At 36.1% G+C, this 72,089-nt stretch overlaps 1 pseudogene; it reads right to left on the bottom strand.

Moving 5' to 3' along the window:
- Positions 1-13,747: 13,747 nt before the first annotated feature.
- Positions 13,748-26,847, bottom strand: LOC143536548 (F-box protein At5g07610-like; annotated as a pseudogene).
- Between the last annotated feature and the right edge of the window lie 45,242 nt (positions 26,848-72,089).

Raw genomic sequence — 72,089 nt, forward strand, 5'->3', positions numbered from 1 at the left:
CGAGCTTTGAAAATAGAGCTCGAAACGAACTGAGCTCGAACTCTATGTAAGTTAAACGAGCCGAGCTCGAGTCTAGTCGAACTCGGGCTCGGCTCGTTTGCACCTCTACTAGATATCACAATTATTTTGACTGAAAGACATATATCTTTATCATTAGACTAAACTGGTGATTATTTTTAAATAATAACTCGCTATTTATTGCATTAATTATTTTTACGATATTTTAACCTTTTCTCAAAGAGTCAAAGGTAAAACAAAATTTTGAAAAAAATCACAATTTGCGTCTGAAATTTGTGTTTATTATTATTATTATTATTATCATCATAATCTACTATAATAATAATTATTTTATCAGAAGTAAATGAGAAGTTTGGTGTCACAGAGTTTTCTATTTGCGTATTTGTATATATAAGAAACGTTTAGTCTCAAAGTATTAACTAAGTTGGTGGCCCGGTGGTTTGTGTTGTGTAGTTTAAACGCTGCTTTGCTCTAGCACCAGGGTTCGATTCTCTGGTATTTCAAACTTTTGGTTCCTTTTTTTTTTGGTGGACCCTGGCTTGAGTGGGGTGTTTTTTCTTTTGACGCGAGGATTGAAAGGTGAATCTGTGATGCATCTTCTACAACCGCCGGTAGACGTACTATTTATTATTCTCCAGCAGAAGCCACGTTGCCTGTCATCGATTTCGTTTTCGTCGTATTCTTCCTCAACATCATACGTGGTTCTCTCCCAAATTCAGTTCTACTTCCACACCACAACAAAAACAGGTGTTGTAATCTTCTTCTAATTTTGATTTCGAATTAGGGGTATTCCTTCCTGTTGTTACTATCTGTTTTTTTTTTCTTCGGGTTAGCTTTATTTTCGTCTGGCACATGCGTTGCAGGCTAATTACGCCATAAGTTGCGACGTCAGTTTTGGGGCTTTCAACCAATTCTTGATCAATAATAACTTTCAGTTCTTAAAACTGTGTTTTTAGGTTATCACAAAATTGAAGTTCATTAGCTTTCACCATCATGAAATTTTGGTTGATTAGCATTGATGAACATGAAATTGAATTGGTAAATTTGTTAATTTTGTCTTTTCTTGTAAATTTGTTAATTCACAGACCACATAATTTTGAAGGTTTTGGTTTGTGATTTGTAGACAACAGGTTTCTTCTACTATGTCGGACTACCGTATCGGGTTTGGCAAGTATTCTTTTGCTTGCACATTGTACCTTGAGGTTAGTTTGTACACTAATGTTAATGCTAATAGGAATCAGCTACTAGAAAAGCAGGCGCTTTGGTTTAAGCATAGGCATCACTAAACATTCAACTTCAGTCCCATAAACTTTATTTATATTATTTAGAGATTTAATGTTTTTTTTATGCCAAATTATTTAATTTTATGCAAGTTTTATAAATAACCTGTTGCCACTATGGTGTTGTATATCTGGAAAGCTAATTATTACATATGCAGATAAAACACTTTAAAGCTTTGAACTTGCTAGAAAATGATGCAGAGGTTAATGCTATGCAAACGGCAAGTTATTTTTTTACTTGGCATAAACTTATTTAAAGACTATTTTATTAACATTTTTATGCAAATTGAAAAAAGTAGTGACACCGGAATCCAATGGGAATACTTGAAACCCGTCATAATTGGGACGGGGAGTGGGGGGGGGGGGTATGGGATTTCTAATATATCCAATTTCCCGATAAGATTAACCCATTCACCCGATTATATACCCGAGGTACCTGACATAATTTTTTTAATATATTTATATATGGTATACCGTATACATTAAAAAATAAAATATTCTAAAATATATTATATTACCAGTTTCCAATTTTACATATTAGTTTCCGTTCAAAAATAATGATGACTTTTCAGGTTCCAATTTTACATATCTAAATTTTAATTTTCAAAATAACCCGCTCAGAAGTAGGTTCCTCCACATTCGCGAATCATGATTCACGGTAGCACCTGCTTCATCTTCTTGAATTGGTTTACGTGATCTGCCTCAACTCTTTAAGGTGTTAAAAGTTCTGAAAATGGCCAAATGTGAGAACAAAACTGCCATCAAAAGATGACGGTATAGTATACTCACTGCCACTGTCGTGTTTGTCTGGCGTTTGCCACCTTTTAGTTAAAGGCGGTCTCTCTAACTAGAGTAACAGTTGTTAGATTTTTATTGTTGATCAGCCTGTAAAGTGAACCGGCCCGGCGCAACGCGCCGGGTAAAAATCTAGTTATTATTTTCAAAAATGTACCTCGTCTACTCCTATTAATGCTAACATATTCGCACAGTGCGATTCAAATGTTTAATCCTTAACTTAAGGGATTACCCCATCAGGAATAGGGGTGTTCAAGATATCCGAAATCCAAAAAAAAAAACGAAATCCGAACCGAAACCGAAACCTGAATAATCCGATCCGAATTCTTATTCGGATATTCGGGTCGGATTCGAATATGGATTTTAAAAAATTCCGGATAGTTCGGATTATTCAGATATCCGAATAATCCGAATATATAACATGTTATTAATGTATATAGCCAAGTCCATTAACATTTACAATAACTTTATAACCATAATTTCATTATTCGTTCAATCAATCTAACACACCATAGACAAAATGTCATAAGACTCCGTCGTTATACTCTCTAACACTACTTAACTTCCTTGTTCTTGTAGTGTTTTATTTTTATTTTCCAATTTTGTATGTTTATTTAATAAAACTTAAGTTTGCATATTTGTTATTCGGATAATTTCGGATTTTCCGAATCCGATCCGAATTCAATTCGGATCGGATAGGAATGTCCCTAATTCGGATCGGATCGGATTTCGGATAGGGTTCCAAAATTTTCAAATCCGAACCGAATAAACCGAATAACCCGTTATCCAATCCGATGAACACCCCTAATCAGGAAGTCCCCATATGATTGTTTATAACTTGCATCTATCAAAAAGAACACGATTGGTGTTAGTTGAATATAGCATACCTAGCTACATTGGTTTGATTGGCACGATCACATACCACTAAATTAGAGTTCATTGGTGTCACTGTTACGTGGTATGCCATTTCTCAAATCTAATAATATATCGCGTATTTTCAAAATAATACATGAACAAAACAAGGTTAGTAGTAGGATCGGTTTTAATAGTGAAAATGAAGATAAAAAAGCGTGGTTTATCAAATTACCGGTATGAATTATTATCCATCAGTTGATCACAGTCGAATTATTAAAATTTAGTTTAAAAGCTAAACTTGAATTATTACAAGATAAACTAAAGTGCGTTCGTTTCTCAGAATTCGTGGGAATTCAAAAATAATTGGAATTAAAATTCCATGAAATGGCGTGTTCGTTTCGTTGGAATTGGAATCTTAATTCCATTTTGATGTGTTCGGTTGTCAAGGAATTGGAATTGGAATTGGAATTCGATTCCTTCAAATTTCTTTAAATAAGGTAATTTTAAATTCTTCCAAAATATGAAGGATTTCAAGTGAATTCGTTGGAATCTTTTCTCGAGTTTTTTTTAAACGAGAACAACGAATAAAACATTTTAGTTTTTTTACCTTTTTTTTTGTTTTCGGTTTATATTTTGAGTTATAAATTTTTTTTATTATTTTTGAATAATTTTTTTGAGGGTTTTTGATTTTAAAAGAAAACCCCTAAAAATTTAAAAATATTAATAAAAAAAAATCATAACCGCAAAATATAAATAAAAAACAAAAAATCTAAAAAAATTAAAATGTTTCTGCTGTTATCCTCGTTAAAAAAACGATTCCAATTTATCTGTCAAACGAACACATCGAATGAAATTGGATTTCAATTCCTTCAAATTCCAATTCCTATTGGAATGTTCAGATTCCAAATCCAATTCCAAATCATATGCAAATTTCAATTCCAATTCCATTATGTTAAACGAACGCGTCCTGAGTGCTCTTTAATTTAATTCACTTTTGTTTTTCTAAAAAAGTGTATCTATGCTTGATATTTATTTATTCTAATATTTTAGGCTATAAAACATCATTTTATGTTTTCTTAACATGTCACTATAAAACATCAGCATGGGTTTGATTTTTTATTTATAATATCAAATCGTTACTTTTTAGGATGTTGTTTCATAAGTGATTGTGAACTGTGAGTGGTGGTTGGTAGTGTTTGGTCGTAGTGGCTGGTGTACGATGTCGGACAGTGGTGTTTAGTGGTGTGCATTGAAAGAAAGAAAAATAAAGAACAAAGTCAACAAAGTTAATATGATTATATGAAAAAGATTGTATGAAGACTAAAAAATAACATGGAAATTAAAAATCTTTAAAAAGTTGGTATAAAGTTTTATAAGGGTGTGCATTGTCGTTCCCCACTAGCGTTAAACCCACGTCGGAGCCGATGTGGCATGGTTTTCCAGGGTTGGTAGCGTTAAACACCGTGCCAGAGGAGCGGTAAGCGGCGTTAATGGTGCATGTGGTAACAAGTCAACAAGAGAAGCGGCGTTAAGGAGACGGTATGAGGACGTGCCAGTGGCTTCCGACGTGGGTGGTGATTAACGCTCACTGGCGTTAATCGACAAGGAACTGCCTAAGTATTTATTAATACACAACTATACAAATGCTAATATTATTATGAATACAAATGTAAAAATTAATATAAACTTGTATCTTGTATCACCATTTATACAAAGTGGAATTATTATGCAATTGTTTGCGTAGGGTATAATCAAAATTCATATCCATAAACAATAATATGAATATGTAGGCGTTAAAGTCGATATGGTACATGAACATAATATTTTTTTAGAGGTCAAACAATGTGTATAATAAAAAGTTAAAAAAATGTGTTAAGTCAATTAATAACCAAAAAGTAAAAACGTTTTTTCTCTTTTTATTATTGATATTACAAGTACAATTTGTTTTTTTAGTATAGTATATGTTCAATTATTTCGATTAAAACGATTTTGTTCACATGTTTAAGAACTATTATAAGTTTATAACAACTGTATCTAATAATTAAGGCTATGGAAACTATACTATCATATGATTTGTTAATAACTTTTTTATTATAAACATGTAAAAAGTTATAAGTATAAAGTATTGTAGAAATCGGTAGACGCTAGTCGGGCAACGGGTAGAAACTAGCGATTAATCATATTGGAATTTATATGTAAATTTTCATCAGATATACATATATATACCAAATTTTATATGTAAAATTTTCAATTTTGACCAAATAGCGATTAACCGACGACTAGTAGATGGGGTATCGATTACCAATTAATCGGGTATTAATCAGTGCTCAAGCGGGGCTTTTACAACCATGAGTTTAATATGAGTTATATATTATACTGAAAAAACTTAAAACTAGCAAAAGAACATGTCGGCATGGATGGCTGGACTTTTACATGCAAGGTATTATAAAAAGGTGATGAAATTAAACCTTTTGATGATATTTTGGTGCTTGACATTTCTTAATAATTGAAGAATAAAGTTATACATGATTATAAGTTTATAACTTTATTATTGTAACAATTCTTTTTCCATTGTTTGACTCTAAGTTTATAATTAAAATAATTCATATAAAAATCAAAATTTGATTAAATTATTTATATGTTTTTAGAAACACATTGGTTTGGAGAGGAATCAGGAATGGAAAGTATTATTAACTATCAATCATATTAAGTTATTTAAAATCGATATGATCCACAACTTTGTGAGGTGAGGTAGGGTGAGGCGAATCAGGCATAATCTCATTAGTTTATATAATTGACAAATTTTATACCATGTTTCTTGATTGTGTTAGGACACAATGTCACAATCATTTTCAATAGGATAAAAAATGTTGCGAGTAAAAGGATTAAAAGCATATATTATGTGTAACAACCTCATCGAAGTTATTATACTGTTGCTTTTCGCTTTATAGTTTTGTTCATGATGATCATGCTTTGAACATATTAGGTAGTGTTATAAATGAAACCTTCTGTGATGACTTGTGTTATAAGTACTGAATCCCAAATTATTGATCCCAAACCATAAAATGTTTTAACTTAAAGATACAATTTTGAACATTAGATAGCAAATCTTTTATCTCAAAACACAATCAATTCACACATAGATGAATACAATGAGAATCACATAACTAGACAATAATCAACAGCTTGATGAAGCCCTAAATCGAATGTGAACCAAGAACAAAGATGACTCCAAGAGACGAGATCAGAGACAATTTGTGTTTGTGCGTGTGTCTAGATCATGTTCGGCCTAATCTTTTTTAGTACATACATCATGGTGACTCTAGGCCTAAAGTTATGATTTATTTTATTTTCCAAGTATTTTGTCTTATTCATTTATATCAAATTACTATTTTAAGTTTTTAACATCCAAACACATCCTTAACAACTACTCAATTGCATAAGCGAATGAAGCTCCAATGTTGGCAACTTGGCTCATCTTCAACACTTACACTATGTTCTCGAGTTCAACTTAATGAAGGAAAGGGAGGCTTGTGTTTCCAAGTTTCATTTAAGAAAGGAAAAGGAAAGAAAGAAGAAAGGAAGGTTGTGTTCCCAACTTAATGAAGGAAATCCGTTTAGCTGTCACGTGTTTTATTCTCGTCATATGCTTTTCTTTGTGAACTTCTATTTCTTATAGTTTCTAGAGAATTAGCTATGGCTTTTGCTTTAATGTACAAATAATATCCAATAGCTCAAAAGCTTATGTTAACGGATGCAATCTTTTAGCATTTTTTTATCCACCGGGTTAAATCGTTTGAATTGAACACGGTTCAACCTAAATCTACCTATGTTGAATCGATATGGCATGATCTTTGGTGTCTATAAACTATAAATTTTGATCTCGATCTAGTCATAAGCTAATTCAGTTCGTCTCAGGTCCATCCTAACACTAAAACCAACTAAACTTGTTTTCTTGATAAACAAAAAATATTTGACTAAATTAACCACCTACAACTGTCAAGAATGGTAAAATGGTAAATGAAGACTATAATTACAAATCAAAGAAATGTATTACCCAATTAAAAAGAAACCAAGATTACGATGTCTCTATAAGATGATCTCCTATGGCGTTGCCTCGTTCCCATTTAAGTAGTAGTGTAGTACATTCTTGGTTTAAAAAAGCGTGAGGCGAACAAAAGTGAAGAGGTCCTCATCCAAGGCGAAAAGCGAAAAGCGAAAAAGCGAACACTTTTTGAACACGAAGCGACCGTATTTTAAAAAATATGTAATTATTTATAAGTAACATATTACAGACAAACCACATCATAATATATATTAAATGTCTTAAACATCAACATATATATATCCCAAAATTCCAAACGTAGTGTAGTATAATTTTTCGAGTACCACATTACTCGTCCAAAATATCAAAGTAGCATAAAAACAAGTTATCGAGTACCAAATTACTTATAAGTGTTTACAAAAGAGCACTACTCAAAAGTGTTTCAACTTTCAAAAGTTTATTACCAAATGTGAAAAGTCTAGAAATGACTAATTATAAAGGCTAAGTTGAAAATGGGTTAACTGGTCGCTTTTTGTACATAAAGCCTTCGCCTCCTCGTTTTTTCGCATCGCACAAAAGCGCAAAAAGCGTTCGCTTTTTTAACAGGCTTCACCTTGGGTAGGCAAAAGCGTTGAGGTGTTCGCCTTAGGTCGCTTCTCGCCTCACCTCGCCTCGAGCGTGCTTTTTTAAACCAAGAGTACATTACCAATCTTGAATGAGAGGGATAATCCAAATGGGTTCGAAAAGATGCTTATAGTCTCCTTATACTAGTTTTACTAGGATAATAACTCGTGTTACACACGGATGGAAAACATATCAACAAACAATATAAAATATAAACTACGCATTCAGTCAACACAAATATTTTACATAAGTTTTTTACCCTCAGATGTTACAAAAGATGTTAAACTATATCTATAACATAAAAAGAAAATACTTTATAAATAAATAATGTAATGAATAAGAAATAATATAACATAAATGAACCATTAGACCTGCAAAAAATAAAAAAACACATATTAGTAAAAGATTTTGTAACATTGATTGAAAACTAAGTTTACAAATACATACCAACTTTAAACTATATCACATTAAGTTTTTGAAAATCTCTTTGTAAACAGCTTTATTTTATTTTTTTAAATGTTCCTAATTGTTCTAAAGAACGTTTTTTCCTTTTTTCTTTTAGATTGCTTTTTATAAATAATTTTCAGAGATATTTATATTTTTATAACATTTTTCATGTCATTTCTTAATAAATAAATAAATAAAACTTAAAGAATATTCGGTTTGATCACCATTCACCGGCTCTTCTTCTTTCCTCAAGAGTAAATTAAATCATTGACAAGGTGGTTATTAATTTGAATAAATAGACTTAATCATGGAGTTAATTGCATTAATTTGAATAAATAGATTTAATTGTATAATTAATTGAATTAAACTGGAATGCTTATTTTAATTTATTGGATTAAAAATAATTGTGAATATGTGAAAATTATTGATATGGAAATGTGATTACATGGAATTTTATGTGAATAGGCTAGAATAAGAATATGTGAAGAGAATCATCTTGCTTTAATATATTAGTAAGATATTTGTTGCTAACAAGCACATAATATATTACAAGAAAGTTACCAAAATAGCCAACTTAACTTATTATTATTATTATTATTAAAAAAGTAGTTAACAAAAAGAAAAACCCCTAGGCTAAATTTTAAACAAAATTCAAACTATGAAGCAATACTCTTTTATGTGATTTGAGTTTTTTTACTATTAAAATTAAATTTTCAGTTTATCAATTTATATGTATATCAAATTCACGTGAAAAGTGTTACCGAGCAGTTGCAACATGAAATATGTTTGGGACCATATTATATACACTAGGATAACAACCCGTGTTACACACGGGTGAAAAACATATCAACAAACAATACAAAATATAAACTACGCATTCAGTCAACACAAATATTTGACAAAAGTTTTTTACCTTCAGATGTTACAAAAGATGTTAAACTATATCTATAACATAAAAAGAAAATACTTTATAAATAAACAATGCAATGAATAAGAAATAATATAACATAAATGAACCATTAGACCTGAAAAAAATAAAAAACACATATTAGTAAAAGATTTTGTAACATTAATTGAAAACTAAGTTTACAAATACATACCAACTTTAAAATGTATCACATTAAGTTTCCGAAAATCTCTTTGTAAACAGCTTTATTTTATTTTTTTAAATGTTCCTAATTGTTCTAAAGAACGTTTTATTCTTTTTTTCTTTTAGAGTGTTTTTTTATAAATAATTTTCAGAGATATTTATATTTTTATAGCATTTTTATGTCATTTCTTAATAAATAAATAAATAAATAAATAAAACTTAAAGAACATTCAGTTTGATCACCATTCACCGGCTCTTCTTCTTTCCTCAAGAGTAAATTAAATCATTGACAAGGTGGTTATTAATTGAAATAAACAGACTTAATCATGGAGTTAATTGCATTAATTTAAATAAATAGATTTAATTGTAGAATTAATTGAATTAAACTATAATGCTTATTTTAATTTAGTGGATTAAAAATAATTATGAATATGTGAAAATTATTGATATGGAAATGTGATTACATAGAATCCTATGTGGATAGCCTAGAATAAGGACATGTGGAGAGAATCATCTTGCTTTAATATATTAGTAAGATGCGATCATAATCGCTCCCGTACACACATTCACGAAAATACTTTTTTTTCTCCCAACTGATCGGGCGTTTTCCGATCTGCACCACCACCACCACCACTGGCGGAGTCTGCGCGTATGCCGCCTCCGTCCTCTTCGACTGATGTTGCAACCATGCTAATTATCATTACTTCTCACCGGCGGCGTGCATCTGAACGACGGTGGATTAGATCTACGGGCGCAAACCGTCATGAAACCTTTTTCCAATGGCTTCACCTTTTTGGTTGTCAAATTTGTCACAACCAGACGTTAGAATTTTTGGACCGGTAGGTACAAACAAGATGGACTGCATAATAAAATATTTTTACTATATATAAAACATACGTTATGGAACTCTTAAATTTTAAGAGGTACATAACTTGTTGCTCATTCTACAACATACTATGCATAAACAAAATTTAAGGGTAATGTTAGCAAAACATGATTTCTTACATAATAATTCAATTTCACTCCTCCAACTTCAATCAAATTTCGTTAATTTATAAATTAGTTATACATTTACCCCTTATTTAAAACAAACTACACCCACGACTTCTAAATGGCCACAACTTTTTCACACGTTAATATTTTTTTAGAAAATTATTCAATAAAAACAAGTATTTTATTCTCTTTAATTTGAGTATGATATTGCAAGAGTTTGCTAATTTTAAAAAAATAACCTTTTACGTGATTATCAGGTGGTATCCATAATGGGTTAGGTCGGGCGGTTCGTCTCATGAGTCAGAACAGATCAATACAGAAGTTGGTTAATTTGGTTCTGGTCAAGATGGGTTCAGGTCGAAGGGTTAGGTCAAAATGCTATCGGGTTGGAACGGGTTTCAAATTAAAATAGCGTCTTGTCCAAATGGGCTTCGGGTCAAAATGGGTTGGGTTGAAAATCTGTTTATTTGAAATTGTGACATCAGTTACGTGGATGGCATTGTTTACACGTACCGGGCTCGATAAACACGTGACCAGCACCACGTAACGCGTGTTACCCAACTTTGGTAAGAGTCCAACACCACGTAACACACAAGTAATCAGAGTGAGTTACACGTGCGATGTCGGTTAAACATGTTTAATGCATTCATGTGCCGGTTATGCGTGTTCAATTGTCAGTTACACGTGTATTGGCTTTGCACGTGCTACACGTCCAATTTCTGGTTACAAACATACCGTAATTGAGTTTTCGCACATACTCCGCTACATCGTGCGGGCACGTGACTAGTGATATCATAAATAAAAAAACTAAAATTGTTACATGGGCTAATTATATGGGTATTTGAGAATTAAGATGTGCGGATTAACGAAAGCCAGTTAGTTAGCAGGGTAGCTCGTGACGCTATTCTACAAGTAATCGCTTTTCAATTCCCATTTCAAAACTCCACTCTCACTTACAACTCTCAAAAAATGGCCAACTACTTTATCACCTACCTTAGCACGTTCATCACTACTGTCATGAACATTATCCGCCAACCGAAGGCGCGTCCGACGCTGCCTGTGGTTAGGCGCAGTTGCTATGCTGATTACCTCCAGACATCTATCAACATTGATCCAGTACCGGCGACAGCCATTACCACTTCAAGAGGTTTTGCTCATGGACAAACATTCAGTATTCGTCCTGATGTTGCAGCTTCTTTAAGATCCGACTTAACTAGAGGTCTCAATAGCCTTTCCCGCCTTTTACAGCACATCCATCACCACGTCGAAGGCTTCACGACTGAGGTGAGAGCTTATTTCGATGATATAAGAGACCCGGCCTGCAGATCTTGAGTGTAGGATGATGGACTCCCATAGTGAAAATGATTTTAACTGTATCCTGCGCCAAATTCAGAGCATTCTCCGACGTGTGGAAGATATGAACGGTCTAGTTTATTTTTGGAACTAAGGCTAGTTGGGAAACCCTTTTCACAACTAAGGCTGGTGTTGGAAAGTTTTAAAAAATAATGCAATCTCCGTTTGTAGTTGTAACTTGAAGGAGCCCCATAGGGTTAGTTAGTGTATGTAAGAGAATGTAAAATTTAAATTATCGGGAATGTACGTGTCACACCCCAACCTACGGCGGAATGCCGGGTTACGAACTATTGGTTTACAGCTCACAAAGTACTGTCATAAAATTTAAATATGACAATATTTAATTTATTTATTAAATTAAAAATTCAATCGAGTAGACTATTATGGTATTTAAGATGCATCGACACGCCGTTTCCAATTCAAACTTAGACGAACTAAAGTTAAAATCGGCTTGGAGTTTGGGACAATTATACTCGACATGAAAACTGTCTAGATCATGTTTGGTCTAATCTTTTTTTTAGTACAAACCTCATCGTGACTCTAGCCTAAAGTTTTGATTATTTTGTTTTCCAGGTATTTTGTTTTATTCATTTATATCAAATTACCATTTTAAGTTTTTAACATCTAAATACATCCTCAACAAACACAATTGCATAAACCGCTGCTTTTGGACTTTTGGAACTCTTTTTTTTTTTAAAGTATAACATGCTTTTAGTCTTAGTCACTAAAGTTATCAGAATCTAAGCTTAATCGACTGTTGTCATTCCAACCATTATGGATCGATTTTGTATTGTTAATTTATGTTTTACGTTTATTACTAATAGCAAACGTAAACGAACAACCAAATCACATTTGATTGAAGACGATTATGATTCGAGTTAGTTACTTAGTTTTACTCTTATTTTAAATTGTTTTATGACTTTATCAAGTTATGTTGGTTTATTATTTGATTATTTGCGTTACGAGTAAAGAAGAATATGTTGTTTAATTTTAGCATTGAAGTTTTTTAAATTTTTTTGTTTTTTTGTTTCATCTTCTAGGATATTCGAAACCCAATTAATCCAACCCGAAAAAACCCGAACCCGAATTACCCGAACCTGAAAAACCTGTGAGAGATTTGGGTTGGGTTTCGGGTTAAGATTTAAAACTTTGAAACCCAAAGAATCCAACCCAAAAAATCCAAAACCCGAAAAAAAAAACCCGAAGAACACCCCTAGTGGGGTATATGCACCAACTTGAAATTTATACAAGTTCCTTTTAATTTATATTGACATTTGCTCTTTTTTCCTTTTATTTTGTTTTGGCAATTTTGATATATTTTAGATTATCAAATGCTCCATCGTATTTTATTTCTTGACATTCCCGTGTATTTTTATTGTGTTCACGTTATTATTTAGATAACGATAAGCGAATGAAACTCAAATGTTGGCTCATCTTCAACACTTAACGCCTTGAAATAATAACGATTCTTCGAGCAAATGCCAAGAAGCGGATGCATAAGATAACTTTTAACACCTGATTAAATGTATGTAACATGTTTTATGTTATGCTTAATGTTGAATCAAGTAACGAGATTCATTAAGCTCTCACATGTTTTTGTGTTGCCTTATTTCCATTAGGTAAACAAGGTTCAACAAATAAAGCTATATTCCCTGTTTTAACCCATAATCCCACTACCCGCATCAAGAACATGATATACACTTTAAAGACTGCTACGGTTTCTGATTAGCAACTTTGGATTATGACAAAACTTAAGTGAGTCAACATTGTGACAGCACTGATAGCCATATGAGTGGGAATTTGAATTCAGTAGCCGTTGAGCGTGATCTGGATCCTGATGGGTCAAGTTCACGGGTCAACCTGAACCACGTGAACTCCACATGATCGGATCATTTTCACCACTAACTAACCCTGCGTTTTCAATTGCAAGTTTCATTAAACTCCAGTTCAAAACATTCAAAATTAAGTCTCCGAATATCACATTGGGTAGAGGAAAACATGTTGTTTAGAGTTTAGATTGCCATACAAAGAATCCGTTGTTTAGTCGTTTGATAGTCTATGGATTCTAGAACAAAAGAATCAAACAATCTGATAACTAACATGTGCATATTGTTGTATAAAAATCAGCAATTTGATAAAATGTTAAGCAATCCAAACACAACTTCTTACACCAAGAACGAAAGCACACGAACACAAACCGAGTTAAGCCAAATATAACTTTATAAACTGATATTTTTAAAGCACACATTCAAACACCTTATTATCGAAAAATAGAAACAAAGCTAACAGTCTTTTAGAAAGAAGACAAGGCTTCAATGTAACGATGAAAACTTGAGACAAAAGCGAAGCAATATTCTTTACTGTATAACTCCTTAAAACTCTTGTCGTGAACATTGTACCTTATCATTTTCCCAGGAGTTGATAGCACCAAGAATGTATCTTCTTCTTCTTTACCTCTAACCACATCAACAACTTCAAATTTATAGCCATATTGATTGAACATCTCCGGGAAAGCACCCTTAAGCTCATCAAGCTGTACTCGATACTTGACAAACCACCCCGAACGATCCATCAACATCTCGTACACAATTAACCTATTTACTTCACGCTTCGTGCGCAATATTAAATGTAGATGACCTCTCGATTCCCCGAAATAGATTAATATGTCATCGTCCACCAACCCCTCCGGTATGGGCAACGTTTGCAACTGTTCAGCATCTAATTTAAAATAGAAGTAATTTCTGTTTCGATAATAGGGAGGCCAATAAACAGCTCCGTTCCAGTAAACCGGGTCGTGGAAGCTGGGCCTTGGCACATAGAAAGATTCAATACAAATCTTCCATTTCCTTGTTTCAGACGAGTAGACTTGAATCTGAAACGCGCTCCAGTCAGTATCTAAATCACAAACACAAACAACTTTGTAGTGCACACAATGTGTTTGATGAAATGCCAGAGCCATGGAATCGGCGTTTTCTGGGACCGATGGGATGATTGACAATTGCTTGGTGGTGGGATTGAAAACATAATATTCAAGATCACAGTTGTGAACGGCAGAACAAAGTAATAAACCGTTACAAGATTGCTCGATTGTGACATTGGAACGATTAAAGTAGAAAGAGAGACTGCGGAAAGGAGGAGGGCTTCGGTTTTCAACATCAAACGGCACATAAACATCCATGTCACCAAATATACCAACAGATTCGGAAAGGTTATTATTATTATTATTATTATCATAGCGGTGGGTGAAGCGTGTGTGAGACAAAAGCAACCGTCAGTGTTTACATACGGATTTGAAACGAAGGACGGAGGTAACAGGAAGCCAGATAAGGATCTGTGTTAGAAGGTCTTCGTTAGAGCCGATTAGTGCTCCGGATTGAGTCGATTTAAGATCCGAATCCTCCATGGAAGCAGGTTAATTTGGGTGTGGTAAGGGTTTTGTTTTCCCAGAGTGAGGAGAAAGTGGGTCGGCCCGAAGTTTCTTTTATAGACACTATTCGAATTTGCAAATTACCATGGTGTCAAATTTAGTGTTATTTATTTATTTTTGAATTTTGTTTGTTTTTTTTAGAACCGTAACTTTTTTTTTTGTGTTTAGGCCATCTTATTTTCTAGTTTGAAAAGCTCAGTTGTCTCACTCTGATTAGACTATGTTGTCTTAACCGGACCCACTTTAATTTCAGAGTTTGGCTTGGGCGTTCCTTTGGGAAACCATACTGTTGGCTGCCACTGCCACTTAACAGTCGTTGTGCCGCCACAAGAGCAGAAATCTCTAACGTAACATACAGTGGGACAAAAATATGGGTGGCTCGGTATCCAAACTGAGAACATCGCAAGGCCTAACTTAAATATTTCATTGTCAATATCTTACCACTCAAAGAAAAACAGTTTCCGAAGCTATCATAACAGTTGATACCTAAATTGTATGTCGATGTGGTGCTACAGATCGTCGCCTTGGAAGAGCAATGCTTGATGTTTAGGTTTTGCTAAGGGGAAGGAGAACCGGAGATTAGTTGTTCGATAGGAAATAGGTGAGGGTAATTGGGAGGGAAATATGTAATTTGATTTTAAGGTTTGGGTAAAGCCTCTTAGGAAGAGAAGAATATATGTAAAAATCTTGACCAATAAAAACCAACTTTCATTACCATACACAAACTAACACCGAGTTTTATGGATTATTCAACAAGGTGTTGAGACATTAAATTACCTAACTTGCTCACAACTACCTAATAACACTTTCTTTGTCACTAATTAACTTGAAATAGCATGACCGAGTCGATAGGTTGATAAATGTACAATAGCTTCGCCCCAATTGCTGTTGTGCGAGTATGCGGTTAGTCTTCGTGTCTAAGATGATCTCCTATGGCCCTCTTTCCCATTTAACACATTACCAATCTTGAATGAGAGGGATAATCCAAATGGGTTCGAAAAGATGCTTATAGTCTCCTTATAGTCGTTTTATATTTGTTGTTAACAAGCACATAATATATTACAAGAAAATTACCAAAATAGTCAACTTAACTTATTATTATTATTATTATTTACTAAAGTAGTCAACAAAAATAAAAACCCCTAGGCTAAATTTATTTATAGTACTACATTTTCGGAAGAATCCAGGCATAACGAGTAGTAACTTGGGCTTAAATTGTTTGTACATCGCTTACGTCACTTTGGCTATTTGTTTCTTTGACATCTGTCCTCCCACAATCTTCTTCAATACACATGCTACTTTCTCTCTATGTGCTCTAGATTTACCGTCTTGTTGATCAGTTCTTCACGTATGTAATAGAAAACATGAATATTATGATAAACCCTTAAGTAAAACATACCTGTTACAGTAGGGGAAGTAGTAACCGCTCGGAGAAAGATGTAGACGACATGATTGTCAGCTTGACCGAGTTCCCCTTTAGGATGTATATTAGTGATGGGGATTAGGGTTCTTAAGAAACCGAATTATGGAGAGATAGGGGTCACGAATTTCTTGATGTGAGAGTTAGGTTTTTCTTATTATGATGTTAATTAATCTCTTCCATATATTTATATACACCCAAGGGGAAACCCTTAATTAGCAAGTAATGGTAATATGGTCCATCAACAATTACCTAGCTAATTATTAATAAGGTATGATTTAATTAATTTTGATCTATTATTATATAAATGATAATGATGGCCACACATAAATATATATATCCATATATTTATTCTTACATTCTCCCACTTGGCCGAATAATCATTTATTATGAGTATTAGATTAGTCTGCAGATTTTAACACTCATTTTAGCTTTAAACTCAAACTGGAGCAGAGAAATACAGTCATTGAATTGAACATCAGCTCAAGACCCCCATTAATCATACTGCAGTCCTTGTTTAAAACCTAAGTGGTTATGATCAAAATTTTATAAGTAAGCCCTTCAGATATTTGATTTGTATATTAATTTGTCTATATGTCATTACGCATGCAGAACATATTAAGAGACATACAAAATCAAAACTGATGAGGAAAATTAATAATTAGTCAATAATAATTGGTCATTCATATAACGATATACTGTTATACATGGTCATAAATAATCCCGTCTTTATTATAAGCGCTTTCATAAGACTTATGGGTAATAGACCTTTAGTTATAGGATCCTTAAGCATATCATGAATGTATTCGATATGAGAATTTAGTTTCCTCAATTTCGTTCATAAACGAATAATTTATTTCATATCGAAATTTAATGCAGCACCTCTCGAACTGTTACTGTTTGAGAAAACATGGTAGCTGACTTTATTACAATAAGTCTTCAATATATAATTTATATGGAGTTAATAAAATTATGAGTCCAATGATAAATTTTCAACAACATTTATTGACAACTGCGTTGAGATTTAATCAACATGTTATGTCATTAAAATTTATATTGTTGTTATCAGTTTATTATGACTCCTACATGAGATAGATTATGTTCTGACATAAGAATATATCCCGAAAATTATATTTTCTTATTTTTGAATATGACGAAGTTTAGATTAATCATCTGGTTTGAATTCTCACTTATTCTTTTAAATTATAGTCTCTCGTTTCCTTTAAAGATATTTCAATACTCTTTTAGATGCTTTACATTAATCTAGACATATCTAGTGTGTTACAATTCGAGTAATATCTGAACGAGTATAGACTTGTACCTACATAAAGCTTCTACTTAATGAAAGCATAAGGAAACAATCTCAGTGACCCTATTATCCTCTAAAGGAGAGCAATATTATTTGTTACATGTGTAAGGACCCATTTAGAGTAAAATTTATGGAACAAGACTAACGCCCCTTTGGGTTTATCTCATAATGTTATGATATCTATCTGTGAGATCTATCATATCAAAGTATGTATAAACAATACTTAGACTTATGTAACATATGCTTGTTAAAAGAATGTCATCTATATGAGGACAAGTTTGTTTTTAGTTGCTCCCACTCATCTTGAGGTAGGTACATTGATCCACATAGTTGTTGATGAAAATTATTGTATAAAGGTTTCATCATATTTTGATGTTTGCATTAACCCATACATGGATTTTATTGACTTACAGACTAAGTGTTCTTTGACCTTTAGTTTAGAACTTCAAGTTGCTTTATGAACATGTAAATATGCAAGTCAGTTGTTAGGAAAAGTTGTTTAAATGTTCATGTAATGTAGCTCTTAAATATTATAAGCTACTTGAACAACAATGATGATCCTCAAAGAAATCTTTTGTAATATGGGAAAGATTCTTTGATGATTTATTCCCTCTTGAATATAACATTTAATAATAAATCGTGTTTCTTAGTGTCTTAACGTTTATATTATGATTTAGTTTAGTTATAAACACTCTTAGGTGATTCAACCAAAACCCAAACGTTATTCTGACTATAGAATTTAATTTAGATTGCTAATAATACCTTTATTCCATTTAGAAAGTTGATTGATATTAATGGTTTAATTAGAAGATGTAGGATCAGTAAACTTTTCATCATCCATTTCAACTTTAGTTAAGGAGGTTATATAATCATCAAAGTTAGTAGGTTTTTAAAAACTAGATGACCTCCTGAGTTAATTATTGGGTTTATTAGAAGTTTCGGTTTTATGGATTAGCTCTTGTTTAGGTTGCTATCATTTTCAGGATTCTAAGTGTATAAGAGTTGGTGCAGTATAGTGTACAAGAGGTGTAATTGGAGTTAAATTTGGAGTAAAATTTAATGACTCTTTTCCCCCGCCTCTTGTACTTATGATAAGTCATTTTAAGGACTTTTACTGCTCCCACTGACCTTAGAAACCTTTAGGAAATTGGCATACTTAGGGTCAATATTTAAAGACCAATAAATTCTAACGGAGAAACTAGTCGTTGTAGTTTCTCTTATTTTGAGGATTACTTTAGTTATGATAAGAAATATGATTATGCCCATATTTAAGTACCAATGAAACTTTTGTAAGAGTATTGTTGAATTCTAAGGAGATAAGTTATGATGAAACAATTTTGTGTTGGAGCAATGTCTTGTACAAGAGGTGTAATTTAGCTAATATCAAGTTTTCACCCCCACCTCTTAGAATCAGTCTAAAAATAAAGTAATGCTAGAGAGTTCAATGTACTGTCACTGGTAAGTAGAGAAGGGACTCGCTTTCGACGAACCCAACTCCTGATGAAGTTTTGCTCAATTGGTGTTGCCCCAATAAGGGCCTAAGACGACTCATCATTCCCGACGATGTCGTTGTTATGTGCAATTCGGTATCTTCCTCGGCTCTGGTGATGTGAGAAAGGGTGCAGATACTGATGTGACAGCAAGATTGACATTGTGACATTCGTCAATTTTGAGTCTTGTTTGTATTCGTTTTTGTATTTGTTTATTATGTAAACCGACCCGATTTGTAAACCAAAGCTTATGTTATAATCAAAATGATGGATTTATGTTACAATATTGTTTCACACTTGTTGGGTCTTGAAAACATCCTATTTTTATTTTTATTTATTTATTTTTTTGTTGTTTTGTGTTTTTGTCTTGATCCATTTTGCATGAAAACTCTTGTGTCTCACACCCATATTTGACCACCAATATTACCCTATATATACACCACCTTTCCTCTTCATTTTCCCTTGCAACAACTCCAAAAAAAAAAAAAAACTCTCTCAAACATCAAAGATTCAAGGTTATCTTCTTAAGTGTTCTTGAAGGATTTTGGTCTTTCATCTTAATTAGTTTATGTAGCCTTATTAATACTTGTTTATGGTTGTGCAACACATATATAATATACACCCTTTGTTTACCTTTGGTAGTTACTTCTCCGATTCCGGTCGGTGAGGTTTCGGACCCCATAAGGCAAGGCTTCATGGAGGACTTCGTGTCCTTGATATATATACATCTATATAACTTGTTCATACATATTAATCTTGCTTATTTTAGTTTGTTGGTCATGTTTACAAGTTCCATGGTTATGGGTTTTTAAGAGTCTATGCTTTGGTTTAACCGTAAATAGCTCTAAACCGTAAACCGAACTTTGTTACTAGTTTTATTTGTTTAAACATACTTAGTGTTAGATCTAAGTTTCTAAAATCATTTTTACAAATTCTATGGTTATGGGTTTGTAGAATCTTACCTCGGTCTTAACCCGAAACACAATCCGAACCGAAAACCGAACTTTTGTTTAAAGACTTTATTGTTAACTTTTGGTATTTTTTTATTTGTACATTATTATACAAGTTATTTAGTGTTTGGACATGTGGAAACCATCTATGAACTTGTTGTAAGATGGAAACCGAACCAAACCGATTCTTGCTCGCTTAAGACACACAAGTGTTTTTTTTTAGGTAGCCATCAAGACTTGTATATTTCTTTAAAAATAGTTACAAATTGATTTTTAAATATTTTCTTAAGTACTTGGAAATGTTGGATCCAACTTGATCTCATAACAAAGTTTGGACCGACAAAACCGAACACTCGCTTAACGTGCGTTGTTACTTCTAAAACAATGGAACTACATACTTGGTTAAGTCTTATTAAATTTTATTGAGTTATCTCATAACATTCAATATTTTGGAAAGTTGACTTTGGGTTTGACCAATTATCAAGACCCGAACCGACAACCCGAACACTCGATAAAAAAACATGTTTTAGTATCTTTATTCCAAAGGGATTTGCATTCTTGCATTTTACCCACCTTATTACTTAACATAGGTTGAGTAAATATTAAGGTTAGATACTTTAACCCGGTTTCGAGCAAACTTACATTTTTAAAGGGTTATTATTATAATTCTTAAATAGTCACATTTTAAACCTTGAACTTTAATTATTTACATTTCTCAACATTTATTTTGTTTAAAGACCTTCAAGACAACCTTTCTAAATTCAAGACTTCTTTTCTTTTTAGGCATTGTGCGTTAAACTCGTCGTTCCGACAAATCTCCAAATTATCATCTTTCAAGTTTACTACTTGAAGGTGAGTACTTCATACCCCATTTTCCATCTTTTATTTTGGGGGTGACATTTCATACTTATTCAACAAGATGCTTTATATTTGAATCTTAAACCACAAACGTAGTTGTATACTTTACCTAAATAATTGCTCGATTTGGTGTTCTATGCTTATATGCCTATGTGTTTATCGCTTTTGGTTGGTGGAACTATAAAATCCTAGACTATTTGGCATCCCCTTATAGCAAGGTGTCGTTAACGTAATGCAATTAACGATAACTATAAAATCCTAGAATATTTGGCATCCCCTTATAGCTAGGTGTCGCTAATGTGTTTAGCGATATCTATTTATCCAAATTACCACTTTTATTTATCGTTTCGTATGCAAGTTTTGTGGCTATCTTTATTATATACTAATATGATTAAACTTATGAATTGCTCACCGACCTTTGTGTTGACAAACTTTATTTTATGAAATGTTGCAGGTTTGCATCTTGGTTGATTTATGATTGTGAAGAAAACGACATCAAAGACCTTAGGATATTAGTAAAAATGAACAATATCAATTTGCCATATTTTGTGATATCTTGTTTATGGTTATTTTATGGATAATTGTTATGTGACATTTTCGATGTTGTGAAATGAAATGAGTTTATTAAATACTGTCACTTTAATTAGTGTCATGTGCTTATGGACAATCGTTACACCTCGGCATGTTCTGCCGTCTTTGGTCGGGGTGTGACAGACGTGCTCCTCACCCGAGGAAAATGTTGTGGACGATGTTGACATACCCGCAATGCATTGAAATGTTTTGTTGTTATGCAAGTGTGCACCTCAAGTACAAAGAAATGTGTATACTATGCAGGATTATCTATGTTGGTAATGTATGGGTGTATGTCTAAGTGCAAAACTAATGCAGTGCAAACACTTCATGTATACATAAGTAGTGCATGCATGAATGAAATGTATGTCTGGGTTTGAAAGTTGCAAAAACTGACACGAATCTTTGAAAACAGTTATAGACTGGTTTTCGAAAAAAAAGCCAAGTTCACTATAACCAATGGCTCTGATATCAATCTGTCACACCCTCAATTTATGAGTAACGGAGTTTTAGCGCTAGGCGTGTGACATACCAGGATCTAACCATGTGTCATACTGAAAAACCCTTTAATAGATTAAAAATATCATTTAACCAACTCATTTGTGTGAGTAAATACAGTTTCAGTGCAAGTTGCATTTGCGGAAGAGTAAAACAATTACAAGTTGTAAATAACTAGTTCATAGTTAAAATTCCTAAATACTGTAATTCATGTAACCAAAACCAGCTTGATTGTTTGATAAAAGCCATGCAACCCTATGTGCACCTTAGTTTAGTGACCTAAGAAAGACATGCTAAAAGGGTCAAACACAACTGTTGGTGAGTTCACAGGTTTGTATTCAAAACAAGTTCGTTAAACAAGTGGATAATGTAAGCATTGTCTTATCACTAGTTAATTGCTCTAGTATTCATGATACAATAGTGTAGTGTCCATTGCGACCGAAGCTGACATGTTCGTTTGTACCTCCCACCAAGTCTTAATCCTGTTTAGGTCAATGTTACACCCGTCTGACCTCCGGTCGAGTTTTAGCGCAGGTGGGGTTTGTCATTCGCAGTAGTACTACTTATCATTACCCCGCCAGGTAACCTTAGTTAGTGGTCCAATGTGTGTGAGGACTTTCAGTTTATAAACCACTATGTATACATGCGATAGTGACAATCCACAAGATCCCAACAAAAAAAGTTTAAGCATGCTTTCTCCCCCAAAAGGAGTAAGTAAAAGAGTGGGGCCATGAAACTCACCTGGAAAGCGTTCTAAAAACAAAGTAAACTGCTAAGCGAGAAGTCCCGTACGAGTATCCTAAAGCGTACAAGCACTTAAGTAATGTGTAGTGGTTCCTAGAACCTGTAGTATCCAAACAATCCCATTGTTTTATAATGTTGATCAAGGTTTGACTTTTTGTTGACTTTGACCAACGTTTGACTTTAACCAAAGTTTGACTTTTTGTTGACCTTTGAGCAAAAGGTCCAACCTTGTTGACCTTTGACCACAAGGTCCAACCTTGTTGACCGTTGACGAAAATGTTGACCAAATTGACCGTTTGACCAAATTTGACCGAGTTGACCTAACGACCCGTTGGTGACTTATAATCAATTGTGTTAACTCATAATTGCTAAGTGACATTTCTAATTACAAATTTAGCAATCAAGCATGACATGAACACATATTTGCTTTTAATGTAACCATTACGGTCTAGCCAAGCGTTTACCATAACCTAGCTCAACAAGTAAGACTAACCATTTAGTCAAAGTAGTTTCTAATTGAAAATCAAGTTACAATCACTTATCATAACAAATATTGCACAATTGGTCATTAGATACAACAAATCTCATGTAATACAATGCTGAATTTTCAAGCCAGATTCTAGGCTACAAAAACCTATTTTTCTATCTTATCCAAACCTTGAATTAAATTACTAAAATTATTCCAAATAAAGTTACAAGTATTAGGTACACCCCATATTTTCCTTGTAATTTTCCAATGTACCAAAAACGTCTTAAAAATTCATACAAGACAGTAACCTATGTTCAACTTTTCACCCCAAAAGTTTGTAAAATAGTTTAAAAAAAGGATTATGAAACTCACTGTATAGCATGTACTCAGCACGGTATTAGTTCACGGTTTGTTTCACTTGTTATCTCTCAGATCCTATAATCAGTATTATAATAATATTAATATTTTAATATTATTATAATCTCCATACTAAACTAGTCTGTATCTCTAGTTTGGGTCTAGCTGTCACGCCAGAACATGTCAGTATTCTTAGATTGTGACGTTGTTCAATGTATAATGTTTAAAATTGAACTTGGCTCAGTTTCACCGTTTCACGTGCTGGTCCAAGTTGATCATTTACGCGTTTAGAAAACAAGTATGATCATATTAACTCGGGTAAACGTGTCGGTTGATAAAATGATTAAATTTATATAGAAAAATCATAGTTTAGATGTCTGGATTCGCAACAGGGTTCATTTCCGTTTATTCAGTCTGGTTTGGAGAAAAACGCGTACAATTCATTACCATTGTCGGATTTCTCTCAAAATGTTGGGTTTTATTCAATTAACCATCAAGAGTGATATTTTATCACTCTTGATGTTCTGATATTCCAACAGGTTCGTTAATCGCAAACTTGTCGGTTTTAATAAGAATTGAATTTGTTTAACTTTCAATTTAGCACAACTAATTATCTGTTAATCATTAATTACAAAAATTTATAAACTCACTAATTAATATATGTAGGTTTTTACAAAAATATTTCTGGAAATATTTACTGATTTATAAAAATTCGTTTTATATGCTATGTTTAACCGGTAAATTGTCCGTTTATACCAAAAAATTTCCAAAAATTCTTATAAAATTTCTGAGTGATCCAAATGACTTCCAAAATATCTTGTAAAATTTTCAGAACTTAACAATCTTGTCAAATTACCTTTTTGAACCAAAAACGACCGTTAAAGCTTGAATAAACATGAATCTAGAAAGAATATATATAGGGTTCTCTAATTGACCCCAAATTTTATATGTAATCATTTGGTGTATTACCTGAGTTCTTCAAAAAATTTCATAATTTTTCAAGCAGTTTAAGTATTTTTTCCAAATAAACACTAACAAACGGTAATAAATTCGCCAAATATTCTCGGATTATCAAAAAATTACCAAATTTGGAAAGGAACTCGTTCATATGGTCCCTGATTTCCCTGAAAAGTCTCACAAGCTAACAACAAGCACGTCATAATCTAATCCTAAACAGCCCCTAAACGAGGGTTTCAGTAATACCTTTGCGGTTTTCGACTGTTTCGACCCTTTACTCGCTTATCCGGGTTCTTGGCCTTCTAGCTAATGTATCTACAGGTTATATATCACAAACCAAGGATGCAAAATTAATCATCCAGCCTTGTAACATAGGGTTTCGGTTAGGGTTTAAAACCGAGTTTTTGAACCGTAAAACCGTGATTTAAACCTCCTAATCCGTGTTTATGGCCGAAAAATTTATTGATTATGATTTCTAACCATGTTTAGGATCAAAATATGTTTATAGATCATTTTTTGGATTTTTGCATGGTTAGAATTGATTTTTGATAATCAAACTTTACTTTTTTTTTACCTTAAGTTGGCTAGGAATTATGAATAACAAAGGAAGCAGCTGCAAGGAAGTTTATTTTGTGAAAATATATTGTGAGATAACTGAGAAATGAAATTATATAAAAAGGGGGGAGGGGGTTCCCTATGTCGGCCGAAAATGAGGGGGCCCCCCTTGGGCCCCACTTCGGTCTATTCCACCTCGTTTTCTATGCCGACATTAAATCCGGAGTCCAATTTATTTCAGGTTTGGTAATTTGCCAGAAAAATTTATCGGGTGCAACAAACAACGCGAAAACGTGTGTTTTTTCGGCCAAATTTTTGTAAATTTAGAAAAAGATACCATTTTTTGGAAAAATCAAAAATATTTTCATTGATCTCTTAAAACATCTCAAATAAGTGTTTTGTAAGTCTTTTTCAGCTTAACGGATAATAAAATGCTTGTTTTGGAACTAATTTTCGCGTTTAAAATCAAAGCGGGTAGTTAAACGAGTATCTTTTTGTTTAACTGATTTGCTATTGTAGTAAGGCTATAATATCAATAAGTTAGCTTCTAACATACGTATATCACTTGTTGATGGCCCCTGGGATATTCGGGTTATAACCAGACTTGTTTGGTTATTCATTTGTTCGTTGCGCAATAAATGGTTAATCGTTTATTCGATATGTAAATACTAATGTACACCTGGTTTTGTCACAAATGTCACACTTAATCCCGTAATACAAAATTGGTTACACCTTAGAGAGAATAATCAACTATCGTCTCTTAACAATGATAAACATTAAGCTTATATATGCTAGTACAAGCCATATAGGCTAAGCCCAAGCCCAACCCGTCAAGCCCACTGAAGGATTTTGGTCTATTACAAACAAAATGAAAACACAATACAAAGCATAAACCACAAAATATATCCTAACATAACACATTTATTTGTTATTATTGCTAGTTAGCTAGTAGTTGACAAATGAGTCATTACATTACTTCAACAAACACAAACAAACATGCATAAATAACACAAGTATGACCATTACATTACAAACATTGGTAGTTAACGATTACATTTCATAAAGTAGTAGATAACCATTACAAGCATTGCATAAAGTAGTAGATAGCCTTTACATGAGCATTGCATAAACTAGTAGATAAATAAGATACAAATATCTACATACCACCTCAATTAGGGTGGATTACGAAAATTTGCATACCACTTCAAATAAGGTGGATTATAAAGATCTACATACCACTTGTATTAGGGTGGATTGCAAAGATCTACATACCACCTCAAATAAGGTGGATTACAAAGATTTACATGCCTCCCAAATTCAATCAGGTGACAAATCTTTGTATCTACTAATTTAACATAAAGATCTACCACCCATACAAGTGAGGTGACAGATTTTTGAATAAGGAAACATAAAATCATTTTTCAACAAATGATTTTATGAAATCCATCTTAAAATCCCTAGAGGATTGCACTAAATGCATTGCATCGTTAATAGCCTTGATCAGTTCAAGATTAGCCACCCCAGAATCAACACAAATAATGCTGAAATATCACGAACATCAGATACTGGAAGTTTCCTGAGTTCGTGAAATATTTCATCCCTCTTAGCTTTCCCTTCCAAAATCCGCTTCTTATTCAGGTCAAGAACATCAAGGGTGAAGTTATCTTTAAAAACTTGCTCGCTCACTTTATCGATTATTTCTTTTTGGGAAACAAAGGATGAAGAAGAGGAGGAGGAAGACATTTTTGTTCTATAGAAAGAAAGGTTTGAAAAGTGTGAAATTGTTCTAGTTTGATAGTATCCTTTTATAGAGCTAATTAACACAATTATATTATAAATGCACTGTCTTAATTGCTTTTAAAAAATTAACTTGAAAAATACAACATTTTCAAAGAGAATATGAACCATCGAATTCAAAATTACAACAGGTAGCATAAAAACCGGTGTAAGTATGTTAAACTTTTAAAACGGTTTACAAGAAACCGATATATTTAGTGAGTATTTTAAAACTAGGTATAACGGTTTTTAAAAAAACTGGTGTATTTTTATACCTTAAATAGGAAATACAACGGTTAAATTAAAAAATGGTGTAAAATATTGAAAGTTTAAACACGGTTTACATGTAACCTGTATAAAAATAATTTTATAAACAACGTACTTCACACTCCCGATGTAAAATACATTTTTTAATAGTTCGCGCTAAATAGTTAACCGTCAAAAGCATTAAGGCAATTATAGTCTCTGTTAGTTTTCAAATCAAAGATTTTTGTAATTAATTTTGGCAACTCAAATGATTTACTATTAGTAGGCTTATCGATTGCCTGATATGAATTAAATAATGCGTCTATATATAAAATACATCTCGCACGATCTACATACCTACAAAACCATAATATTACCAAAAATGGCTCATCAAAGTTCTTCTGATGCAAAAATGAAGAACATGATGATGGATTACCTCATCAAGTCTATTGACGACGATGCGAAGACGACAATAGCAATGCAAACTCTTACAAAGTTGGCCGATGAGAGCACCCAGTCAAGCATCGATGCATACATGGAACAACTTGATAGGTCAATAGTGCAACTTAACAGCATTGTTGACCTCCCAAATTTGGTTTACTACAGATCCAAAATCCAACAAGATGAGAAGATTAACAAGGCTATGGACTAAGTTAACAAGGCTGTCAAAAAAGCCACAACTATGAAGGTCGATTTCCTAAATAAACTATGAAATGGGGATTTTTGGGAATTTTGTTGTTTTTTCCTTGTATTATCTATGTTTAGAGTATATATTTAATTAACTATGAAATGAAGATGCATATTTAATATATTTAACCGTTTAGTTTTATAATTTTTACTACAGTGTATGAATATTTGAAACGGATTATTTGTAAGCATGAACGTTTCATTATGCAGAAACTGTTAACCTCTTTAAAATACTCGTCAAAAACCGGTGTTATAAACTTTTTGCTCAGTTACAGCGCTTATTTCTTTCTAAATTACAACGGGTTTGGAAAATTCTTCATTTAAAACGGTTCTTCACATTTTATTTCCACGGTTGAACTCCTCACTGTTTTAAACACTAGTTAAAAACCGGTACATAAACTTTTGTTCAATAAACAACACTAGTATCCTTCTAATTTATAACGGCTTTGAGTATTTCTTCATTTTATAACGGTGTTTAACATATTTTACAACGATTGGCATTCACACCGTTGTAATTTTTTATTTTTCACCAGTGTTTATAGATGATTATGTAGTAGTGTCTAGAATTTGAGGAGTAGTTTGTGGCATCAATAACCAATAATTATCTATATATATTTTGATCAAGCCTTGACTTTTAAAGCTTTTGACGCGAAATCATTTTGTTTTATCTAGGGGTGTTCAGCGGATCGGATAACGGGTTATTCGGATTTGAAAATTTTGGAACCCTATCCGAAATCCGATCCGATCCGAATTAGGGACATTCCTATCCGATCCGAATTAAATTCGGATAAATTCGGATCGGATTCGGATAATCCGAAATTATCCAAATAATCCGTATAACAAATATACAAACTTAAGTTTTATTAAATAAACATACAAAACTAGAAAATAAAAATAAAACACTACAAGAACAAGGAAGTTAAGTAGTGTTAGAGAGTATAACGACTAAGTGTTATGACGTTTTTGTATATGGTGTGTTAGGTTGATTGAACGAATAATGAAGGTATGGTTATAAAGTTATTGTAAATGTTAATGAACTTGACTATATACACTAATAACATGTTATATATTCGAATTATTCGGATTCCGAATAATCCGAACTATCCGGAATTTTTTGAAAATCAATATCCGAATCCAATCAGAATCCGAATTAGTTATTCGGATCGATCTGATCCGAATATCCGAATAAGAATTCGGATCGGATTATTCGAGTTTTGGTTCGAATTTCGATTTTTTTTGGATTTCGGATTTCTTGAACACCCCTAGTTTTATCCGTGTGTTCTCAATTGTTGGTTCTTTGCAATTCCGTGTGCAACAAAACTATTTTGATTACAACACCGTAAACCTGTTTGTTAAGGTGGCGACTATTCCGTAAGGGAATCCATAAATTCCTATTTATATGCCATATGCTAGAAATTGAATCTCTAGAAAGTTATATTTTTCATAAATGATAAGACTCTGCTAAATAAAATCTAGTAATATACTATACTAGATTTTATCCCCCGTATTACGAGGGTTGTTTTACATTATTCGTTTTTAATATTTATATGTGTATTTGGATTTTAATTTTTTTTTATTGTAAGAAAGTTAATAATTAATATACTTGAGGTTTGATGATGAAATGGTTTCACAAATAAATGATATGTTATAATCCGGTTTAAAAATTATCCGGGTTTGGTGATACCCATTACCCGTTTATTTTCTTTATTATAAAATTGTTTCTTAATTATAAATAATATATATATTTTTAAGTAAAATAGGATATTAATTTTTAGTATAATCCTATTTTATAGGATTTTCATATCAAATATTTGATTATATTAATGTGAGATTTGAGCCAAAACAAGGTATACCTCAGTACGTATTTACCGATTAAGCAAATAAACGCCTTTTGCGTAACAAACAAACGATTAACCGAACGGGTCGGGTTATGACCCAGATATCTCGGGGGGCCATCTATAAGTGATATACGTTTAATACAAGCTAAAATATTAGTAATATGGCCTTAGTTTGATAGCAAACAAGTTAAACGAAAACATGCTTGTTTAACTACCCGCTATAGATTTAAACGCGAAAGATAGTTACAAACCAAGCATTGTATCATCCGATAAGCCGAAAAAGACTTACCAAACACTTAATTGAAATGTTTTAAGCGATCCGTGAAAATATTTTTGATTTTTACAAACATATAGTATGTTTTTATAATTTTACACAAAACTAGCCGAAAAACACACGTTTTCGCACTGTTTAACGCACCCGATAAGTTTTTCGCGCCAAAAACCGAACCCGAACTAAATTTGGACTGGGATTTTCATGTTTGGGCTTGTATAACCAGATCATTGGGCCAAAACAGCCCAACATGGGCCCATAAGGGCTTCCGATCGGACCAGCCACACCCCACCCTCAATTTTATAAAACTTATTCCACAAGCTTGATTATTCATTTTAGTTGATAAGAAGTTGAGGTCCAAGCAGCTCTAAACCTGATTTTTCCAGAATCCTTCAAACCCTAAAGTAAGGAACTTAAATAAGCAACATTTGTACTTGTTTAACCTTGATTAATACCATAAAAACATGTCTTGATTACTAAAAATCATTCCTAACCATGTAAAAATCCTAAAAATGGTCCATAAACATATTTTGATCATACAAATGGTAAGGAACCTGTTTTGATAGTTTTTTGGCCATAAACAAGGATTAAAGGGTTGAAACGGCGTTTTTACTGTTCAAAAGTTTGTTTTTGTGCACTAGCCGAAACCCTAGGTTAAAGGGCTGTTCTATTGATGAAACCTGCTTGGTTTGTGATATAGGACTTTTACCTAGCCTACATAGGAGCACAAGATCTTGAAAAATTGATTAGAAAGGCGGAAACAAACCAAAACCGCTAAGGTAATGCCGAAACACTCACTTACGGGCTGTTTAGGTTAAGGTTGTGATGTGCATATTATTAGGCCTTGAAATATTTCAGGGACATCAGGGACCATGTCAATGAGTCCCTGTTCAAATTTGGTAATTTTTCGACCATCCGAGAATATTTGGCGAATTTATTACCGAATTGGGACATTTATTTGGGAAAAATAGCTAAAATACTTCAAAAATTATGAAATTTTTCTGGGAACTCAGATGTGATGTATTTTGATCACATATGAATTTGGTATCATTTGGAGAAGTCTAAAGGTATTTTGTGTATATGCGTTCATGTGAATTTTTATAGCCGAATTTGGGTCGAAAAGAATATCGCACTAGCTTTTTACATTATGGAATTGATACAGGTTGTTTTGGGACATGATTTGAGCATTCAGAAATTTTTGTGGAATTTTTGGAAATTGTTTGGGATAAACGGACGATTTTCAGGCGAAATATAGCTGATAAAATGAATTTTTATAAATTAATAAATCAGTAAAAAAATTCCATAAATATTTTTATAAAAATCTACATATTTTAATTGATAAGTGTCTAAATTTTCATAATTTAATGATTAACGGTTAATTAATTATACTAATTTAAAGATTAAACAAATTTAGTTTTCATAAAAACCGGCAAGTTCGCGATTAACGAATCTGCGGGAATATCAAAACACCAAGAGTGATCAAAAATCATATTTTTGGACTAATTAAGTAAAAACGAACTTTTCTATGAGAAACCTGGACAATCTGGGTGGATTGTGCGCGTTTCTTCTCAAATCAAACTGAATAAACGGAAACGAGCCCCGTGGCTAATCTGGGACCCCAGTATGTGATCCTTCTTTATAACTTAATCATTTTGTTAACCAATACATTTACCCAAGCTTATTTTCCCATAACTGTTTTCTGAACGCGTAAACGAACAACTTGGCCTAGCTGGAAAAACGGGAATCTGAGCCAAGTTTAGTTCTAAGTATTAGACATTGAACAACATCACAACCTAAGCCTATTGCCACTTTCTGGGCATTCCAGCTATACCCAGATTAGTTATACAGCCCAGTTTAGTATTGAGATTATAATAATATTAAAATATTAATATTATTATAATATTGATTATAGGAACTACTGATAGCGGACCAAACAAACCACGAGCTGATACAATACTGATTATCTACTAAACCGTGAGTTTCATGACCCCACTCTTTAAACAGTTTTACGAACTTTTGCGGTGAAAAGCATGTTTGATTACATATACATACCTGAAACATGTATTGATGTGAATTATCTAAGTGCTAACACACGAAAGTCCCTACGATCACAGTGATTAACTTCGAGCCGGTGGCTTGTGAATAGTACTATTGGTTTGACAAACCCAAACGGAATCGGCCTGGTTGCCGTGTCACATAGCGCCGTTTGCACATGACCATATTTATACAAACAGACTATGTAATGTTAGACATAGCTACCGGGGCATGTTGTGGGCGGAAATGGGCCACAGTGGTTAATTGAGCGTGGGAAATGGATGCACGCAGCACATACAGTCAAGGCTTCACTGTAGCTTAGCATAATTACATCATTTACATACATACATACATACTTATTACATGATTACAAGTGTTAACTTGTAAATACTCATTACTGTTTTCTTGAAGTTTGTGAAACTCACCAACTCTAGTAGTTGACCTGTTTTAAACTGCTTTTCAGGTGTACCTAAATCGGAATGATTTGGTAATCTTTTACTTGCCCAAGGTGTGTGGTTGATGCTATGTGAATAGAGGCAAGGGTGTTAGTAGTAAGAACGTATAGTTAACGAACTAGTTTTGTTTGTATCACCTAAACTGTAAAACAATGATAGAACAAAGAAATGTAATATATTGTAAATCAGTTTGTAATGTTTCTTTATAAACAATGTGTTGATACCAGAGGTTTCTGTTACATTTCCGTTTTACGCTTCCGCATTGTGCTAGTCGGGGTGTGACAATTAATTTTTAAAATAATGAGATGTTATAACCCGTTTAAGAGCTATCTGGGTTTGGTGAGACCTTTACCTGTGAATTCGTGTTAAATGCGTGAGAAGCCTTCATTTACAAATAAAGTAATACGATGGCTTGAGAGAATTGTTGTTTTACATTCTTCGGTTTTTAATTTTTGGATTTTAATTTTATTTATTGTAAGAAAGTTAATAATATACTTAGGGTTTGATGATGAAAATGTTTCATAAATAAATGATATGTTATAAACCGTTTAAAAGATATCTGGATTTGGTGACCCATGACCAGCGTATGTTTTTTACTATAAAATTGGTTATTAATTATAAATAATATCTTTTTCTTTTTATATTGGATATTAAATTTTAGTATATCCCTATTTTATAGGATTTTCATATCAAATAATTGGTAAGATTAATTTTTAATTTAATGGGATGTTATAACCCGTTTAAGAGCTATCTGGTTTTGATAAGACCCATACCCATGAATTTGGGTTAAATCAATGAGATGCCTCCATTTAAAAATTAAGCAATCTGGTGACTTCCATAAAAAGGGACAGCAACCACATCGTGACACATAGGATTTTCATTTATATATATTATAGATATATTCATAATAACTAACATAAATAAAACCACGTGCAACTGGAATAGGATTTTAGGATTTTCATTTATATGGTTGGATGTTGCATTTTGAGTTGTGCATCAAGCATTAGTAGTTGCACTGCACTGTCTTTTCATTAGACCATATATTCCACTATGTCTCTCTTTTCAACTTTTGTTCCATCATTAGCACCGATCATATCATTTTTCTCATCCAGGAAAAACACCGCCTCTCACCTCAAAGGGTTTCAATGTCTTCGTCCTAATCAGATCGGTTCATCCCTTTCCGATCATCGGTCGTCACCTACTGTTGCCGGGTTCCATTTCAGAACCCTAGGTGGCGGTGGTCTGGTGGGGGCATGGACCATCGCCGCTTGACTGATATTGCAGACTAAGTTAATTGATTTACCTAATTCGAGATATAGCTTACATAATCGTTTTAGATGTTTATTCGATTTGCGTTCTTTGTTTTGCAGACATCAGAACCATGGTTAGTGTTCTTAACTGCTGGTAATACTTCCTTCGTTTGTGTATTTTTTATTGTATTTTATCTAATTCAGTTTCTGCAATTTGCTTCTAGTCATGCGTCAATTTTAGAAATACGTTTGCGTGATTGTTTTGGTTCAATATTTTTGAGTCCTAGAATCTTATTGTCAGTGAGTGATAGTGTGTGCTGATTGCTGACTTGCCTTTGTAGTTGTGCCTATTTGTTATCAATTCATTTGGGTTGTTTAGGTGATCCACTTAATTTTACGACTTCTTTCAAAAATCTCCAAAAAATTAACTTCGAAAAGCTTAAAGATTTGAGATTGAATCCTAATTTGGGTTTTGCAGATATGGAAGTTCATGTATTCATATTAAACTGTTTTAGCATTGTTTTGTGTTGAGGTTCATGCAGATGCAGAGTTATGACTGTTGTGTTTTAATAATGACGCGATTGTTGACTTTTAGAGTTAATGCATAAAGTGGACAGTTTGATGATGTTTATCAATTAGCTATGGAGTTACCCCTGTGTTGCTTTTGGTAGTCATACTAATATAAAGTTTCATTTTAAATCATATCAATTGCCCTGCTACTTTAACTATCATTCTAATAATTGTTTTCTCAGCATTACTATGTGTGAAACTAATTTGTGCTACAGAGAATGCTTTTCTTTTGCGGACATGGTTTTCTTATTTGTATATTGTTTGTATTATCCTGTTGTAGATGGTTGATGTTGTTAGCAGCTCTTGGGAGTTTTTTTTAAGTGGTTTGCTCCTTTGCATTTGCTTTAATGGTTAGTTAATTTTTTCTATTCAAACATTTTTTCTGTTTTAGTATCGTTTATTTAATAGGTGTAGGTATCCCATTATATTAAAGTTGTTGTTTTCTTCGTGTATAGTAACTTTGTATCAATAGGCGTAACGCCGTTTTTCTTTGGTTGTGAAACTTGGACCGACCCTTTATAAACAAAACGAAATGCAAAGCAAAGGACCATAAATTATCAAATGGGCCCAAAGAAGAAAAGAATCAATTATATTGTTATTATTGTTTACACTAACTAAAACCTCCAAAATTTTAAGATATTTGAATTTCTTGATTTCTACTACAGGTCCAGGTCCAGCTGAAGAGAAAAAAGAATGTAGAACATCTACTAGCCACCAGGTAAAGTGGCATTCAACCTTAAAAGTTAAAACATAATACAAACTAATGCACTACATATTGTGGCAGGTCAAGTATGTTGTGACAACAATTATCAAGCAAATGCTTTTGGCATATCTTATAGCTCCTGCAAATATTTTATATAGTTGAAAAGACGCTACAAACACTACAAAGAAACTTCGTCGACTGCCAAAACACGATCTTTATCGTTATTTCATACCCCCGCAACATGGGGTGGGCTCAATACTAGTTACATCTAAATCATCAAATTTTGTGGGTGGGGTTTTTATAATTTAAGGAGTGGTTTAGGGTGTTGAGTAGATGAGAGAGAAAATACATTGATTTTTCTGTATATTTTCACCTCTATAATTTTTTAATATTTGTTGAAAGTGGTTGTGTGTTAAATATAGGAAAATTGTAATGATAAAGGTATAAAAAAGTATTATTTAATTAAAAATAAGAGAGAACATATAATGTTTTTTTTATTGTAATTTTGGTTTTGAAGATGGTGAAAGAGATGTGAATACTCTAATGCCCTATACTTAGACAAAGTTGTATGTCTTTAAAGTGAATTTTTCTTTTTTTTTTATTCGGAACTCACGAACTTATGTTGAGATCTTTTTTTGTTGAGGTTCAAGATGGGCTAGCGCCTTTGTTAATCTCAGTCATATAAGGCATCAAACACCAAAATGGGTATGGCGTGAGGAGCGTCGTTGGCTTGGCCCGGCCGACCCAATGGTTATATCAGCGAGGTCAACGGCACAAGGTCCAACTGGTTTTTAGGCCCATAAAATATTATCGTGTTTATATATATTTATATGGTATACAAGCCCTTTTAATTTAATAACATTAATCTAGCTCAACAGGGAAACAATCATCCACTAAAAGTGAGTCGCCCATGTTAAAATCTCCTATCACGTATTTATTTTCTATAGTTTTTTGCTTTTCAATTGTTTAGTTACATTGTTTAAGTTACACGTAGGGTTCAATGTTAAATCTAATCTAAACTGAAGATGTAAGACATATTACTTTTTCTTTTTTTTTTTTAATTAATAGGGCTTAAGTCATGAGCCTAATTTTAATTCACTAGTATAGATAAAGACCATACTAAAACGGTTATTTAGTGTTTTTTAAACGGCCAGAAAACCTTATATATGTTGCGTTGTAAATGATAGAATCTGATATTTAAAACGATTCAACTACCGGTGTGTTATTTCTAGACGGCAGTTAACACTTAACGGTGGTGCTAAAATTTACAACGGGCCTCAAGGTGGTATATATATTTGTAAATTACAACGTAATAAAAACCGTTGTAAACTAAATACAACGGGGACTTTGTTAAAAAACCGGTGTTATAACAGCATGCACAAAACATGTGTCTATAATTGTTTTAAGTCGTGAACTGTTTTGTTATCAATGTGTAGTAAATAGTAAATTCAATGTTCATGAACTTCATCTCATTAACTGAAATTGATTTAATGAGATGTTTTGAAGTTGGTCCTCATGTTCCAATAACTCGCACTGATGCTGGAGAACAGCCTAAGGCACCAGAGAATTATGATCAAGATGATTTGGATAAATTAGCACAAGATAAGAAGGCATTTCTGTTGTTGACAGTCTGTTTGTCAAATGAAATCACAGAAACACTACGAGAACACAAAAGTGCCAAGGGTTTATGGGAAGCTCTTGTTGAAATGGTTGAAGGAAATGCTGAAATAAGAGAAAACAAGAAGGCACTGTTGAAGGAAGAATTCAATATGTTCAACCATCGTCAAGGTGAAGCTGTGCTTGACTTAGTGAAAAGGTTTGAGAAGCTCATGGTCAAAGTAAGAGCTGCAGGTGTTAACATTCCCAACACTGAGGTAAATCACAAGTTGATGAACTCTTTGCCTTACAGCTGGAGTGTAAACACAATAACTATCAAGAGAACCACAAATCTAAATGGGATGACAAATGGTGAACTAATATCCACCATCAAATCATTCGAAATGGATGAACAGATGAGGATAAACAATCACATGAATTCTCTGAATCAAGCCGGAGTAAGTTCTACATCCTCAAGTGTGCCAACAGCTTTTGTCAGCAAAACCCAACCGAATGTATATCCCGCAACTAATCCTAAGTACTCACCAACTATCCCTTCACAATCAACCGCTTTCATCTCCACCAACATCCCATCAACTCCATCCAGTGCAAGTTCATTTCAAAAAGCAGTCGACAGTGCAGTTGTTCAAGCTCTGAAAGCACATGGAATTTCTGCAACAAAACCTCAAACAAATAAGCCATCCAGCTATTGTGAAGCAATTCCCATGCTAAATGATTCAAATGTGACACTAGTTAAAGCCTTTCTGTCTTGTCATGAAGAGCTGTTGCAAGGGAATTTGTAACCTGCTCAGTTTGAAATAGGTGATCTGAAAGACATAGATCAAAAGGATCTTGAGAAAATGGACATCAAGTATCAGATGGCCATGGCTGTGCAAAGGGCCACCAACTTCATCAAAACCTATGGAAAAGACAGCTTCAATGATTCGGATCGAAAGCGAATTGGTTTTGACAAGAGCAAGCTTCGATGCTACAACTGTGCAGAGATGGGTCATTTTGCTAGAGAATGCACAAATCCTCCCAAACCAGCAAACGATATACAGGTGACAGAAGTAACTGAAGAAGAGGACGCAAAAGCTGCTGGAAAGAGGCCTGAGGATCAAAGGGCAAACAACTCAGCTCAAAGAATCGGAAATCGTTCACACAAGGGCAGCTCAAGCTCAAATTCAAGAGCCCTTGTTTCTCAAACAGGAATCCACACCGATATGAATTGGGACGAACAGTTTCAAGAGTTGCAGAATCCTTTAAATATGGCTAGCATGGCTTTCACTTCAAACGATGAACCATCTTCATCTTCTGCTGTCGATTCTTGTGCATCACACCTCGATGAGGTAAAACGAAATCTCTGCACAGAAGCATGTGTCAACAAAGTTACATACTATAGATATTTGCAAGACGAAGTTTTGAAAGAAAATGCAAAACTTCGTTAGCTGAACACTGAATATGTAAAAGCTGATAAGATCTACATTGAAAAGATCAAAACTCATCACGATGATGTCGCTAATCTTAGACTTGAAATTTTTCGAGAAAAACATAATGTCACTTACTATAAGGACATAATCAATAATTTAAAAGAAGAAATTACGAAATTAAGACTCGAAGTTACTAATAAGAAAGAAATGGAAAAACAAGTCGAAAGGTTTGAGGCATCATCTGAGAAGTTAGATAATCTTATTGGAGCCAGAGAAGTACTAAAGTTAAAACGGGGTTGGGGTATGACTACACGGTCGTACCACCACCATTCAATGATAACTACACCAGTTTGCCCCACTTTAGCTATAATACTTTTCATGATGAGGAAATGGCATACGGTGTTGGTAGGATACCAAAACCTGTGACATTTATTCCCGCAGCATCTCAGACTGTTGCTCCAATTCAATCATTTGAAAATGCCAACGTCAATGTCTCTTGTGAAGCAGGAAATGTAAACAATGGTGATTGTGGGAAAATTAATCAGGATCTTAAGCAACATGGAGGATTAGAACCACGTTTTGAGTCATGTGTGGGTCTAACCAAAAGCATTAATAACCCTGTCTGTAACAAAGTTTGTGAATCAATGTTGGATTGTTTAATGTCAGAATCAAAACCTGTATTTTGTGAAACCTCTCGTGAAGAAAATTGTAAAGAAGTATGTAATGAAAGTGAATGTTCTTCATCTGATTCTGAGCATGAAACAATTTTTGTTGAAACAAATGTAATTGAGGTTAATGAACAAACAAGTTCTAGGTGCCTGTCAACTGATCATGATTTTGAGGACTTACGAAAACAAGAAATTGTCTTTGAAAATGAAAAACCAAGCACGTCATGTAAATATATGCCTTCAAAGAAAGCTTCATTTTCACAGAATACCACTAATAGAAATAGTTCTCAATCTTATGATCAATTTAATAGCACCTACTACTACACTGGTCATAAACCCAGGCAGTCAAATTACTTTGCATCAAATCATTCAAATGTGTTCATAGATAGCAATCCATTAACTCTCCCACATCACCTCACCCCACATATTTCAGTGATCAACATGTCTATGATTATAACAAAAGAAAATGTTGTTTTGTGTGTGGTAATCCGTCTCATCTTGCGAGACACTGCAAGAACTGGCATAAGAAACAAAGAGACGCCAAAAGCAGGTTTGGTGAGACATTTACTGAGTTAAACGTTCAACCTTAGAAAATGTCTTATCAAACTTGTACCTTAGACAGTAAGACGGATTCAACAATTAAAAGAACCGACAAACCCAATAAACCTTTTTGGCTTACACAAAGAGAAAGGAAGCGGTTAGCCAAAGGGTCAGAAGCTGAAAACTCTAAAAACCCCTCTAAACCATTTTCAAAAGCAAACAAAGAAGATTTGACAATCAAACCCAAGTCAAAACGAAGGCAATCAAGAAAATCTTTTAAGAACCGAGGGAATCCCAACACCAGTTCCTCGAGTGATTGCACTTCAGATTCGGATTCTCCAAAAGATTACATTTTAAAACATCATAAAATAAAATTGGGTGATTTTCTGTTTGCTTTTCCCGAGACAAGTTCGTCTCGGGACCCTTCTACTAACTAGCTGCTCATGTATGTAGGGTCAGCCTGGAAGGCCTGTCAACAGTATTTGGTACTTGGACAGCGGCTGTACCCGACATATGACAGGAGATGAGACCCTATTGTTCGATATAAAGCCCTTCGATGATGGACATGTTTCCTTTGCTAGTAAATCACGAAACAAGGCAAGGTCTCCAATGGCACATTGACCTTCGACGAAGTCAATCTTGTGGAACAACTCAATCACAACTTACTCAGTGTCTCTCAGATCTGCGATAAGAAATTTTCAACTCTTTTTACTGAAAATGAATGTCTTATTCTTAAACCAGGTTTTAAAGTCCCGGAAGAGTGGATCATGTTACGTACTCCGAGGCACAATGACGCATACATTCTGGACATGAGAATTAATTATTCCATGGGTACTGCTTCTTTTTTGATGTCCAAGGCCTCGGAGAACGACTCATCCTTATGGCATCGACGTCTAGGGCATGTAAACTTTAAGAACTTGAATAAGTTGGTTAAAGGTGATCATGTGAGGGGCTTGCCAGTGTGCCAGATATCAATCTGACCCAAAAGAATCCCACATGACTGCTGTCAAACGTATCTTCAGATACTTGAAAGGGAGACCACGTTTGGGTCTTTGGTACCCAAAGAATTCTCCCTTGGAACTTCATGCTTACACCGACAGTGATTATGGAGGATGCCACTTGGACAGAAAATCCACATCTGGTGGATGTCAATTCCTGGGAGATCGGCTGATCTCATGGCAGTGCAAGAAACAACTCACTGTGTCTACATCCACAGCCGAAGCCGAGTACATCGCCGCATCCAGCTGCTGCTCTCAAGTGATTTGGATCCAGCATCAGCTGCTGGATTACAGTTTGAATTTCTACGGATCAACGATCAAATGTGATAATGAGGCGGCCGTTGCTATTGTCAAAAACCCGGTCCAACACTCAAAGACTAAGCACATAGACATCCGAATACATTTTATTCGTGATTGTTATGATCGTAAGCTTGTCGACATAAAACGAGTCCATACTGATTTTAACTTTGCTGATCTCTTTACAAAAGCCTTCTGTCGTGCCCGATTTTTGTTTCTCATTGAGTCATTGGGCATGATCTCCTTTCAGTAAATTTTTATTGTCTATCTTTTAGTTTAAAACTGTAAATATTTTTCAAATATGTCACACTTTTAGAGGGAGAAAATGAGTTAACTCTAACTCTAACTCTAACTCACCAAAAAGATTTTAAATTTACTTTCAGTAAAACAAAACCAAGTCATTTGACTTAACAAAAAGATGTTAATTTTATAATTTAAAGAAAATTCAAAAAGAATTGTCCCGTTTAGAGGGAGCTCCTGCTTAGAGAGAGTCAGAAAATTAAAATTTTTAAAATTTTGAGAATTTGATCCGACTATATGGAAAATGATAGTACATTGGTTTGTAATAACTCTAGCGCGTTACAAGAAAAGAACAAAAGGCTCCAAGGTCATTAATTGATGTGTAGGTAGGCTTGACAAACAAGTAAGTGTCAAGTGATATAAACTTAAATTCTTGCCGGTGCTAGTGGATATACAAGTATGAAGCGGTTGCATGATTCCGTGTAGTCATATTTATGAAGGCAAAAATGTAACTACACATGTCATACCCAAGCCTCTCTTTACCTGATCACAGTCGTCTTATGAAAAATCAGTGTCATTTTTAATTTTCATTGAGTCAAGAAAAAGAGTCAAATAAAGCGTCAAGAAAAGCAAGAAAAAGAAAAATCAAGAAAAAGAGTCAGAAAAAGAGTCAGTTCTAGGAATTTTAACTTCTGCTTTATTTCTTCATTTATTTTGATTGAAGCCTTGGATTTTCTCTGCGCGATAATATGGTATTATCCGACCTGATTGTTAAGGCCCTGAATCTTCTGCTTTATTTTATTTTCTTTCTTTTGTTCAAGCCTTGGACTTTCTCTGCGCGATAATATGGTATTATCCGACCTGATTGTTATGGCCTGAACTTCTGCTTTATTTTAATCCCTCTAGATTGAGTCAAGTGTGCAAAGCACAAAGTGTCATATGTATTGTGTACTGTGTACAATAAGTCAGTCTGTTAATAAGTGTACTGTGATCAACTAAGAAAGGTTTAAGTCAAGTTGAGGTGATATGTTAACACAAAGAAGGCCTGAGATATGACGGAATCAGTAACATGTCCGATGTATTGTGTACTGTGTACAGTAAGTCAGTCTGTTAATAAGTGTACTGTGATCAACTAAGAAAGGTTTAAGTCAAGTTGAGGTGATATGTTAACACAAAGAAGGCCTGAGATATGATGGAATCAGTAACATGTCCGATTGAGTGGGGACCACATAAGCACCGTGCCAAATTGTACCTAAATTGTATCACTTTTGGCATCAAAACACTTGTCAAGTTGAAAAGAAGGACAATATCTACAGTCAATGATGAACTTGTGTCACAATAACTTCATAATGGAAACACGATATAGAGCTTTGCAAATTAATATGATTCCATATCGCGATCATTCTTTGAAAATTAATCAAAGAAAGTACTATGTAAATTAATTTAATATTATTATTATTTTTGTTTTTTTTGTTTATTTAATTTTAAATTTTATTTTTAAATTTTTTTTTTCTTTTATTATGTTGTGTTTTGACAAAAGAGATCGATCGTGCAAATGATAATAGTTATGGACCAACAAAAGAAAATTTTATAAACAATTTAGTGCTTGGAATCGGTGGGTAAATGTTTTTCGGGTTTGAAAACGCAAATATTGTTAAAAACCGAGGACTGAGAGTGCATTTTCGGTGAATACTCACGATGTTTTGACCTTATCGCGAGATAGGCTGACCCTATATATAAGGGAAACCTAAAATCTCTTTTACTATTCACCAAAATATTTTAACTTTTCACTCTCCTCTCTCTAATCTTCAAACACAAACCCAGATTTTTCTTCAAATCTTCAAAGCATCCGGTCCTCAATATTACAATTATGCCGTTGAATCCAGTGTATCCACCTTCGGTATAACATCAAACTTCATAAATCATTCATCTTTCATATTTTCTGGGTTCTTATGGATTGAGACTTCTTATGGATTGAGACGACGATTCAAATGAGACGTCGGATCAATTCATAATTGATCTTCATATGCAATTGGTTCATCTGTTAAAGATTAATCTGTTTTGGACTTGTAAAACTTGAGTATCATCATTATTTATTAGTGTTAGGGTTATTTGTACAAAGTACGTAGATTCAAGTTTTTGTTCATCAGTTCATAGGACAAATTGACCTAGAAATCATAAGGGCTTCAAGTTCAAACCCTCCAGAAACCCAATTCGCTTAAAGGCGATCTTGAGTAAAGTGAGAAGTGGCTAGAAGGGACTAAGTACAGGTTTTTCGCTTGAAGGGTCTTTCGCTTCGCTTGACCATGCGAAGCGAAACACTTCTCTGTTTCGCTTCGCTTGACCATGCGAAGCGAAAACACTTTCTGTTTCGCTTCGCTTGTCCATGCGAAGCGAAACTCTTTCTCATGCGAAAAACTCATACTTAGAAAATTTTTCAGAAATTCAAACACAATGCAACTGATCTGTTATCTCAAACACACTATTTGAAATTGTTGACTGATCTGAACTTGATCTTTGTACCTTTTGTTCCTATTAACTTGTAATTTGGCTGAAGTTAACTTATTAACTTATTATATCTAGAATGTACATAATGCTAAATCTAACTTATCTAATGTATAAGTTATTAATATCCATGTAAATATCTAGTTTCTCTTGGTCTGACTTAATGATGATTCTCATGATCTTTTGTTTTTACATTTCAGGGTCATAACAACTTTTGTACTCTAGCGTTGCCTAAAGCAAAGGGTGACAAGGTTTTTACTCCTATGGTCAAGGGGCTCAGGCAATCGCCCCTTTCATATGCCATCACCGCAGATCCAGCAATCTACTACAAGTGGATCTTAGATTTCTGGGCATTCGCCAAAATTGCTGATGATTCTATGTCCTTCACCACGACAGTTGCCAGACAAGAATTAACTATCACTGAGGAGTTCATAGAGGGAACTGAAAAGGAAATGGCGGTGAATGAACAAGAAGATGACATCAATTACTCGCCAAATCCAGATACTCCTCCTTCTCAAGCTTCGAAGGCTCCTGCAACAGCTCCTGTCCCTGCACCACCACCAAAGAAGAAGCGTAAGACACATATCGTCACGGATTGTGCGTCTGCCCGCGTGCTTAACTATCCATATCATGATGACTCGCTGATCATATATGCTAGATATGATCAACGAAATAAAGTTTGGGCCATCAGACGCTACAGCGGGGATCTTATTTATCTTACTCATCATGAGCTGAAGACTCTACCTGAGCTTGATCTAAATTACTTTCAGAAAGCTTTAGGTCCTGGTGCTATTGGGAGTACGCTGGAAAGTTGGGTCCCGACTTACCTGCAGCGTCAATCGAAAGTCAACTACAAAGACTTCGAGCCAAATAAGGGTCGCAGATACCGGAACCCAAGAGAAATAGACCCGGCTACCGGAGAGCCTCGCAAGATGTGGAGATACAAGGCGCCCAAAGAATGTCACGAGATCTATCATGGCGAGACTTATCTTCCCAACTCTCTCCGAGATTTCAATTTTTGGGAGTTTGATAACAAAACCGGCAAGGCCGTTATTTACTGCCGTGGTATGCACGAGATCAGAGTGTTTGACGAGTATGAGCTTATGGGACTCCACATTGAAGATGTGAAAAAGCTCTACAAGAAGCCGTTGGGAACCGTCGAGGATATAGGCCGTCAGAATACCGACCGGATAGTGGAAGCCTTCATAAGTTCGTGCGTAGACTTGTTGAACTTCCACTGACCGAGGACGAATGCCTGATTTACGACACCGACGGGTTTGAATACTAAAGACTAGAGGGAGATTGTTAGTCCCATTTTGTATATTTAGTCTTTTGTATTGTTTAAGTTATATGTTTGGGCCTACGGGTCATTTTGTATATTGTTGGCCACGGTCCATTGTAAAGAAGCCCATTGGGCATTTGACATATCATACTTCTCATGCATGCTTCCCTATAAATAGGGAGCATGCCATGAGAAGCAAAGTTGTTGAAGTTTGATATACATAAGAAAACCTTTTGCAAGATCTCTATTACTTTCTCGCTCTCTAACTTCTACTATCCGTGACTGAAAATAAACTCAAGATCCGAGACCTCTTGGTTGCTTAGTGTGATTTCCGCTAGCACTAAGTTAGGTTGATCCAAAGACGTTGTTTGATCAACCCGACTTGGGACCTACACGTGCCAGGCGCCCAGGCATTTGAACACGTTTGTTTATATTGCATTTTATCTTTTGTTATATTATGTGCATATCTACATAACTATCATCATTATCATCAACGTCGTACTCGGTAAATCCCACCAATAGTAAAACTATGATAGGGTCAGAGGAGGGTAAGATGTAGACAACCTTACCTCTACCCCGTAGGAGTAGAGAGGTTGCTTCCAGTAAGACCCCAGGCTCGTGGCAGTTTTCCATCAAGCTTTGGACATAAGACACATAACACTCAACCATCAGGACCCCGGCAGACTGGTGCATGTACCATTGTCTTTCTGCTATCAACGCCACCACATGATGCTTAATTAACCTTCCGTCACTTTTAACGCTATTTTCACGAAATTAGTAAAATAATGTCAAAATTAGTGCAGTTTCACTTTTGCCCACTCGAGGGCCCACAAATATCTACATAAATCAAACCCAGTTAAATAAGTGAAATCTGAAGTTCAGCCCTAGCTAGTTAACAAATTAATTAAAAATTTAACCCTAATCAAAGAAAAGAATTTGTAAACCTATTCTTATGAGTTATTTGTCACAATCAGAAATATACATAACAAGAACGAAGAAATAGCTAAAAAGATAATCCCAAACCAATATATAGCATCAAACCCTACAGAACTCACTCCGTAGAGCTTAACAAACATATAAAACAAACCAGGTGATATAGAACAAGAAGAAAACTTGATACTCTAAATGAATTGAGCTATGAAAGGAGATAACGAGCATCAGACGAATACAACGCGCATCAGATCAGTATCGGTAGATAACCATCAACGAAACCCTTATAATATTTGAGAGTGAAACATTCAGTTGAGAAGCCCATATAAAATCTTCAGGAGCCCATTTTAATTCTTAATCAGCCCACTAGCCAACTCCAACAAAATAAGCAAAACCAACATTAATTAACAAAGTAAAAGATATGTTTGATATTGAACTAGGTTTAACCGTGTACTACACGGATGGAAATATAAAAATAATTAATTAAACACATATATGTATGCATGTATTTTTGATATGTTTTTCTAAGACGGCAAGATGATTTATAATTGTAAGTCATATTAAATAAAAACATAATATTGAAAGACAAGTGGAATGTTTACAAAGCAAATTAAACTTTAAAACATAAAGTACCAAATATTTCCTTATAAATAACATTTACTTTTCTTATCTAAAATAAACATTTTATGACCGTGTCTACTCTTCACTCTTGATAAAACTACTTAAAATTAATCACGTGTAAAAACCGGGTCTTTCATGTATGTGCCAAATCTTGTTAGACTCGATCAGGAGGTCCCACACGGGCGAACAACAATAAACTTATCAAGTAAGAAAACTATCCACTTCATTGATCACAACTGTATGCAAGAGTTAAAACATATAAGAAAAAACAAACATTATATTGTAAAATAAAGTGCTTAGACTTCTTAAATAGTTGCATACATTATATGTGGACGGTCTAACAAAAGTTAATCCTTATTAGATGCAGCCTTAGTTTTAGAATCTCCTAGCTGTATGCAGAAAACCAAATTAACATGATTTCATTCCATGACAAAAAAAAAATAATCAACAGTGACTGTTAAATTATTGCTTATTTTTTATTTTAATAAAAATGAGGTGTCAATATACAAACCTTATTCACAAGTACAAAGAACAACAGTGTTCTTGTTATGACTTGCTCATCAGCGACGCATAAATAGTTTGCAAGCATTATATAAAGAACCCCATTATTAAAGTTTGTGAACCCCCATTATTAAAGTTTGTGTTCATATAGTTCATGACAAATAAATAAACTAGTAAAACACAAACGCATAAAGATAACACACCTTTAATGATCACCAACGATCACCAACCTCAACCTGGACTATACATGCAAAGAGTGGAATTTAAATTTGTATGAACTTTAATGCTTTCAAACAATAGTTTTGTTAAGTTACGAATTTTCAATAAATAATTACAAGCATTTTTGATTCTTATAAATGAAGTCGGGATCTATCAAGATGAAAGTAAGATGATACGTCTCGACCCGACCCAACGTATGAACCAGCCCAACCCTCATTCCAAAACAAGCCCAAGCGTGAAAGGAAAAAGCCCAGTTGCTATTTGGATTAAGAAAAGAAGCCGTTATCTATGTTTATTTTTGCATGTGTTTGTTTCTAGTATTTGACTTGGTATTTGCATGTTTATGTTAGTGCATTTAGATAGTGGACATGTTCAACATGTTCTCCATGGAATAAGGAACATGGGTAGTTAGTTATCCAAGTTCCCTGCATGTTTAAATATTTATATTTGCATTAAGAAAAAAGGGAGAAAATTGTTCCAAATTGCTCTTGTTCCTTTACTAATTTCTTGGAGTGTTTGCCTACTACAAAAGGCTCCCATTATTTGGTGCTTTCATTCACGATCCACCTCCCACCATGCCGCCTCGCAAAGATACGTCCAGCTCTGATGATTTTCCACCCACCGTATCCGATCAACTATCCCAACTCATCCAAATTACCTCTACTGCCGCCTCTACTGCAGCCAACACCCAAGCCAACATTCAAACACAACTAGCCGCCCTTGTCCAAGCCACTGCTAATCTCAACGCCAAACTTGATTTCCAAACTGAAACTACAGCCCACCTAGTCAATCACGTCACTAAACTCACCGACAACCTAGACGATGACAACCCGTTCAATCAACCTCACTCGCCACACCGTGTTCATCAAGTTCACAACAATCAACAACCCCGCCACCCAAAAATTACTCTTCCCCTTTTTGACGGCTTCAACCCACTCGGTTGGATCTTTCAAGCCGACCATTTTTTTACCTACTATCACATTCCACCAGACGAACGTGTTGAACTCACCGCCTTCCATTTCGTACGGGACGCCCTTTCGTGGTATCAAAACCAAGCTAACAATGAATTGTTGGGCTCATGGACCGATTTTAAACGAGAAGTTGAACTCCGTTTCGGCCCGTCCACATACGAGAACCACGAGGCTACACTTTTTAAGCTTCGCCAAGTAGCTTCCGTTCCGGAATACCAAACCGAATTTGAAAGGATAAGCAATCGTATAACCGGGCTTTCACAACGAACCCTACGTAATTGTTTTATATTGGGTCTTAAGCCGGAGATCCAAGCGGAATTAGCGGTCCTAAAACCTACGACGTATCACGATGCATGTGCGTTAGCACGTCTTGTGGAAGATAAACTGACCCTTGCCATGAAACATAAATACTCTTACTCACCTAAAACCTACGTTTCCCACTCAACAGCCCCACTCACAACAATATCCCCTACTTCTCAGTTCCCAGCCACATCATCTTCAAACCCTAAACCTACCATTACCGTAACACCACCACCACTGCTACCATCACCACCTAAACCGCTACCATTTACCAAATTGTCACCAGAAGCCATCCAACAATGCCGAAAAGAGGGTCTCTGTTTCCGGTGCCTGGAAAAAAATTTTCCCGGCCACAAGTGTTCACCTCCACAGCTTTTGTTAATTGTGGATAACGAAGACCAGGTTGCTTCGCTCGATGAACCACCCGATCCTCAAGAAACCAGTATCACACCACCACAGTTCATGTCGTTATCGGATGCCGCCTATTTTGGTATGTGTTCCCTCCAAACCCTCTGCATAACGGGATACATTAACGGCTCGCCGGTTACCGTTGTCATTGATTGTGATAGCACCCACAATATTATCCAGCATCGTATCCCATCTTTATTGGGGTTGCCTACGAAACCACTCCAACCGTTCCCTGTTATGGTCGGTAATGGACAACACATATATTGTCAAGGACATTGTCCTGATGTTCCTTTACAATTGCAAAAGGCACCTTTTCAAATACCATTCTTTGTGTTTCTGGTTCAAGGTGCTGATGTCGTCCTGGGTATCTCATGGCTAGGAACTCTAGGTCCTATCACAGCTGATTTTTCGGTCCTGAACTCTCCTTTACCATTAATGGAAACCAAACCACACTCAAAGGTGAACCCATGAGCAAACCCGTTACCTCCAGTTCACTGTCCTCCATGCTTCGTCACGGTTCAATCGCTTCCCTCCATGCATTACTGCTAGATTTCCCAAACCAAACACAAACCTCAACCGATACCCTTATTCACCAAGATACTCAAATCACAGCACTCCTTATCAATTTCCAAACCGTCTTTGACACACCACATTCCTTACCACCTTCACGGCCTCATGATCATCACATACCATTGCATAACAATCAACCAGGCAACGTGAAACCATACCGTTACCCACATTTCCAAAAACAAGTCATGACCAATTGATCGATGAAATGCTTCGAGACGGTAACATTCGACCAAGCCAAAGCCCGTTCTCTTCACCGGTGTTATTGGTGAAAAAAAAGGATGGTACTTGGCGTTTTTGTGTCGATTATCGCGCTCTGAACGCCGTCACAATCCGCGACCGTTTTCCAATCCCAACCATTGATGAACTTTTGGACGAGCTTAACGGTGCAACAATCTTCTCCAAGATTGACCTCCGATCAGGTTATCACCAAATCTGAGTGGCACAACAAGACATTCATAAGACCGCGTTTCGCACAACCGATGGCCATTATGAATTCTTGGTCATGCCGTTTGGCCTTACGAACGCCCCGTCAACCTTCCAATCAGCCGTGAATGATCTTTTTCGTTCGGTCTTACGTAGGTTCGTCTTGGTGTTTTTTGACGACATACTGATCTATAGTTCCTCTAAAGAGGCCAACTATGGTCATCTCAAGTATGTCTTTGAAACGCTCTATGACAATCACTTTCATGCCAAAGCTTCTAATTGTGTGTTTGCTGTGGACGATATCTCCTTTTTGGGCCATGGGATTTCGGCCCTAGGTGTATGGCCTGAACCAGAAAAAATAATCACCATCCAACAATGGCCCAAACCGGTCTCCTTCACTACTCTTCGGGCCTTTTTAGGAATCATCGGGTATTACCGCCGGTTTGTTCCTCAATACGCCAACATTGCCACGCCCTTAACCGACCTCCTCAAAGCAAAAGAATTTGCATGGACCGAAAAAGCCGAGTCAGCCTTCAACACCCTTAAAAACCATATGCAAAACCTCATTACTTTAGCACTCCCTGATTTTTCCAAACCCTTTGATCTTACTACCGACGCTTCGGGCTACACCATTGGAGCTGTCCTCTCCCAAAACAATCGTCCCATCACCTTTTTCTTAAAAAAACTTTGCCCCACCATGCAAGCTCAATCAACATATACCAAGGAATTATACGCCATCACCGAATCGGTTCGTAAATAGCGTCAACACCTTCTCGGGAGGCGTTTTCGCATCTATACCGATCACCACAGCCTTAAACACATGCTTACCCAAACCATTCATACTCCGGAACAGCAATAATTGATTACTAAACTACTTGGGTACGACTTCGAAATCCACTTCAAGCCAGGAAAGGAAAACAAGGTTGCTGACGCTTTGAGCCGAGTCCAAAGTCCATCTATGATGGCCATCTCACACTCCACAGCACCATGGTTGGTGGAAATTAAGCAATACTTCAAAGATCATCCCATTGGTATGGAGCTTGTCACAAAAATTACTGCTGATCCAATCGCTTTTCCTCATCATGTTTATCGGGATGAACTCGTTTATGTTACTGGAAAAATTTTAGTACCACCAATTGGAAACGTTCGAGAACGTCTGTTATAATATTTCACTCCTCTCCGGTCGGTGGCCATTCCGGAGTCACAGCCACCATTAAACTGCTTTCCACTTCGTTCGCTTGGCTCGGGTTAAAAAAAGATGTTGCTGTATCCATCAAGAATTGTGCGGTCTGCCAAGCTATTAAGACACCGAACCATAAACCTTATGGCTTGCTTCAACCTATTCCGGTTCCGGAAAATACTTGGCATGACATCTCTATGGATTTCATAACGAGTCTACCGGCATCTAATGGTAAAACGATAATATGGGTTATTGTAGATCGTTTATCGAAATTCGCACACTTTATTGCTTTACCACCCCACTACACTGCGATCTCGTTAGCTACAATTTTTATGAAAGAAATTTATAGATTGCATGGGTTACCAAAGACCATTGTTTCGGACCGAGACCCGATTTTTATAAGCCGTTTTTGGAAAGAATTGTTCAAACAGATGGGAACGAAACTACTCCATTCAAGTGCTTACCACCCCCAAACCAATGGCCAAACTTAGGTGGTTAACCACTACCTCGAATCATACCTCAGAGCATATGTGTGACATTCGTGACAAAACCGGATACATCTCAGTATTTACAAACCGAATAAGCAATTAAACGCCTATTACGTAGCAAACGAACGATTAACCGAACGGGTCTGGTTATGACCCAGATATCTCGGGGGGTCATATATAAGTGATATACGATTAATATAAGCTAATATATTAATATTATGGCCTTAGTTCGATAGCAAACAAGTTAAACGAAAACATGCTCGTTTAACTACCCGCTATAGATTTAAACGTGAAAGATAGTTACAAACCAAGCATTGTATCATCCGTTAAGCCAAAAAAGATTTACAAAACACTTAGTGGGAATGTTTTAAGCGATCCGTGAAAATATTTTCTATTTTTACAAACAAATAGTATGTTTTTATAAATTTACACAAAAATGGCCGAAAAACGCTTGTTTTCACGCTGTTTGTCGTACTCGATAAATTTTCTCACTAAAAAGTGAACCCGAATTAAATTTGGACTCGTAATTTCACATGTGGGCACGCAAAACAAGGTAAAATGGCCAAGAGGGGCCCAAGGGGACCCCACCTTTGTGGCGGCCGCACCTTGTGGAAAAATTTGGTTTCCTTAACATGAAAGCTATGTTATTATATGAGAATTGATATTTTATTCAAGTATGGTCCGGAACAAGTTCTAAACTCCTTCCATCAAAACATTATGGTAACTTATTTATTTTTGATCATTTTAGACTTGTTTAAACATGGTTTAAACATAAGAATTAAAGTTTGATTATCAAAAATAAATTCTAACCATGCAAAAATCCTAAAAATGGTCCAAAAACATTTTTTGATCATACACACGGTTAGTAATCAGAATCATACTCTTTTTTTTGGCCATAAACACGGATTATAGGGTTTAAACAGCGTTTTTACAGTTCAAAAGTTCGGCTTAATACCCTAGCCGAAACCCTAAGTTAATAGGCTGTTATGTTGATGAAACTTTCTTGGTTTGTGATATAGGACTTGTATCTAACCTGCATAGAAGCACAAGAGCTTGAAAACTTGATTAGACGGGCGAAAACGAACCAAAACCGCTAAGGTATTGCCGACTCACTCGTTTACGGGCTGTTTAGGTTACGGTTGTGATGTGCATATTGTTAGGTCTTGAAATTTTTCAGGGACATCAGGGACCATATCATTGAGTCCCTTTTCAAATTCCAGAAATATTTTTATAAAAATTTACATTTTTTAATTGATAAGTGGCTAAATTTTCATAAATTAATGATTAACGGTTAATTAATTATGCTAATTTGAAGATTAAACAAATTCAATTTTAATAAAACCGGCAAGTTCGTGATTAGCGAACCTGCGGGAATATCAAAACACCAAAAGTGATCAAAATTCATGTTTTTGGATTAATTAAGTAAAACGAACCTTTTTATGAGAAACCTAGAGGACAATCTGGATAGATTGTGCGCGTTTCTTCTCAAATCAAACCGAATAAATGGAAACGGGCCCCATAGCTAATCCGGGACCCCAATATATGATATTTCTTTATAACTTAATCATTTTATCGACCAACACATTTACCCAAACTTATTTCCCCATAACTGTTTTCTGAACGCATAAACGAACAACTTGGCCCAGCTGGGAAAATGAGGAAACTGAGCCTAGTTTGGTTTTAAGTATTAGACATTGAACAACATCACAACCTAAGCCTATTGACACTTTCTGGGCATTCCAGCTATACCCAGATTAGACATACAGCCCAGTTTAGTTTTGAGATTATAATAATATTAAAATATTATTATTATTATAATATTGAGTATAGGGATTAAGTGATAGCAAGGGAAACGAACCCCGAGCTGACCTCGCACTGAGTGCCTACAAAACTGTGAGTTTCATGACCCCATTTTAAACTGTTTTTACGAACTTTTGGGGTGAAAAACATGTTGATGCATATCTATATATACTCTGAATTGTTTGATGATGGGAATTATCTAAGTGCTAACACACGAAAGTCCCCACGAACACAGTGATTAACTTCGAGCCGGTGACTTGTGAATAGTACTATTGGTTTGACAAACCCAGGCGGGGCCAGCACGGTTTGCTGAGACATTATCCCATTTGCACATGACCATAATTATACAAACACGCTATGTAGTGTTAGACATAGTTACTCGGGGCATGTTGTGGGTGGAAAGGGGGCCACAGTGGTTGATTGAGCGTGGGAAATGGAGGCACGCAGCACGAACAGTCAAGGCTTCACTGTAGCTTAGCATAATTATATCATAAACATACAAACAAACGTACTTGTGAGCGTACATACATACATACATACTTGCGTATTTATAAAGTATGATTGTGGTACGCACAACTGATTTCTTGAAACTTGTGAAACTCACCAACTATTTGTAATTGACCCGTTTTAACATGTTTTTCAGGTATACCAGACTTGGACTAGAAAGTCAATGTGCTACGTGTTTGACTTGCGATCAATGTTGGGTGAATTGATGCAAGTGTGCTAGTAAGAAGTAAAGTCGCTTAACGCGTTGGATTTAGTTTGTATCACCTAGTTGAAAACAAAGTAGTTCGATGTAAAATATTGTAAACTAGTTTATATTGTTCTTTATAAACAATGTGGTTGATGCCAGAGGTGTCTGTTACATTTCCGTTTTTACGCTTCCGCAAATCGCTCAACGGGGTGTGACAGAAGTTGGTATCAGAGTCATTGGTTATAAAGGATTAGGTTATCCCTCAGTATACCTAAAATATAACCGTAGGCTCGATTAACTCTGGGAAAAATAAATAATAATTTAATATTTTATACTGATGGATGCCGGGATGAACTTGTAGGGCAAGTGAGTTATTGTGGTCCGGAACATAATAACAGACTTGGTTGTACGAGAGAATTCGGGGAGAAGTCGCAGAACGTATGAATAGGTAAAAGTGGCAACATATGTGTATAAAAGGTAATGAGTAAGTATATATATATGTAAAACACATACGTGCTTATTTGGAACAAGGTGTACGAACATGTGTACGTATTGTACTATCGTTAATACTAAGTTTTCGTATAATGAATATTATATTCGATTATAATAAATATTAATTTAAAATTTTATTTTATTAATAATAATATTATATTTTATCGTAATTAATATGGTACTTGACCATAACAAATAGAATATTTTATTTGGCCTTAAGTAATAATATCCCTTACTCTGATTCATACTATCGAAAAATATTATTTTTATGACAAATCGTTGAGCTGAAAGATGTCGAAATCGGTAGCCCCATATAGGATGAAGAACTGATGTTGCCTGTGAACGAGAATGTGTGGACGTTCTTTCAAGTCCAAACTAAACCTTATTATATGATTGAATCACAGACCGAGCATAAATTCTAGGCCCAGGAAAGAACTGTGGGAGGTGTGACCTACATACAATCAAATCCAGGGGGCACAACACTTCTCAACTTGGATCTAATCTTATCCTATATACTTGTTTTCAAATAGTAAACTAAACAGTTTTCAAGTTGCCTCTTCGCTTTCGTTTTTTGAAAACAAACAATATTCTTGTGAGAATGCCTAGTGATGAGCCCGAACTATTGAATTATAAATACAATAATTACCTTATTGAGTCCCCAGTTCTGTAACAAACCGTGACTACCACTACATATAATGTATTAAAGATATTTCAAAAAGGAATACTAATAATAATAATTCCCTTTACATATCACCAGAGCAATTGACTCTGATGAACCTTCTGAATTAGCAAACTCTGTAAATCATCTATGTACGAGAACCTCCAACCTCTCCTATATTCTGCTATTCCAATCGGTTTATTATAGAAGAAAAACCCCATGCTCACGAATCGATGGCGTACGTGGACTGGAATGGGACATACTTACCCCAACCAGTAAATCACCACTTTTACTAAACCTGGCATGCTTACGGATACTGAATGACCTGGTGAAAAAATATTTTCTAATTATACTTAATAATATCCAAAGGTCAAAGGAAGTATACAAATGCCTCCCGATTATAACATCTTGCTTAAACTTATAACGAACAAATCTTTACTTAGGTTAGAGGCAGGATAAAACAGTTACCCAATGATGGGACTATGTCGGAATGATTGTTATACAAGTTGTGAATTATGCATGATTATTATAATGTGGGCTCGGATAGACAAGGATAGTATGACACTGTTGTAAAATTCCGATACTCTATGCAAGCATTTGATAGTATGCTATGCTCATACGGAGGATGATCTGAATCTTTTAGTACAAACATTGACCCTTACCGGGTTAAATTTACTTGTCATGGGATGACAATTTTCGAGACATACATGCAAACAATGGCCTTATTCGGCTAAATCTATGTACTATCCGGGGTATATAGATACATGATTTGATGTGTGTAATATGTATCTGCTATTTGAATTACCTGACTGTTAGTTAATGTGATTCCCTGCGCAATGAGTTATAGGGAAAATTAGTATTATGTGAAGTTTAGCTGTTTATCATTATAGAATGGCCCCGAAGAAAACAAACATGTGATTTGAGGCAGTTGTGGCCGAAATGATTGTTCGGCAACTGCAGATAGTAACTCTGATAATCGTAGCGCGATTCGCTGCCAGCATTAATACAACAATGAATACAAATAAAAGGCCAAACACTATTATGGGTGTGAATATTATTTAGCTGCCCAATACTAATACACCTATAAATGTTATTTTCTCAATAAATACGAACATTGTCACGAATAATGCTCTCCCACGGGACATTGGTGATACTGCTAATAACAATAATTTCCCCCACTAAATTTCATTGGCAACAAAAATCTTTTACCGAACATGAATACTAGTCGTAACAACCGTGATCCTTCATGACGGGAATACTCGTTTAAACGATTTAAGTCGTGCAAACATGTAAATTTTAGTGGTAATAAAGAATCAAATGAGTTAGTAAAATGGATCGAGACAATAAAGTCTGTTATCCATACCAATAGTTTCCCATTAAATTGTATTATTAATTAGGTACTATTACATTACCTGGCCACGCCCTTATGTGGTAGAAAACGATTGTACAAATTTGGGAACAAGAGGCAACCAACCGTATGACTTGGACAAAACTGAAAACCCTTTTATTAAAACATTTCCATTCAAAGAATGAAATCTAGAAATTAGAATACGAAACCGGGAAACTGAAAACGAAAGGTGTGGATCAGCTGGAATACAAAAACTGTTCTAACAATCTGGTATGATTAGTGCCAAAGTTAGTAGCCCCAGAAGTAAGAAATTTAATTAATTCGGTTTACCACTAAATCTTTAAAAATGCCGTGACTCAAGCCGGTATGATAGCTTTAGATTTGGTCAGAAATGGTGTGTTGAGAGTATCGGGGAATCATCTAGTACAAAACGAACCAAACACGAAACAAGGGTACACGAATTACAACTAATTAAACATGCGCGCCCTACAACTCAAACCGATACTAAGATTAGCTTTAGTTCCGAATGAATAATATACAACGAACCTTTGCCAAAGTGTGGGAAATGTAATTATTATCATATAAGGAAATGGCGAATAAAGGAATGTCATAAAAGCAGGAAGATTGGATACTATGCATGTAGCTGTGAAAACATTTTGAGCGCTATAAGCCGACCATTCTAACTTCATCATTCACAATTATCCCAATTGCAACCAATTTGCTCACAACCTATAACAAACTGTAACACCCCGTAACCGCAGCGGAAACGTAAACAGGATGCAACAGACACATCTGATATCAACAGCATTGCTTATAAAGAAAACACCACTATATTAATTTAAACGTATTACATTGTTCCGAGTTTCGTTACCGTCTAGGCGTTATCACATAAGTTTTACCGATAGTACGTTAACATGTTTAATACAAAATATAGACCCTTAAGCTTCCACAAAATAGCACACATCATCAAGCACGTATCACTCATTCCAATTTGGGTGTACCTAGAAAGCATGTAAAGAAAACGGGTCAACTAAGAATAGTTGGTGAGTTTCACTAATTTAAATAAATCATGACAAATCATTATAATAATAATAAATTAGCGATGTAATTATGCTGAGCCTACAAGTGAAACCTCTGTTAACCCAGAAACACATCTAATAACCTCTGGGGACACTGTTAACCCAGATACACATTTAATAACCTCTGGGGACACTGTTAACCCAGAAACACATTTAATAACCTCTGGGGACACTGTTAACCCAGAAACACATTTAATAACCTCTGGGGACACTGTTAACCCAGAAATACATTTAATAACCTCTGGGGACACTGTTAACCCAGAACACTGTTTCGGGCCTTACAATATTAGCAACTCAGACAATTACCATCTTAATACATTACCGTACGATTCCCGTACAATAAACATTATATAAATACATTCATTTCCATGCGATCGGCATGTACTTAAAAACTTTGATAAAAACATGCTTTCCGCCCCGGGAAAATATTTAAAACAGTTCAGTAAAAAGGGGCTGGTGAAACTCACCTTTTCGTGAGTAAGGATGTAATACTGTGCGCGGCTACCGGTCCGGATCTGTAATACGATCCCTAAGTCGTTACTACACAATTTCTATTAATATAACTTAAATTCGTGTTAACCGGTACGTCTGGGGACACTGTTAACCCACTACCGTACACGATCCGGGGACAATGTTAACCCCAAAACACTTCTCAGGACTTAGATTGTGATATCACTTAGAGTTCTTTAGTCAAAACTACCATTAGTTTGTTTTCTCGTTTTGCGTGCCTAGCACGGTTATCCGTCTTTATGTTTTAAAAAATGAGTTTGGTCACATACGACCCGGAAATAGTTGTTACTGATATTTTAATTAAAGTGGTGAAATTAGAGCTCGGTTTAGACACCCCGTTTGGCCGCGGGGCCCGTTTCCGTCTTTAATACACCGGAAACTGTTAAATCGGGTAAAAATACCCAAATCATCCGAATTATTTTCGGATGATTTTATTTTTACTTGATTAACTTAGTTTCATGAAAATAGTCCATTTTTAAGGTTTTTATACACCGGTCAGCTCGCTTAGGCGAACTTTACCGGTTTACGCGTTTTAAGCTTTAAAAGTTTGTTTTTATGTTATTTTTAGCACAAATAAATATCCGCTTAGTCTCGGATCTTGAAATTTTGCACAAATCAGTTTTTGATAGTAAGGAATTTTATAAAAATATTTCCAGAATTAATTTCTATATTTAACATTTATTTATCTATTTTTAAACGTCATTTAAACACCAAATATGTCGAAAATACCAAACGACCTTAGAAAAATCCCAAATTTTTCTGGGATGACCCCTGCCATCCACATAGTTCCCTGTAATTTTTCCAAAACCAAAATCTCATTTTTCATGCCATTTTCACCAAAACCGAGCTAGAAAACCCTAGAACTAGTTTTACCGAAAAGCCTAATTAGACTTCTCCAATGGACCTGAAATTTTGTGTGTGACTTTTATATGTTATAAAAAGCCTATCTGAATTTGTCCAGAATTTTTCATGATGTTTAGCTATTTTTAACCATTTTTAGCCAAAACCGAGCATTAAATTCACCAAATATTCATCCTTTATCCAAAAATTAACAAATTTTCACAGATCTCATATTTTCATGTGTAGATCATCTCTGTGAAATTTCATGACCAACTCTAAGTCTACCACAATATGTCCAAATCATACAAATCATACGAAAAACCGAACTACATTGTGTTTCTAGCTTTAGATCGCAAAGATCTTGCTTTCTAGCCTTTGCTAGAAACTAGATACAACACCTACAAGCACAACAACACCACACCAAGCAAGTTATACCCACAATCAAGCCATTTCTTTCATGGTTTCGGTTAAGACATCAAAACAAAGATTTTAACCGTAAAAATTCGTTTTTGACTCTTTTAACTCCTTTCTTGGACCAAGATCCCTTGTATAACTTGTATACATCACTTGATCATGCAAGAATCGGTTTCATCTCGGGTTTTCACCCATTTTTCACTTGAAACCTCATTTTCTCAAGATTTTGGAATTAAAAACCAAGATTAAACCATAACAACATGTTTATACCTTGTGGATCTTCTTAAAAATCAAAGGTTTTTGGTTGAATGTGTGGAGGATGGAGAGGATTTTGAGAGTATGATGATAAAAAAAAGAAAATGGAAGCCAAGGGGTTCCCCCTTGGTCCGATCGGTCCACCTTAAGGGGGTGGGGTGGGGCCCACTCCCTCATTCTTGGCCACAAGTTCAGATTACGCAATCTGGATAATGTTTTGGATAATCTGGTTCAGTTCGTTTTTCGGTTAAACGTTTAATTCGGCTTAAAACGAGGCTAAAACGGTCGTTTTTTCGGCTTAAAAATGAAATTTATATAAAACCGATTTAAAAACTTTAAAAACTTAAACCATGACATTTATTGACTTAACACATCATATTGTCGGTAGTTGTGCATCTTTTTCGGCTTGATCGATCGTCTCTTGCTTGGTTTGATGTTAAAGGTTTCGTTTAACGTACCGACGTACCAATAAATCGAAATCCTTTTTCTGTGCTATAATTCACTTATCCCGAAGCCTTAATACTTCGTAAACCTTACTAAACATCATATATTTCGTTTATAATGTAATCCCCGATTCGTTCGGGTTTCAATAACCGTTCATCGGTTAATCGTAATTCCAATTGTAGGTTCCCCCGGGGACGTCGCCGATCGATACGAGATCCGTACGAGGTCTAGGAGTGCGGAATCCTCCTAGACTCGTTTATTGGTGTAAAGATAAAGAACACAAACACGTACACGAACAAATACTCGAACAAATACAAGAACGGGATAATCAAATCTGCAGATTCTTATATATAATAATCAACCACGAGACATACAGAACATAAACAGAAAACACGACTGACCCGATGTGAGCTCTACCTCGGGTCGTCTCACAAGACTCTCCTTGTCTCTTACTCTCTCTAAACAAACAAACTACTCAAGACACACAGTAATTTCTGGATACAAAACCTAAACAAGACACACATATATATAGACAAAACATCTTCTCGGGCTTGGGCTTGGGCCAGTAGGCGAAGTTGTTCATAACTTCGCCTATGGCGAAGTTGTGATAACTTCGCCTAAGGCAGAAGTTGTTACAACTTCGCCGTTGGCGAAGTTGTTCTAACTTCGCCTAAGGCGAAGTTGTGCTAACTTCGCATGTGGCGTTCCGCTGGTCTGAATTGCATAGCGACGGTCACAAAATGCACCAACAGTCTCCCCTTTGACCGTTGCTCTCAATTCTAACAAACACAAAAGATCATCTGTTACAAAACATGCACCAACAGACTCCCTCTTAACTGATGATCTTCTGTTTGCTCATCAACCAGTCGTGTCTGAAACTGTCCTATAGCTTCACAAATCTACCAGTCACCCAGCGTCTTCCATATCAGATCTCCCCTTCAGTGTAAGCTTCTCCGACTATAACGATTGAGGTCTTTGAAATGCATGCATCCTCGTGCCAATAGATCATCTCAACCAGTCACGTGAGTCCATCTGACTTCACCAACACGTGAAGTTGGGCTTCCTCCACAACTTCACCAACTCGTCGGCATACGATAAGGTTTAATCTTCAACTACTCAACATCAAGTGATCAATTTCATCACAAAACCACCTCGACAGAATCTAACACATGACCATTAATTAATCCGAAGCATCTTCAATCACCAGGGATAACGATCAAGAACATAAACACTTTAGTTCCCGATTAAATCCAACTTGTTCCAGAATTTTCACTCTAATAAATAAGCATCACGTTTCAGGATCCAATTCTCGAACGCCTTGAAAGTAACATAAATTATATGCTCTGACCGCAATCCAGTAATGACAAAAACCTTCAGTTCAATTTGACTTTCTTCAATTGGTCACCTCGAACAACAACAATTTCATTGCCCACAAACACCCAAATATGTGTCAATATCCAGTTTCAATCAATATCTCATTCACAAACTCAACTCTATATCCAGAGTTGACACGTATTTGTTCACACGTAAGACCCAGAGATAACAAGTTTCACTCGTTGACGGAACAACATCTCCGGTCTCACAATAATCGTGTACACCTGGCCATACAGACGAAAACACCAAAATACTCCTTTTTTTTTTCTTCGCCTAAAGTTAACTTCGTCTGTCCATAACTTCGCCTGGCTATAACTTCGCCTGGCTATAACTTCGCCGAGAAGTCAACTTCGCCTAAAGTCAACTTCGCCTGTTCATAACTTCGCCAGACCTTATATCTTCGCTGAAACCCTACGAACAGTGACGGCAACTTCGCCTGATGAACAATAACTTCGCCTACGGCGCTGTTCGGCCAGAAACGCACAGAAACGTGCCAGAAACACCAAAATGCAGATCTCGAACCATAGCATAAGAGCCTAAGGCTCTGATACCACTTGTAGGTTCCCCCGGGGACGTCGCCGATCGATACGAGATCCGCACGAGGTCTAGGAGTGCGGAATCCTCCTAGACTCGTTTATTGGTGTAAAGATAAAGAACACAAACACGTACACGAACAAATACTCGAACAAATACAAGAACGGGATAATCAAATCTGCAGATTCTTATATATAATAATCAACCACGAGACATACAGAACATAAACAGAAAACACGACTGACCCGAGGTGAGCTCTACCTCGGGTCGTCTCACAAGACTCTCCTTGTCTCTTACTCTCTCTAAACAAACAAACTACTCAAGACACACAGTAATTTCTGGATACAAAACCTAAACAAGACACACATATATATAGACAAAACATCTTCTCGGGCTTGGGCTTGGGCCAGTAGGCGAAGTTGTTCATAACTTCGCCTATGGCGAAGTTGTTCTAACTTCGCCTAAGGCGAAGTTGTGCTAACTTCGCCTGTGGCGTTCCGCTGGTCTGAATTGCATAGCGACGGTCACAAAATGCACCAACACCAATACGACTAGCTGTACATTCGAGTATAATTCGTACTGTGAATCTTATATACTCGTACAAACACATTATAATTCATATATTCGGTATTAAATAACACGTAATTAGTATATACCGGCTAGGGTATACCTGAATTTGCCGGAATCGTTACATTCTCCCCCCGTTACAAAAATTTCGTCCTCGAAATTTTACGCGTCAACTACTTCCTTTTGAGGAAATAGGTGGGGGTATTTCTTCCGAAATTCGTCCTTTTGTTCCCATGTATATTCTGGGCCTCGTTGCGAATTCCATCTAACTTTGACCAGCGAGATCTTATTGTGTCTAAGTTGCTTGATTTTCCCGTCCACTATTTCTATGGGTTCCTCTACGAAATTAAGCTGATCACTTATTTGGACACCCTCTAAGGGTAACACCGATGTCTCATCCGACAGACACCTTTTCAAGTTCGACACGTGAAACACGTTGTGAACTGCACTTAATTCATCAGGCAGTTCTAATCGGTATGCTACAGGACCGATTTTTGCAGTAATGTCGAATGGTCCAATGTATCTAGGGGCTAACTTCCCCGCCTTTCCAAATCTGACTACTCCTTTCCAAGGTGATACTTTCAAATACACTTTATCACCTTTCTCAAATGATAACGGTTTTCTACGGGTATCGGCATAACTCTTCTGCCGATCCCGTGCGGCCTTTAGATTGTTCTTAATTTCAAAGATTTTGCTGGTCGTTTCCTGGACCAGATCTGATCTAATAACCTGTGTGTCGCCCACTTCAGTCCAGCAGAGTGGTGATTGGCACTTCCGTCCATACAATGCTTCGTAAGGTGCTGCCTTTATACTGCTATGGTAACTGTTATTATAGGAAAATTCAACGAGTGGGAGATGTTGATCCCAATTTCCCTTAAAATCCAGTACGCATGCACGAAGCAAATCCTCCAGTGTTTGGATGGTCCTCTCAGACTGACCGTCGGTCTGAGGGTGTTAAGCTGTGCTTAGATCAATACGCGTTCCCAACGCTTCTTGTACAGCTTGCCAAAGATTGGAGGTGAAATGGCTATCTCGATCGGAGATGATTGAGATGGGTATCCCATGACGAGACACAATTTCATTTATATAAATCTGCGCAAGTCTTTTGGTGTTATAATTATTTCTAATCGGAATAAAATGTGCCGACTTGGTTAGTCGATCCACGATTACCCAAATTGCATCGTGTCCACGGGACGTCTTAGGGAGATGTGTCACAAAATCCATCGTGATTTGCTCCCATTTCCATTCGGGAATTTCCGGTTGTTGTAACATCCCCGAGGGTTTCTGATGCTCCGCCTTAACCCTCGCACACATCGTACACTTGCCGACGTATGTGGCTATATCCTTTTTTATACCCGGCCACCAGTAGAACTCCTTCACATCCTTGTACATCTTATCCGATCCCGGATGTATGGAATATTTCGATTTATGCGCTTCGTCCATGATTAATTCTCGAAGGTTATGGAGGGTCGGGATCCAAATCCGATTTTTGAAATAGAGAATTTCGTCCACGTGCTGTTCGAAATTCTTCTCGTTACCGTAAAGTCCCTCTTTTTCCAATTGTTCCTCTTTCAACGCCTCGCGTTGAGCGACTCGAACCAGGTCCGAAAGGTTCGACTGGACTATCATTTCCAGTGCTCGCACTCGCAATGGCTTAACCCGATCCTTCCTACTCAAGGCATCGGCTACGACGTTAGCCTTGCCGGGGTGATAACGGATGTCACAGTCATAGTCGCTTAACAATTCGACCCATCTTCGTTGCCTCATATTCAGTTCTTTCTGATCGAATATGTGTTGCAAACTTTTATGATCGGTGAAGATGGTGCACTTTGTACCGTAGAGATAATGTCTCCAGATTTTAAGTGCGAAGATGACTGCTCCCAGTTCTAAGTCATGAGTAGTGTAATTTTTCTCGTGTGTTTTTAACTGTCGAGAAGCATAGGCTATAACCTTATTATTTTGCATCAACACGCATCCTAACCCTCTCCGGGATGCGTCACAATACACGACAAAACCATCGTCTCCGTCGGGGAGACTTAAGATCGGCGCTTGGCACAATCTTTGTTTTAGCGTTTGAAACGCCGTTTCCTGTTCTTCACCCCATTCATACTTTCGATCCTTTTGGGTCAGAAGGGTTAAAGGTTGGGCGATGCTGGAAAAGTTCTCTATAAATCGACGATAATATCCAGCTAAGCCTAAGAATTGGCGGATTTCCTTTGGCGATTTAGGCGCTTGCCAATTCTTAACTGCTTCCACCTTACTTGGATCAACGTGTATTCCTTGATGGTTTATAACGTGACCAAGGAATTGCACTTCTTGTAACCAGAAGTTACACTTGGAGAATTTTGCATACAACTTCTCCTGATTTAGAAGCTCTAAAATTAATCTTAAGTGTTGCTCGTGCTATCCTTTACTCTTCGAGTATATCAAAATATCGTCAATAAACACGATGACGATTTTATCGAGGTAGGGTTTACAGACTCGATTCATGAGATCCATGAACACTGCTGGCGCATTTGTTAGCCCAAAAGGCATAACTAAGAACTCGTAATGGCCGTAGCGAGTCTGGAATGCGGTTTTTGGGATATCCTCCTCTTGAATTCTAACCTGATGGTATCCCGATCTAAGATCTATTTTTGAGAAGTAGCTCGCACCTTGTAATTGGTGGAGCAGGTCATCGATTAGGGGGAGTGGATACCTATTTTTGATTGTCAACTTGTTCAATTCCTTGTAATCAATGCACATTCTAAGGCTCCCGTCCTTCTTTTTCACGAATAGTACAGGTGCACCCCACGGGGAATAACTGGGACGTATAAATCCTTTATCCAACAATTCTTGCAACTGGTTGGATAATTGTTGCATCTCGGATGGTGCAAGTCGGTAGGGCGCCTTAGCAACAGGGCCAGCTTGAGGTAATAAGTCGATTCTGAATTCGACCTGTCGGGTTGGCGGTAATCCAGGAAGTTCTTCTGGGAAAACTTGTGGAAATTCGCGTACCACTGGAATATCATCCACCCGTTTCTCCTCAGAATCAGTGGCCGTCAAGCTTGCTAGATACGCCACGCATCCTTTGCGTATGTATTTTAACACCTTGAGGTGGGATATAAATGGTATCATGGTGCCTGACTTTTCTCTTTGCACTAATATCTCTTCGTCATCCGACACCCGGATCTTGACGATTTCATTTTCACAGTTTATTTCTACTTTGTTGCGTGCTAACCAATCCATTCCCACTATCACGTCAAAACTACCCAATTCTACCGGTAACAAGTCAATCGGAAGGGATTGATCGTTCAGAATAAAAGGGCAATTCCGAACTATTCGATTAACTATCATGGTTTTACCATTAGCGACTTCTACGGTATAAGGTTCTATGGTCTCACCAATTGGAAGGTTTGCTATCGACAGGAATTTAACGGAAACAAAACTTCTATCGGCGCCTGTATCAAATAATACAGAAGCGTAATGATCAGAGACGAGGAATGTACCTGTCACTACACTGGTGTCCTGGCGTGCTTCGTTCGCCCCCATCACGAATGCTCGGCCTCGCGCCGGATTGGACGACGATGCCTGACCCGTGGGTTGCCTCCCGTTTCCTCCCTGGTTCAGTTTCGGACAGTGTCTTTTGAAGTGATCCGTGCTGCCGCATTCATAGCAAGCACGGCTGGTGGTCACCATTTGGTTTCCTTGCGGGTTTTGCTGTCGGGCTGGTTGGGTCTTAAATGGCTGCGCACGGATAGGTTGCGGTTGTCGGTTCAGGTTGTTCAGGTTTGTCCTACAACTCGGTGCGTAGTGCCCAATCCTGCCACACCGGTGGCACACCACCTCTTTGCACACGCCACCATGGTGGTAACCGCATTTCCCACACTTAGGAAACGTTCCCTTCTGCGGTTCTTGCCTTCCGCCTGAACTAGTCATGGCGTAGTTTTGGGCAGTGGGCCTAGCACGTTTATTTTGCTGCTTTTCCTGGATCCTATAGTCATGTGTACCCCGCTTTCCCCCAGCGGATTCTCCTGCCACCTTCAGTGAACCGCTCCTTACGAAATCATATGTGACGATACCAGCCTGTGTCACCGCACCCTCATACGTCTGGTGTCCCCCAGAATTGACTATACTCCTTACAACTGGAGTTAGCCCCCAAAATAACGCTCAACCCTCTTCGACTCTGGGTGACCAGCCATGGCACCAATCGCGACAACTCATTAAACCGGTTCGTATAACCCAAATGGTCTGCCCCCTGCATTTCCAGGTTCCACAATTCATTTTCTAATTTCTGCAATTCGTTTTTCGGGCAGAAATGTTCCAGTACAAGAGCCTTGAGCTCTGTCCAGGTCATGCGGTTTGTCGCCGCCTGACCCCGGGTCTGCACTATCGTGTTCCACCATGTCAAGGCATGGTCCGTGAATGTGCAGGTAGCATACTTAACAACACAATCCTCGGGGCAGTTGCTGATATTCACAACGGATTCTATTTTCTCGATCCATTTAACCAACCCATTTGGTCCTTCAGACCCGCTAAACGCTAGAGGTTTGCACAACATAAAGTCTTTGATCGAACATCCCCTGGATGCAGGAATCGGTTCAGTACGGTTCGTTTCTACAGTTGGTATAGGGCCATTACTGTCCGTAACGACCACCCTAGGCGGTGCGTCATTACTCGGAATCGTGTTATCATTCTGTGGAGGGTTAACATTTCGTTCCCCATCATTATTGGTGGTCGTTTGATTGCTCGGAGGGGTTGGATTTGTCGAATTGTTAATACTGGCGGCGATGCGCGATACTATAACCGGTATCGCCGCCTCTAACTGTTGAGCAATCAAACGGCTCACATCTACTTCCGACATTTGAGCTGATCGTTTTGGTGCCATTCTACACAATCATCAAGAAAATACATATAATTAATACAAGTTCCAATCATAAAACACAACAAACATTCCATTCATTAATAAACATTAATACATATTACATCCATGTCAGTTCACATACTTTCCTGTCATCATTACATAAGTTAAGTTTTCATACAAAGGGCCTATGTCGGCATCATCTCGACATAACCCGCAATGGGTCAGTGCTTGAATGATACCCAAAAGTATCTATAATGATATACCCCAAAAGAGACCCCCTAAGGGCCAGTGGTTGTATTATAACTACACAAGATTCACTCTATGTTAGCATCACCACTTAACTGCTTACACAGAGTATCAAAAAGCGGTCCATGACTTCTACCATCCTAACATCACTAAACACGGTGGTATACCAACCCCACCAACACAGCCACCAACACCACCATCACAGCCAGCATAACCCGGATCCGCGTCTCCATCCGGCCGATCATCCACTGGGAGTATGAGCACTCCCTCTTCAGCTGCGCAATCGCATACTGGTGGTCCAGTATGCAGTCCCCCAGATACATCCGCCTCTGCACTCCCACTGTCAAGGCGGCGGAGTGCTCATTCACATGTTCGGTGAGCACTCAAAGCCATGCCGCCGCGTCCCTTTCCTGCCTAGGGAGACCCCACACAGGTGGAGTCACAGGCTCGGGCTGGGAGCGGGAGGACTCGCCCCTACGGGTAGCAGGTCTGGGTGGGGGCGAGGTAGGTGGGACATGCGGGACACTGATCCGCGCCGTGAGGCGGGGTCTGAATCCGGGAGGGACAGGGATGGCCTGTGGTGCGGGCGGGGTAGGGGATCTGACAATCCTGACTGGGGAGGACTGGCCAGAGCTCCTACGACTAGCCTCGCTAGGCTCAGAGCTGGATGATACGCGTAGGCTCCTAGAGTTCCCGGAGCTGACTTCCTCCGGGTCCTCCTCCACCGACAAACTAGGAGTTCTCGACATTCTTTCCTGCACACAAGTTAACAAACATATAGTTCTTTCCATAGTGTAAATCATAATCAAATTAATATGCACTTACTTATACAACTTGACCACATAACAATATTATCATATATTTGCACATATGTTGCCAATTTTACCTATTAAAGTCCCCCGTGACTTCCCCTGAATTCCCTCGTGCGGACAAGTCTGTTATTATGTTCCGGACCATAATAACTCACTTTTCCATCCAAGTTCATCCAGACCTTGTCACAATAAATTATTAGTTGATATTCAGATCCTATAACACTTGAGCTACTGGTTATATTTTAGGTATCTTTTAAAGACATCCTAATTCTTTATAACCAATGGCTCTGATACCAAGTTCTGTAACACCCCGTAACCGCAGCGGAAACGTAAACGGGATGCAACAGACACATCTGATATCAACAGAATTGCTTATAAAGAAAACACCATTATATTAATTTAAACGTATTACATTGTTCCGAGTTTCGTTACCGTCTAGGCGTTATCACATAAGTTTTACCGATAGTACGTTAACATGTTTAATACAAAATATAGACCCTTAAGCTTCCACAAAATAGCACACATCATCAAGCACGTATCACTCATTCCAATTTGGGTGTACCTAGAAAGCATGTAAAGAAAACGGGTCAACTACGAATAGTTGGTGAGTTTCACTAATTTAAATAAACCATGACAAATCATTATAATAATAATAAATTAGCGATGTAATTATGCTGAGCCTACAAGTGAAACCTCTGTTAACCCAGAAACACATCTAATAACCTCTGGGGACACTGTTAACCCAGATACACATTTAATAACCTCTGGGACACTGTTAACCCAGAAACACATTTAATAACCTCTGGGGACACTGTTAACCCAGAAACACATTTAATAACCTCTGGGGACACTGTTAACCCAGAAATACATTTAATAACCTCTGGGGACACTGTTAACCCAGAACACTGTTTCGGGCCTTACAATATTAGCAACTCAGACAATTACCATCTTAATACATTACCGTACGATTCCCGTACAATAAACATTATATAAATACATTCATTTCCATGCGATCGGCATGTACTTAAACACTTTGATAAAACCATGCTTTCCGCCCCGTGAAAATATTTAAAACAGTTCAGTAAAAAGGGGCTGGTGAAACTCACCTTTTCGTGAGTAAGGATGTAATACTGTGCGCGGCTACCGGTCCGGATCTGTAATACGATCCCTAAGTCGTTACTACACAATTTCTATTAATATAACTTAAATTCGTGTTAACCGGTACATCTGGGGACACTGTTAACCCAGTACCGTACACGATCCGGGGACAATGTTAACCCCGAAACACTTCTCAGGACTTAGATTGTGATATCACTTAGAGTTCTTTAGTCAAAACTACCATTAGTTTGTTTTCTCGTTTTGCGTGCCTAGCACGGTTATCCGTCTTTATGTTTTAAAAAATGAGTTTGGTCACATACGACCCGGAAATAGTTGTTACTGATATTTTAATTAAAGTGGTGAAATTAGAGCTCGGTTTAGACACCCCGTTTGGCCGCGGGGCCCGTTTCCGTCTTTAATACACCGGAAACTGTTAAATCGGGTAAAAATACCCAAATCATCCGAATTATTTTCGGATGATTTATTTTTACTTGATTAACTTAGTTTCATGAAAATAGTCCATTTTTAAGGTTTTTATACACCGGTCAGCTCGCTTAGGCGAACTTTACCGGTTTACGCATTTTAAGCTTTAAAAGTTTGTTTTTATGTTCTTTTTAGCACAAATAAATATCTGCTTAGTCTCGGATCTTGAAATTTTGCACAAATCAGTTTTTGACAGTAAGGAATTTAATAAAAATATTTCCAGAATTAATTTCTATATTTAACATTTATTTATCTATTTTTAAACGTCATTTAAACACCAAATATGTCGAAAATACCAAACGATCTTAGAAAAATCCCAAATTTTTCTGGGATGACCCCTGCCATCCACATAGTTCCCTGTAATTTTTCCAGAACCAAAATCTCATTTTTCATGCCATTTTCACCAAAACCGAGCTAGAAAACCCTAGAACTCGTTTTACCGAAAAGCCTACTTAGACTTCTCCAATGGACCTGAAATTTTGTGTGTGACTTTTATATGTTATTAAAATCTTATCTGAATTTTTCCAGAATTTTTCATGATGTTTAGCTATTTTTCACCATTTTTAGCCAAAACCAAGCATTAAATTCACCAAATATTCATCCTTTATCCAAAAATTACCAAATTTTCACAGATCTCATATTTTCATGTGTAGATCGTCTCTGTGAAATTTCATGACCCAACTCTAAGTCTACCACAATATGTCCAAATCATACAAATCATACGAAAAACCGAACTACCTTGTGTTTCTAGCTTTAGATCGCAAAGATCTTGCTTTCTAGCCTTTGCTAGCAACTAGATACAACACCTACAAGCAAAAAAACACCACACCAAGCAAGTTATACCCACAATCAAGCCATTTTTTCATGGTTTCGGTTAAGACATTAAAACAAAGATTTTAACCGTAAAAATTCGTTTTTGACTCTTTTAACTCCTTTCTTGGACCAAGATCCCTTGTATAACTTGTATACATCACTTGATCATGCAAGAATCGGTTTCATCTCGGGTTTTCACCCATTTTTCACTTGAAACCTCATTTTCTCAAGATTTTGGATTTAAAAACCAAGATTAAACAATAACAACATGTTTATACCTTGTGGATCTTCTTAAAAATCAAAGGTTTTTGGTTGAATGTGTGGAGGATGGAGAGGATTTTGAGAGTATGATGATAAAAAAAAGAAAATGGAAGCCAAGGGGTTCCCCCTTGGTCCGATCGGTCCACCTTAAGGGGGTGGGGTGGGGCCCACTCCCTCATTCTTGGCCACAAGTTCAGATTACGTAATCTGGATAATGTTTTGGATAATCTGGTTCAGTTCATTTTTCGGTTAAACGTTTAATTCGGCTTAAAACGAAGCTAAAACGGTCGTTTTTCGGCTTAAAAATGAAATTTATATAAAACCGATTTAAAAACTTTAAAAACTTAAACCATGACATTTATTGACTTAACACATCATATTGTCGGTAGTTGTGCATCTTTTTCGGCTTGATCGATCGTCTCTTGCTTGGGTTGATGTTAAAGGTTTCGTTTAACGTACCGACGTACCAATAAATCGAAATCCTTTTTCTGTGCTATAATTCACTTATCCCGAAGCCTTAATACTTCGTAAACCTTACTAAACATCATATATTTCGTCTATAATGTAATCCCCGATTCGTTCGGGTTTCAATAACCGTTCATCGGTTAATCGTAATTCCAATACGACTAGCTGTACATTCGAGTATAATTCGTACTGTGAATCTTATATACTCGTACAAACACATTATAATTCATATATTCGGTATTAAATAACACGTAATTAGTATATACCGGCTAGGGTATACCTGAATTTGCCGGAATCGTTACACAAACCCTCCTGCTCGCTATGAGTGTGGAAGTATGAAACGCTTCAAAAAGAACTGTCCTTGGATAAACAAAGAACAAGCATTGGCGTCTAACTCGGCTGGAGGCCGTGTTTAGTGATTGGATCAGATAGTACATGACAAAACTTAATTGTGGTAAGAGAATACATTTGTAATTTCTGACTGATATGCTTCAGTTTCGTTTGATATAGATACTGATAGAAGAGTTATTCTCCATTGAATTCGTATCCCTGGGAAATATACTGGTTAGTGCACTAGTAAGCCTCTATGCTATAGAATTCGCTAACAGAAAAATTTATAACTGTTAAGCAAATACTCCAAAACTTTCCAATTATCCTAAAAAACTAACCATTTTTATTGGCCTAATCCCGGTCTAGTTGGGAAGCATCGATGTAATTATCAATATAGACTGGTTTGCTAAATACAAGACGAAAATTGTGTGTGATGAGACTAAATAGTTAAAATTCCTCTCTTGTATGATGAAGTAATTATGATATAAGGAGAGAAGGTTGGTGTAAAATTACCTCTCATGACTCATCTTAAAATATTAAAGCGTTTACGCCAAGGGTATGGCGTTTCGGGAAAGCGTAATCGTAAGAACCCTGACGAAAAATATATAGGAAATATCCCTGTAACACG

Source organism: Bidens hawaiensis, unplaced genomic scaffold (assembly GCF_021521415.1).
Source record: "Bidens hawaiensis isolate Kalapana, Puna unplaced genomic scaffold, B.hawaiensis_p1.1 tig00010814_1, whole genome shotgun sequence".
Taxonomy (NCBI): domain Eukaryota; kingdom Viridiplantae; phylum Streptophyta; class Magnoliopsida; order Asterales; family Asteraceae; genus Bidens; species Bidens hawaiensis.